Source organism: Pinus tabuliformis, chromosome 4_2 (genome assembly GCF_031772625.1).
Source record: "Pinus tabuliformis cultivar Carrire ecotype Pingquan chromosome 4_2, CPIR1, whole genome shotgun sequence".
NCBI classification, from domain to species: Eukaryota; Viridiplantae; Streptophyta; class Pinopsida; order Pinales; family Pinaceae; genus Pinus; species Pinus tabuliformis.
Window position 1 is genome coordinate 957417944 of NC_142304.1, and position 72089 is coordinate 957490032.

General features: G+C 36.2%; 1 protein-coding gene across 1 annotated transcript; it reads right to left on the reverse strand.

Annotated features, from left to right (window-relative positions):
- Positions 1-40491: 40491 nt before the first annotated feature.
- LOC149172824 (uncharacterized) lies at positions 40492-41331 on the reverse strand. The gene has a single exon (XM_089426479.1). It carries the CDS (start codon positions 41329-41331, stop codon positions 40492-40494), a length of 840 nt encoding a protein of 279 aa, XP_089282605.1.
- Between the last annotated feature and the right edge of the window lie 30758 nt (positions 41332-72089).

Genomic DNA, 72089 nt, shown 5'->3' on the forward strand with positions numbered 1-72089 from the left:
TTGTCTTCTGATTCCCTGCTGTTTGTAGTAATCATTGAATTCCTTTGAGTCATATTGTCCACCATGATATGACTGCAATACCTTGATTTGTCGATCACTTTGGTTCTTTGCTAATGCTTTGAATTCCTTGAACTTTGCAAAAGTTTTAGACTTCTAGTTCAAGAAGTAAACCCAAGTCTTTTACAATAATCATCAATGAAAGTAAGGAAGTAACAACTTCCACCAATCGAGTGTGTCCTCATAGGTCCAGACAAGTGTGTATGCACTAGCTCAAGAGGTTGATTTGCTATCTATGCAACTCCCTTTGAAGAACTTTCACAATGTTTCTTTCCCAAGATGTAACACTCAAAAGTACTAGCAAGTTCTTTGATAGGAGGTAATCCTCTTACCATCTGTTTGTGTTGCAACAATCTTAAACCATAAAAGTGCAAGTGTCCAAATCGAAAGTGCCATAACCAATAATCATCAAAACATGCAACTGTAAATGAACTCCCCTAACCACTGTAGTTCAAAATTAGAGGAAAGAGTTGGTTTGTCGTCATCTACACCTTTGCTATAAGATGCTTGCTTGGGGGATTCTCATATATAACACATTATTGACATTGAAAGATAACCATGTATCCTTTCTATTTCAATTGAACAACACTTAACAAATTATGTTTGAGACTAGGAACATAATATACCTCTAAGATTGTCTTTGGCTCCCCCTGCTTGGTCAGAATGTTGAGCACTCCTTTTCCATCTACTTCCATAGTCTTGTCAGTCCCAAACTTTACCGTTGTTTTCACAGATTTTTTAAATTTGCAACCAAATCCTTGTTGCCTATCGTGTTGTTACTATAACCATTGTCTAACAACGACACACTAGCAGAAGGTGCATCAATGGTATGGAAAGCTAGGAACATGGAGTTAGTACTCTTTGCAGTGACATTAGCTCTCTAGTTCCCTTGATCAGATATATTCTTCTTGCAATCACGAGCATAATGACCAAATTTATTGCAGTAATAATAGCTCACCTTTTATTTGTCAACTCTTTGATTATTGTTGAAGCTTCTATAGTTGCTTCCACTTTCATGTTCATGCACTTATTGGCCATCTCTCTAACCACCATATCTTCCACTTCATCCTCTCCCTCTCGTTATACTTCTCCTTCGACCTTTGTCTCTTGACATAGAAACCTAACTTTTGAAAGTGGTCTCTAAAGTGGAATCCCTATTTCTGTCTATCCTTGCCTCATGCGATAGAATTGATCCCATCAACTCATCAATTGTCAATGATGTCAAATCTTTGGCTTCTTCTATGGCTGCTACCACAACATCAAATTTCGTAGACAAAGATTTAAAGACCTTCTCAACCATTGTTTGATCTTTAATCTCTTCACCATAAATATTTAACTAAATTATGATAGTTATGACCCAATTCATGAAAGAATCAATGTCCTCTGTCTCCTTCATCTGCAGACTTTCAAAATCTGTCCTAGTATTCTGCAACTTAACAATATTGACTTTGGCCATACCTATATAGTTTATGGCGAAAGTATCCCATGCTACTTTTGTTGAAGACATGATCATAATATTTTGGAACACTGCTTGGTCCACTCCCTACTGAATAAGCTACAACGCTTGTGCATTCTTCTTCTTGTTTGTCTTCCATTGTTCTCTCTTTGCATTACTGAGAGCTCATGCTTTTGCTTCTTCCTTAGGTTCTGAAAACCCAAACTCGACATAATCCCAAACATCATGTGCCTACAATGTGGTTTCCATCTTAATGGCCCACACATCATAATCCTTCCCTATAAACGATGGGAACTGGGGCTCAAAATTTAAGAAAGCCATCTTTCTTCAAAAATTGCTCTTTAAAAAAACCCTAAATTTCTCCTTTTTGTAAGCTTTGTAAAATACTTTAAAAAAATACCCTTTCAAAAAACCCTAAGTTTTTATTTTAAAAAAACTTTTTGCAAAAAAACTCATGTGGAAAACTCTTAGTTATTTTTATATATAAAAGTTTTCTTTTAAGAAATCTTTATATATTAAAACAACAAAAACAAACTTTAATTTTAACTATCTCTCATTTTAATATAAGCTTCCTACTCAACGTATCAAAAGAACTTCTGTCTCAAAAAGTCAATGGACTTTGTTTAAAGAATTAGCTTTTAAACACGTTATACAAACCATGTTAAGATTTTATGATGCTAAAGCTTCTCTGGTGGTGAGGTCGTGCATTTAACGCCTTTTATGATGACTAAATCTCGCGTTAGTCCTCTAACACCACACAAACCAGCGTGACCCATGTGCATCCAAATCGCACTAATTATTTTACTTTTAACACGAATTTCTATTGAGCCTTGGCACATTATAGTGCTTTGTGTATAGCTGTAGGATGTGTTAATGCTCAAACCACGAGAAAAAAACAGATTTTTCCTCTCACACGGACCACTGCAAATCTGTTCTTCTTCATTCTATGTAACTTTGCTTTGATAACAATTTGTTGGAAAGGTGGAGGATACAAAGCACAAATATTTCACACATAAAACACAAGCTGCTACTCTTCTATTGATCACACAAAACACGATGCTTACAACTAGCTACTCGCCTAAAATATCTTGACATGCAACCACACACTAAATGTCGTCTATCACTTAACTCAACTTGACTCAACACTCAAACACTCAATCAATCAATCACTCAGCTAACTGACTCTCTATGTTTAGCCAACTCCTTATGCAGGAGTACTTATCTTATTTTAACAACATGATGTTTCTAACGCATGTGGTTTGGTAGCTCTAACTGATAAGAAACTCCACCAACTTGTTTCTTCACCTAGAATGGTCCTTCATACTTACTATTCAAATATCTCACGGTCCCTTTTGGTGGCCGGAATGGAACCATAGTAATCCTAAAAAAACCATGTATCTAACATCAAAGTGTGTGTCCCTCCTATCCTTGTCTTCCTAGTTTTTCATTCTCCCAACTGCATCATTCAGGTGCACCTGTGCTAACTCCAAGGACTCCTCCGAAGCTACCAAGAATATCTTCACCTCGCGAATGCTCAAAAAATCTCTCAGTAACACAGTGTGTGGAGCAACTCACATCTTTCCATTAACTAACTCAAATCAACTATACCTAGTTGCATAACTTTCGTACAAGTTTCATATAAACTAAGCCACATCCAAGAGTTCAGGACAATTCTTTTTATGAGCCCTCACATAATGTCTCAGGTAGTCCTCCAATAGTGTGTTGATCCATTTAGTATGCCCATATGTCTGGGGATGGTAGTTCGAACTCTACAACAACTCTCTCCCAACCAAATTAAACAATGTAGTCCAAAATATTCCAGTGAAACATGGATCTCAGTCCTACACAATACTCAAAGGTACTCCCCAGTACCTCACAATGTACTCGAAGAATATCTTAGCCATCTTCTCAGCTCCATGAGTTATTTTCATTTGAATGAAGGCGGAATAATTGGAAAAATGATCTACAATGACCATGAACCCATTATACCCCTCCACCTGCGGTAACTAAGTAATGAAGTCCATCAAAATTCTCATCCAAGTTCTCTATGGAATCAAGAAAGGCTGAAATAATCCTCCCTGTCTCTGGTTATCCAATTTGTTCTGTTGACAAATGATGCACATATGCACATACTCCTCTACATTCTGCCTCACCTTCTCCCAAAATTACCCTCTCTAATAATTCCAAAGTGCGACATTGCCTTCGGTGGCCAACTCAAGTAAAATCATGCCAATCCTTCAAGAGGATCCTCTTAAGTCTAGATGAATTCAGAATATAAAGATGATCACCAAAAAAAAGAGTCCATCTCGTAGAAAGAAGTTCCTCGTCTTCCCTTCCTTCAGCTACTTTAGAACATTCTTTGCTTAAGTATTGGTTTGTACACTAACACGTAGTCTACTCTACATCTCATCAGTCATATGAACTCGAATCCTACTCCTCTCACCACGAGATTTTCCCTCTTCCTCCAATACTGCCAACTGTGCCTTCTTGTTGAGGGCATATGCAACTGCATTGAGTCTACCTGATTTGTACTCAATAGTCATGTTGAACTCTTCCAAGAAGTCTTGCCAAGGAACCTGCTTCGCTAACAACTCTGGTTAGATGAAAAATAACTTGTTGTAACATTGTAAGTCTTGACAATGAAGTCCTTCCCAATCAAATAGTGTTGCCATACCTAAAAACAATGGATTATAGTAGTCTTCTCCTTCTCATGGAACATATATCATTCCTCTCTATCCTGTAATTTTTTACTTTGATATGCCACTTGATGCCCATCCTACAAGGGTACTCCTCCAATCGCAAAGTCAAAAGCATCTGTGTGCACATCGGATAGTCTCTCAAACTCAGGTAGCCTCAGTATCGGCGTTGTAACCATCCTTTTTCTTAAATCCTCAAATGCACCACAATATCTCTTGGTCCAACTCCATCACTTGTCATTCTTCAACAAGTTTACTCGGTTCAACCCAATGCTTTATCACATACACCCTACTTGGTTCCATCTGTATGTGACCTTGACCCACTATGTGTCCAAGGAACGAAATCTCATTCTGAGCGAACATACACTTCAGCTTCTTCAAGAAAAAATGATTTTCCATGAGTGCCTCAAATATCAAAGCCAAGTGCATCTTTTGATCCTCCATGTTTTCAGTGATTACTACAACATCATCCAAGTATACTACTATGAATGAATCCAAGTATAGATGCAAGACATCATTCATCAAAATGCAAAACGTGGCATTAGTGTTGAACAATCCAAACGTCATGACAAGGAACTCAAAACTCCCATACCTTGTGTTAAGTTATGGTATGTTCTATGCTTATAACAGTTTACTTCTTTTTCTTATTATATTCCACCGATTAGCAATCACATGTACATAAAGTAAAGTGAAGATAGAACATTAAACAATCGACAGAAAACAAGCCAAGACGAGAGACACAAGATGTGGCGGCTAGCCAGGGACAAACCCCACAATGTGTGGGGAAACCCTTTGATCAAATCTTCTTTTATCTTCAATAATTCAGCAAAGAGAAATAGTACAATAAATCTGATTCATATCAATAGTAGCAAACCCTAGATCAGTAGCATCAACATTAGCGGCTTCATTATCAAACTAGGGCAGACCATTTCTCACAAACCGACAGTCGGATTGACTTCATTCAACCACCAAAAGTTTCGGCTTCCAGAGGAGGTTCAGATGAACCTACGGCGCAGTTCAGATGAGGAGATCTTCTAGGCCATGCAAGTCATTCTTTACTTCTGCAGTTGCAGCTTCAGTTTCAGCAGTTTCCGGCTTCAAACTAGGGCAGTCGATATCTTGCAAACCGTTCGTCGGATTGACTTCATTCCACCACCAAAATTTGCGGCTTTCAAAGGAGGTTCGGATGAACCTACAGCATAGTTCCAAAGAGGAGATCTTCTAGGCCACGCAAGTCAATCTTTACTTATGCAGTTGCAGCTTCAAATTCAACAGCTTCCGGCTTCACATGTGTGAGAGAGAGAGGCCCATTTTAGTGCAGTAGAGAAGAGACTCATATCTGCGCAGTAGAGAGAGAGAGATGTGATGAGATGAGTGAGTCCAAATGAGGAAAATTCCTCTTATATTTATACACAATGTTGGTGGGTGAATAGATGCGACTGTTGGGCTTCTGAGCCTACATGAGTTGTAGGTCGGCTTGATAATAATTCCATAATCAAAATAAACTCATATCTCCATGAATACTTATCGGAATTGGATGATATTTATATCAATCCTACACCTCTTGACGAGAGGAATCTAATAAAAATATTATTAGCCATGAATAAGATGACCCACATGAAGTTTTGCCCTGGTTTCCAATTTTAACACTCCCTCTCAACCATGGAGAACTTCATCTGCAATTTGTCAATCGGTCGTTACTATTCATCCATCAAATGCATTGCCTTGTACAGCCTGACCCTTGCCCTGCTCTGCTCTATTTTTCCTGTTCTACTTTGTCTTGTTCTACCCTGCACTAATCTGAACTGTTTTGTTTTGTTCTGCTCTGCTCTTGCATTGTTCTGTTCTACTCTGCTTTTGTCCGAATTATGAAGAAGAAGAAATGATCGAGGATGTATCATACTGACTCAAAGTTAGTCTCAGAGTATGTGCCACTGGTCCCAGACCAGTCTCAACCAACCCAAAGTCAGTGTCATAGTGAGTACAACTCCAATGGTCCCAGACCAATATCATCCTCCACTAACTCAAAGTGAGTCTCAGAGTATGTACCACTGATCCCAGACCAGTCTCAACCGAACCGAAGTCAGCGTCATAGTATGGTACAACTCCTACCACTGGTCCCTGACCAGTATCATTGATCCCAGATCAATGGAGGTCATCCTAGCGTAGGAGTACGGTAGTTACAACGATGCGTCCATTGGTACTACTATGGTCCCTAACTTCATTTCCCTTCCCATGAGTCCCAGACTGCATGGGTAGGATGCCTCGACAGGAGAACTAATCAATCCTGTCCTCACGGGAGAACACATCAATCCTGCTACAATTGCCATGGAGAACACATCAATCGAGGCCTCCATGGAGAACACATCAATCCAAGCCTCACAGGAGAACACCTCAATCCTGCTACAATCGCCATGGAGAACACATCAATCCAGGCCTCACAGGAGAACTAATCATCCTACTACACAGGAGAGTGAATCATCCTGTTCCACAAGAGATCGAATCATCTTGTCCCACAAGAGAGTGAATCATCTTGTTCCACAAGAGAGCGAATCATCTTGTTCCACAAGAGAGCGAATCATCTTGTTCCAGTGTGCACCACCAGGGGAGGGTGAGTCACCCTGTGGTCATATGTTTCTCCAGTAAGAACCACAAGCCCTCAGAGCTCCCAGATCTCGATGTATGCAACATGCAGGACCCTTGTACAAGGGTTTCTTGACGACTCCAAGCCGTTTGGGAAAATCACATATTAGATCTTTCCTCGGGGCATTGTCAAGGTGTACTGACCTGTACATCATCTTAATGTGATGGAGCCTCCTTGCTCATCGACTTACCATATCCCAGATGATGTCTATCTACTGGAGCAATTGACGAATACAGGATTCCTCAATAATTGAATCCCACCTCTGGTTGTTACAGAGAATCATAGTGGTATCCAATGTAAATCCAAACAGCTCACTGAAGAGCTTTCGCAACCAAACTGCCTCACACAAGGTCATGCTAGCAACAATATATCCTGCTTCGGCGGTGCTCAAAGCCACCGACTTTTGCTTCTTGCTCATCCAGGATATCGAAGCAGATCCCAAGGTGAAACAACACTCGGAAGTGCTCTTACGGTCCACCACACTGCCTGCCCAATCAGCATCAGTATATCCAAGTAGTCTCACATCTCCGACAGTGTATCTTAACCCATAAGTGATAGTGCCACGAAGATATCTCAGCAGATTCTTGGCACCAATCCAGTGTATGTGGTGGGGTTCAACCATATGCTGGCTCAACGTGTTGACTGCAAAGCATATATCTGGACGGGAGTTCACTAAGAACATTAATGCTCCGACGAGTTGCCAATACTCGGTAGCATTTCGTAAAACAGGTCCAGCAGCACTACCGCTTAACTTCTTGAAGTCAAGCTCCATCGGAGTAGTTACAGGCTTGCAGTCCACCATTCTGAATCTTTACAATATCTTCACCACATATTTTCCTTGAGATAGGAAAATTTCTCCTGGCTTTTGCCACACTTCAAGTCCTAGGAAGTAGTGCATCAGTCCTAGGTCTTTCATTTCAAATTCAGAGGCCAGCTCCCTCTTACATTTGTGAATGAGAGGGTCTGCACCTGTTAGAAAGAGGTCATCCACATACAACACCAGTATGAGAGGCTTGTCATATTCAACCTTAAAGTAAAGGTTAGGATCGGCTTCACTCCTAGTGAATCCCAGCTTCATCAAGTAGCTATCGATCCTCTCATACCATGCTCGGGAAGCTTGCTTCAGCCCATAGAGAGCTTTCTTCAACCTGCATACATGAGATTTTCGATCATAAATCTCAAATCCTTCGGGTTGCTCCACGTAGACCTCTTCTTTGATCGAGCCATGCAATAACGCTGTCTTGACATCCATCTGATGTAGGTTCCATCCTTGTGAAGCGGCAAGGGCTATGATCGAGCGGATGGTCGTATATCTGGCAACAGGTGCAAATATCTCATCATAGTCTATACCTTCCTTTTGGGAGAAACCTCGAGCCTTATACTTTTCCGTGCTTCCATCTACTGCATGCTTTATCTTGTAAAGCCATTTTGAAGTAACAATTGTCTTGTCGTGGGGTCTGGGAACTACTTCCCAAACATCATTCTTTATGATAGACTCATATTCTTCGGTCATAGCATCCTTCCATACTTGATGCTTGACGGCATCTGAGAATGACGAAGGCTCATTTTGTATGATCATGCTCATGATGGTCAGGTATCCTTGATACGTATTAGGTTTCTTACTTTCACGAAAGGTTCCTCGGGGTGCAGCATGTCCTTCAGCATCATCAAGTAACCCCTTAAGCCATGAAGGTCTCTTCCTAGAAGAGGAAGGCTCATATGGAGGAGGATCAATCAGATCCATGGGTTCTTCTACATCAGGCATTGATTCATCATCCTTTTCTTTTGGTTCCCTGGTGTCAGCTTCTTGAGAGCTCCTCAAAGTCGGAAGATTGATAAATTCCCTTCTTTCCAGATGCTCCCAATTTATTTCTTTTCTCTTTCGGCACATGAAAGTATACAGGGCTTCCAAAAATTTTAAAAATGAGAAACATCAGGTTTCTTACCGGTGAATTTTTCTTCAGGAGTCTTGGAACCCAATGCTTGATGAGGGCATTGATTTTGTACATATACGGCAGTGTTTGCAGTTTCAGCCCATAGAAACTTAGGAAGACTTTGATCATGTAGCATGGCCCGGACAGCTTCCATAATTGTGCGGTTCTTCCTTTCTGCCACACCATTTTGTTCAGGAGTATATGGTGTAGTAGTCTCCCTCTGGATGCCAACCTCAGGTATGCCTGAGTAAACCAATTGTAATATATCGGAGGTCTTGCTTTGGCTTGAGGGGAATGGTCCCCTTTTGAGCTTTCCTTCGACACATCCCGGACATACACCTTCTTTCTCTACTTGGAATTCGGGCATCCTTGTTACCATCTGTCTTACATCGGGTAGAGCTTTGTAATGAAGGTGGGCAAACCTCCGATGCCAAAGTTCGGATTGAAGAGTTGTGTCACAAGACATGACACCTAGCCGACTTCCATCAACCTGATATAATGAATCAACACTAAACCCAAGAGTAAAGGAATCTTTAACATTATTTTTCCATATACATACCTTGCCATTGCTGAAGGTTACCTTGTAGCCTCTGTCTTCCATTGCCAAGATGGACACTAGGTTCCTTTTGAGGTCAGGTGCATTTAATACATCCTGGACTTTCTAGCCTTCTTGAATGGTTGTCCTCTTCCTCGATCTCCAGCTCTCCTCTTACCTTTGCTGTTGAATTTGTCATTCCTTTGATTTGCCATCAAAGGGATTTTGATCATCGTCCCGGTGTGAGTCCTTTCTTCTCTTTGCATGAGAAGAAAAGGCAGCAGGAGGACCTTTAGGCATGGGAATTTCTTGCACTTCTTCCCTTGTTTCTTCTTGAATGCATCTAGCCATTAATTCCTCGAAACCAGGAATTAAATTATAGTTCAAAAGAGTAGTCCTGAACACATACCGTTCAAATGGCAATCCTCCAAGAGTTGTGAGTGCCATTTCTCTGTCAGTAATAGTTTCCCCAATAGATAGGAGATCGTTCTTGATCTCGGTGATTCTTAAGAAGTATGCTTGCATAATTTCATCTTTACCCTTCTTGATTTCCCTCAGCTTATTTCTAAGAAACATAACTTGATTTGCATCAGTAGCTTTAAATAAACTCACCAGTCTATCGTCGATTTCCTTGGAGGCGTCTAGATCAGAGATGTAGGCCACCAAGCACTTGTCGATAGAGTCCCGGATGATCTTCTTTGTTTTGACTTCTCCATTTTTCCATTTGTTCCAGGCAGCAGCAGATGCATTTGATGAAGGCTCAACAATATTGCCTCTTACATGGTCCAGCACTCCTTGATCTTCAAGGGTTAGATCGATAGAGATCTTCCATCCGTGATAGTCAGCTTTCTCATGGAGCTTGTCTTTGGCAGGAAAGCATGTTGAGGATCCCATAGTTATTTTAGGATAGCCTTGCCAATCTTCTCTTCAATGATTGCTCTTGCTCTTGCTCAGGCTTTGTCTTCACCTCAGCTCTGATACCATGTTAAGTTATGGTATGTTCTATGCTTATAACAATTTACTTCTTTTTCTTATTATATTCCACCGATTAGAAAACACATGTACATAAAGTAAAGTGCAGATAGAACATTAAACGATCGACAGAAAACAAGCCAAGACAAGAGACACAAGATGTGGCGGCTAGCCAGGGACAAACCCCACAATGTGTGGGGAAACCCTTTGATCAAATCTTCTTTTATCTTCAATAATTCAGCAGAGAGAAATAGTACAATAAATCTGATTCATATCAGCAGTAGCAAACCCTAGATCAGTAGCATCAGCATTAGCGGCTTCATTATCAAACTAGGGCAGACCATATCTCACAAACCGACAGTCAGATTGACTTCATTCCACCACCAAAAGTTTCGGCTTCCAAAGGAGGTTCAGATGAACCTACAACACAGTTTAGATGAGGATATCTTCTAGGCCACGCAAGTCAATCTTTACTTCTGCAGTTGCAGCTTCAGTTTCAGCAGTTTTCGGCTTCAAACTAGGGTAGTCGATATCTTGCAAACCGTTCGTCGGATTGACTTCATTCCACCACCAAAAGTTGCGGCTTTCAAAGGAGGTTCGGATGAACCTACAGCACAGTTCCAAAGAGGAGATCTTCTAGGCCACGCAAGTCAATCTTTACTTGTGCAGTTGCAGCTTCAAATTCAACAGCTTCCAGCTTCACATGTGTGAGAGAGAAAGACCCATTTCAGCGCAGTAGAGAAGAGACTCATATCTGCGCAGTAGAGAGAGAGAGATGTGATGGGATGAGTGAGTCCAAATGAGGAAAAGTCCTTTTATATTTATACACAACGTTGGTGGGTGAATAAATGCGACTGTTGGGCTTCTGAGCCTACATGAGTTGTAGGTCGGCTTGATAATAATTCCATAATCAAAATAAATTCATATCTCCATGAATACTTATCGGAATTGGATGATCTTTATATCAATCCTACACCTCTTGACGAGAGGAATCTAATAAAAATATTATTAGCCATGAATAAGATGACCCACATGAAGTTTTGCCCTGGTTGCCAATTTTAACACCTTGTCACTATCATTTTTTTCTTCTCATCAACTTTTGCTATCTGCACCTGATAATACCCATTCCTCAAATCGAGCTTTGGGAACATTTGGGCTTTCGCAAGCTTATCAAAGTAATCTTCAACAAGTGGTAGTGGATGACTATTTTTTATTGTTTTCTTGTTTAATGGATGATAATCAAAACACATTCACAATTCAGTTGTGTCTTTCTTCCTCTGGAACAATAATGTGGCAACATATGCGGACCTGGAGGGTCGAGTGAAGCCTACATCAGCCAATTCCTCCAATTATCACTTCAACTACTCCAATTCTGACCCTGATAATCGATAAGGAGCTTTTGCTGGTGGTTTCTTCCACGACTCTAGCTTAATGTGATGGTCCATTGCACGTCTTTTTGGTAGTGCGTTCATAAACGCATCAGACATATGATCTGCATATTTGGCTGATACATGATAAATATTGGTTGGAATAGGTGTCCCCAGTCCATCATCATCCTCAATCTCTCAAACGAAGGTCACATATGTCTCAACATCCAAATCTTCCATTGCCCTACTCTACTTAGTGCAGAAACACATGTTCCACCTTCACTTCCTTCCTTCGCTGGTGAGTATGAAAAGTCCACATCCGTGTGTCCCCAATCAACATAATCTCATCACAAAATGGAACAATAATGGCTTTGTTTTCCTTAAAAAAGTCTTGCCCCAATATCATGTCAAAGTTCATCTCCATCACTATGAAGTCTAAAAAGCCCTACCAATCTGCAATTCAGACCGACACTTCACTTGACAATCCTGACACTTTGGTCCTTGAGTTCACTTCCTTGACCTCCACCTGCTTGGGCATAAGATGCAACCCAACTTCCTTTGCCAACCCCGCCGTCATAGAATTATGTGTGGCAATTGTGTCATCCAAAGCTTCGATGGTTCTCCCAAAAATCTCTAATTCAGCAACCCCAAATTTGTGTAGCCAACACTTATTTTCTCCAAGAACCCCATCCTGCATACATCTCTCATCTCTGTTGCATTCCATTTACCTGGATTGATACCATCTATCGTGCCCCCAACTTGATTCCGCCAACTGGGGCTTCATACAACACTAGCAAGAGTCATTTTACTTAAAAACTTTTTTTTGTCTTACGAACTATGCCTACAACAGTTTTTATTATTAGAATCTTTCTCTTTTTATTAATATTCACTATTTTTAGAAAACATAACATAATAGTGCATCAAGTCCCAACATGGGCCAACCATCAATTTTCAACAACTCCATATTTCATTATCATTTTCAGAATTTTACAATTATTTTACCAAGGGGAGGCTTCCCCTGAATGAGCACAACACTCTACTTGTTTTTCTACACAGTTGTTACACTATGTCGGAACTTAAATGCGTAGGATATGCCTTTGCCCGCAAGGCAGGCACATACCTAGGCTTCTCTGAATGACACGCCTGCGTGCATGCTGTCCAAAGGTTGCCCAAAACCTATGGCTCACTCAACTCCCACTTTCGACTATTTGCACTGTGATCTTCTTGAATGGTTGGTCCTTGGTTTCTGTGATTTGGTGATGATCCTCAACCAAACTCCCTCCCTTATACTTATGTGTGACTTGTCACGCTCTATTCCGAAACATCATGTCTAATTAGTGAGTGGGTGAGCCGATTCATCGGTCGACCTTCCCGTCATATGCAACACATACTTTTGTTATCTTCTGAATGAGCTGACCTCTAACTTAACATGTCTCTCATTATTCATTACACAAGCCAACCCGTCGGTGTTGTGTCGTCGCACTTCATTTGTTCGCCTGTGCCCTAGCGTGGGCCCCTACCTGGGTGTGCACACACAGTCGTGCATTCCACCTACACATTTAACTAAAAATTATGTATCACCTTTAACTGACGTTCATTCCATCATGTCACATTTAACTGAACTTCCATCAGGAACACCTTTACATGATCGCTATGTTGCACGCCTTTAACCGAACGCTAGTTGCATGCCTTTAACCGATCGACATATGACCGCCTTTAATCAGACATGAGTTGGGTGGGCACCCACTGCTATGGCGGGCCTGCCAGTACGTTTGCACACCCATTGCACAAACATGGGCATGCCCATACCCATGACTTACCTAAGTCTCATGTGTGCCCAATTGGTCACCTAACTCACCCAAGGGCGGTGATGCCAACACGAGGCCCTAACAATAGAGGTAATGTGGGCATTAAACACACCAGATTTTTTTCCTTTTGGCTCAATGGAAAACTTTTTTTATGTAGTCTCGCTCAAAGTAAGGTGAGAGCTCTACTTTTGGAGGCCAAAGAAAATGAGGAGAGGCCCTACCATTCTGATTTTGTGCTAAAGAGATCAATCTTGGATTTAAAAGGGTCCTAGTCCCAGGTAGATTTCGTAAGAAGAGGTTTTGTTTCTATACTCCCTTTCTTATATCAAGAAATGGAAACTATGCTTCATTTAATCCTGAATGATAGGTAGGAAGATAATTATAATGTTTTCTGTCGCTTGGAAAATGTTAACTACATGCTCCATAGTCAATGGTTTTGTCTAGACAATCTAGATTCTAGACTAGCTCAGGTGGATGGTTTCCTTATATCTGATTCGACTTCTGGTGACCTCACTAATGCTCCTGTGGATATGTGTGATTTCATTGAACCACCGGTGGACAGTGGTATGCACCTGAATATTATATCTTCTAATCACGATTAAGCCCTAGATTCTTGTGTTCTTTTTGCCACATTCTTGGCATGGTTGATACATGGTCTCTTAAGGCCTTGTCAGTGGCTCTAAGAGCTCATATCTTCTCAGAAGTATTGGTATGAATGACATTCTATGTTTTGATGGTGCTCTTTCCTTTCAGCTTGTCGGTCAACTCATTTTGGTTCTTGTACTTGGTATCTATTGTTTCAGGTGTTGGCTTGCAGCCTTTGATTATCGCACACGTTGTTGAACCTTCAATTTAGCCTTGGTCAGTGATGGTTCACTTTGCTTTGGTATGGGACGGAACTTGTAGTTGTTGCGACTTGAAAGATTTCGTTTTGGTCTCTTACCACTGCACAGCTTCGTAGACCTCGTCTTTGGTTTTGTTTCATGGCATAAGGCTAAGCCTTTGATGGAATATGTTCTAGAGTCCTCTTAGTTTTGTAGTTGCATGAAATTAATTCAAAGTTGTTATATGCTCTTATGTAATGTTTTCATATCTCTTGGTACATGGATTTTGTTTGTGTGAATAAATCTCTATTTGGTCTAGAGGGTTTTTCAAGTCTTTTGCCTAGATCTCTATTTTGAAAAAAATCTAAATATAGATGTAATTGTTATGTAAACATTTCCTCTCGCCATACAAAGTCTTATTATTTAAAAAATTATAATAAAGATGTAAGAATTTTTTTTTAAATCAATTTTAACGGAAAATTATTTTTAATGATAAAATTAAATATATCTTTCCGTAAAGAGAAATTAGTGATTAAATTTTCATAAAAATCTATATCTCTCTGAAATAAATTTCGAGAACAAAAATTTGCCCATTTCATAAAAGCTATCCACCGATAGAACTCCATATATAGACAGGCTACATTGAAACTTCGAAACCTGCTCTATATAGCTTTACTTTACATCTATACATATATTTTTTAGAGAGATATGGTAAATAAAACAATATGAATTTCTCACCGTAAATTATCAGTATCGATGAATTTATCGGAAGTCAAATTATATAAAACTGATGATCGCGAATTATATTATTTTCAACTCATCGGTATCTAAAACTGCTTTGTAATGTTTACTCGTGTCGTCGAATTTAACAGACGACGAAGTATATAAAACCGAGTAGCGCAAATTAAAATTATTTTGTAATTATCTTCACTGATATTTTCCCTAGTTATCACGTATACAGATTGTATAGTCCCAATCTAATTTACTTATGACACACGCTAAAGAAATGAAATGAGTATAAATTTATTAATTTATTTGATCTATCGTTTACCGAATCTCGGTAGCCATCGACAGCAAAGTGCCGGACCAGTTCATGGAGATTTTTTTACTTGAAGTGGGAACACATCCATTTGTCACAGCTAGCGTTTAATATGCTGGGACTCTGGATGAACCTACACAAAATATATAATACTTCTGTAAAAGGAGTATGAGCAAACACGGAACCGTGAATATTTCAAATGCACCGATAAATTCGAACAGCCGGAATATTTAAAAGCATCTTCTAGACATAATGGCAGAAATTAAAAAGTTGTGTCGACTTACCATTTCAATAAATTAGAAAAATAATAGGTATGGATCTGCTTTTCTTATTTAAAAAAAATTGAAAGAAAAAGCAATGCATACATCATCATTATGTAGTCATAATGGGAGACTGAGAATATGAGAATACACGGAGGCAATATTATATATGGGCATAATGGGAGAGTGGGAACCTGAAGGACAGGGCACGCATGCGAGATGAGAATGTGGCCATCTAAAAGTCAACGGACGAATAACTTGCCATTTTTCGGTATATAGATGCCATGGCTTCCACATGCAGACAAAGTTTTTATTGAAAAATATTAACGAAACAATATCAGTCTATTAGAGATAAGATATGCGTCATTTTTCAGATTCGAGAAAACTTTATTGGCGTGATACACGAAGGATGAAGGAAGTTTTAGCACGGCTTTACTAAAGGTTAAAAGCATATGTTTATGGACGCTAAAATATTAATTAAAACGTTAGGTTTAAAATTTAATTTATAATAATAAATTATAAAATAATTATTATTTATATATATTATTTATGGTATTATTATTAAGTTTTTCTGTTATGTTTATGATATAGTTTTTGTGGTAAAAGCTATGAGGACCTCATCAACCAATTTAAGACATTTTATGACTATTGTTCCAAGATGAGTATGATCGTTAATATGGACAAGACTAAAATCATGATAATTAAATCTAAAATGATCACTCATGAAAATTTCATCTATTATAACAACTACTTGTTATAAATATTTGGGTATTGACATTCATTATAAGCTTATTTTGCACTTGAAAAGAATTGTAAGGTTGTCGATCTTTGAATTTGGAGTAGAAAAAGGTTCCTCTTTGAAACCCTCGTCACCCTTGTTGTCGTATATGGTTGTGAAGTTTGGGTTTGCAATATATCTAGAGAGTCATGGAGAAATATTGAGATTATTCAAAAGAAATTCATAACCTACAATCTCAAGATCAAGGGAAATATCCCCTATCCTATCCTCCAGATTGAAGTTGGCCTCTCCCCTACTGAAAGCAGGGCTATGCTTAAATATCTAATATATAAGAAGAAGCTTTACAACATGGAATCCAAGAGGCTTCCTAATTTTTTTTTTAACTTTAGTCAAAATCCCCACCTTCGCCTCAAGGGTGGGTGGCATAAAGATGCCTAGTCTTGGCTCGAACATTGGGGGATAAATGAGGAGATCATCGTGGGAAGCAAGGATAGTGTCAAAGATTCTATCACCTCCAAATTTAAGAATAAACTATGCAATGATAAGGAGCTTGAGGGTAAAAGGAAGTTAAGGTATTACAAGGAGGTAATCAACCCCAACCTTGAGAACCAAAATTATCCTCTTTTTTTTCCAGCTCGAAGAAAAAGATAAACATCGCTAAGATTAGAATTAATTTTCATGAGCTTTGAAGTGAAACTGGGCGGTGGGCTACTCCCAAGACTCCTTGGGACGATAGAATTTGTCATCATTGTGATACTAAGAGAGTGGAGGATGAAAAGCACTATCTTTTAAATTGTCCCACCCTTATTAACATCCGCACTCATTTCTCTAAAATTTGTCACACTTCCAATCTTCTTAACTTGTTAAGTCAGCCCAACTATACTTATCTTGGTGTGCTTCTTTCCTTTCTTTTTAAGCAGAGAAATAGGATTCTAAAGAATTACAATTAGATTCTTCTACTTCTTAAGAGTCGTTAGACCACAATGGTCTTAGTGGATGTTAATGATCAATATCATCATATATATATATATATATATATATATATATATATATAAAGTAGTATTTGTTAAATTAATTTCAATATAAAACAAATATATTAATAATGATATTTAAATATAATGCAAAAATTGTATTACTTCATAATGATTTAGTTATATATATACATATATATATATATATATATATATATATAGATATATAGAAATTATGATTATAGAGTATTTAAGTTGTCAAAATCGCATTGAGCTTTAATATAGCGATTTTAGAGCTTTAATATAGCTAAATTTTAAATGTTTCCTTCTAATTATGGAAATTTTGAAACCTAAACCACTTAACAAAAGAAACCTTTCAAAATTAATAATGTTAATGGTAATATTTTTACCCTTATTTAATTTAATGTATATTTTAACTTAAATGTCTTTATTAATATTTTTAACTGATTAATTAATAGAAAAATTTTGTAATTTCTTTTTGGACAAAATCAAATATATTATTTACAAATATAATAAAATAAATGAATATATGAAACATGATAAAGTAAATATAATGGAATTTTCATAAGGGAGTAAACAAACAAATAAATTTTATAACTTTGTTTGGCGTATCTTATATGGATATCATGTTTTCATATGAAAAAATATTGACTATATAACATGGTAATTTATATATAACTTTAGAAATAAATGTTGGTAAGTGGATTTCTTTTTATATGGGTATCAATAGTTAATGGTCACAAAATAAAGTATAAAATTTACCTAATAAACCATTTTATAAGTAAGAAAAAGGACGCAAATGAAATTTCAATGGTAAGGAAAGCTTGAGAAATGAATAGAATGATATGATTCTAGTTGGAGCAAAGAAGAAACGTTGGTGATAGTGCACGTGACAATATTGTGACATCAATAGAGATGACAATAAAGAGAAATAAATAATGATGGACAATCAATGATGAATGTTTGTGAGACTCATACATTATATCTGTAAACATGTCTATGGTGTCCTGTTTGAGTATGTACCTAATATATTTTTGAGTGAAATGTGAGAATTATATGTACTTAAATCAAATTTGAGTTTGATGAGACAAGTTTACTCCCACAAAGATTGAATTATATAGTTTATGGTTAGCTAGAAACCACCAGATGTGAAGTTTCATGGTTAGCCAAAACTACTTCATGTTGCTTTCATGTTTGTGGTAAACATAAACCATTAATATGTGACAGTTTGTGGTTAGAAAAGAAAACTTCATGTAGATGTGATGTTTCTGGTAAATAGAAAATACTTGAGGCATGATGGTTAAGGGTCATCCATATAAAACCCAAAGGCATAATGTGAGAATATCGTTATGATTAAAGCAAGGAAAACCTAGAATAATGATAATGTAAGGGGATTTATATGCAAATGTATAGAAATGAAGCCATGTGATAGAAGAATGGCTGAATGAAACATGTTCATGAAGGGAATTCTATTATAGTAGTGGTAATGCAGGAGCATCAAACTATATCAATTCACTTTGACCTTAGCAGTCAAAATCATTTACCAAAGAGGGTTGGTCCTCTTAATTTTCTTTAATTATTTGTTTATAATATGTTGTTAGGACTTCCCATTTTGCAATGAACCAATTGAATTTGTTAGCCTAGGTGTTTTATAGTCCAATTAATTAGGGATTGATTTGTTGGAGGATTTGAATGGGATATAGTTGTAAATCCCTTCAAATAAGGATAGTGAGTATAGAAATAATGGGTAGGGCCTTGGGAGCACCCAAATTCAATGTAAAATCAGGCCATTAAGGGCAACAGTTATCTTTGTGTTTTAGTTTTTTTAATACACAGTTGATTAAGAATAATATTTGTATCTCACATCGCTCTCTGTTGATAAATAAATATATAAGTTTGGTTTTTTGTGTTGAGTGTGGACTTTTTGTTGTTAGAAATTGTTGTAAGTGTTTAATCACCAATACAGATATGGCATGAGCAGGGCATAGAGGGGACTTTAAAACACTATTGGGAGCAGTCTTTTTGGAGGTTGTGATGAGTTAGCTCATATCTGTGATCAATATTTGTAGATAAGTTGGAGATCCGAATCAGATTAAAGAGTCATGAGATCCATCGAACAAGGGATCAGATCAGTCGAGGCCATGGTTGTATGTAAGAGCCGAAAAGTAGAGGTAGAATAAAAACACTTGTTTGCATATCCTCCCACTAAGAATGAATTGAACACACCTCGATAGTCACAGTCCTTCGACCGATGGAAGATTACCTCAACATGTGCTTCAGTTTACTATGGAAACTAAAGGATTAGAGCAACTAGGATTTTTTTAAATAATGGACAGTTTTCGGACGCAATAATTGTTGGAAGGTCAAAGAGAGAAAATCTAGAAGTGGTGAAGCTGGTACGATCCAAGAGTTTAAGGCTATTATCGAAAGAGGATCTTAACCTCTTCTGAGTGAAAAAAGGAAAATTTTCCTTGGTAGGCCATCATTTGGTATGAGAGGGTAGGAATAGAGTCTTGTTCTCAGAACTTCAACAAATATGCCACCCAGGATAGGAGGAGTTGGCATAGGTTGGGGAAGACCGATAGCCAATACATACTGTCTGATGAGATTATACATATTTGCGCAAGAATGGAAGCAATGGACACTACTCAGAGGAGAGCACCTGATGAGGGATATGTCAGTGCTGAAGAATAATCTTTTGATGAAGAATAAGAGGAAGAAAGTGAAGCAACCAAATTTATCAAGGCGTTGGAAAAATCAAGTGGAAGACAGAAGGTGGAAATACCTCTATATAAAGAAAAGCTTGATGTGGAAGAACTGATGGATTGGATTAGTTCATTAGATAAGTATTTCGACTATGATGAGATCAAAGATAAAAAGAAGGTGAAATTTGTAGCTACCAGATTGAAAGGTCAAGCATCCATCTGGTAGGATTTGCTACAAATATCAAGAGAAAGAAAGGGAAAACTCAAGATTAAGTAGTGGGGTAGAATGGTCAGTTAATTAAAAAGTAGGCTTATGCCTAAGGATTACTAGTTAAACTTCTTTAGACAGTTACAAAAATTAAGACAGAAAGGGATGACTATCAAAGAGTACATAGAGGAGTTTTACAAGTTGAGCATTAGATCAAGACGTGTTGAAGATGAAATAAGAAAGGTATTGAGGTATATCAATGGCTTGAGATATGACATACAACATGAAATCAATTTGCTAAGTTTGAAGACAATTGAAGGTTCCTATCACGCAGTTTTGAAGGCAGAGGAGAAAATATTGAGAAAAAAAAGTCAAATAAATAGAGGTAAAGGTCCAGCAAAAGAAAGAGGAGCTTCTAGACCAAGATTCTAGAATTTTCAAAATGAAGCAAAAGGTTCAATTATTTGGACATCACAAAGGGGAGACTTTGTAGAGGAAGGTTTGGAATGAGAAGAAGAGGTTAAGGAAGAGAAATATGGTGCTACACATGTCTTGGGATTGTCTTAAAAACAAACCAGCAAATCAAAGGGATGTAAATATAGTTGAGACAAAAGAAGAAAACCATTAGGTCAAGGGGAAAGAAGGTCCGCCTGTGGTGGGAGAGTCTTTATTGTTAAAAAGAGTGTTGCTTAAGGTAGAAAAAGAAGAAAATGAACTAGCTCAAAGGAAAAGTCTATTCAGGACTATATGCAAGTCTAAAGAGAAATGACGAAAGGTTGTGATTCCAATGGATGTGTGCGATATATTATTGGGAAGACCTTGGTAGTTTGATAGGAAATCCATTCATGATGGCAGAAGAAAGACATATACCTTATATAAGGATGAGAATAAGCACACACTTTTTCTTTTGAATGATGAAACAAACAAAGGAGTGGTTGGAAATAATGTTTTAATGATCAGTGGAAAAGATTTGCTGCATGAAGTAAAAAAGGAGAAAGAAATGAATTTTGTTGTTGTGGGTAAACCTAAGGTAATTTTGACTTCTACTAGTTTAGATAATCTGCCTGTGGAAATTAAGAACCTGCTAAATGATTATGTCAAGATTATTGTTGATGAATTACCCAATGCATTGCCACTAATTAGAAGTATCATCCATCACACAAATTTAATAATAGGTGCAAGTTTACCAAACAAAGAACATATATGCTAAATCATCAAGAAAGTGAATAAGTTAGAAGAAAAGTGCAGGAGTTGTTGGATAAAGGGTTGATAAAGGAGAGCCTAAGTCCATGTGCAGTACTAGTGGTGCTCAGTCCAATGAAGGGTGGTGAATGGCGCATGTGTGTCAACTCCAAAGTGATAAATAAGATCACTGCCATGTACAGATTTTCCCTAGCATGTATGTATGATTTGATGGATTTCTTGAGTGGGTCAAAGTGTTTTTCTAATATATATTTAAAGAGTGCATATCATCAAATAAGGAATAGAGAGGTGCGTGAATGGAAGACTACATTCAAGGCTAATAGTGGGGTTGTATGAATGGTTAGTGATGCTTTTTGGACTCACTAATGCACCAAGTACATTTATGAGACTAATGAATGAGGTATTAAAATAATATGCTCAAAAATTTGTGATAGTTTATCTTGATGATATTATGATTTTCAGTTAGAGTAAAGAAGAGCATCTAGAGTATCTTAAGTTAGTTTTGAATACTTTGTAAAAAGAGAAGCTGCTGATAAATTTAAGGAAGTGTAATTTCATGAAGAAAGAGCTCATTTACTTTGGATTTGTAGTCTCATAAGAATGTTTGAAGATGGATCCAGAAAAAATACAAGAAATTTTGAATTGGCCACCTCCAAGAAGCATATTTTAGGTAAGAAGTTTTCATGGTCTTGCAAGTTTTTATAGAAATTTTATAAGAAGATTTAGGTAGATTTGTGCACCAATAGTTGAAACAATAGATGAAATAAAACAACCATTTAAGTGGACAGAGGTAGCATACTAAAACTTAAAACTGTTGAAAAACAAGATCATTGAGAAACTTGTTTTAGTCTTACCAAGCTTTGATAAAACATTCCAAGTGGAGACTGATGCTAGTGGGATAGAAATTGGAGTTGTACTGAGTAAGGAGCAGAGACCTATAGCTTATTTCAGTGAAAATTTGAATGACGCCAAGTGGAAGTACTGATTCCATGATAAATAATTATATGATGTTCCACAATCTTCAAAGAAATGGAGGTATTACTTGCTGCCCAAAGAATTAATTTTGTACTATGATAATTGTGCACTCTAGTTCATAAATAATTAGCCAAATTTGAGACAAAAGCACATTAAGTGGGTTTAGTTCTTACAAATTTTTACCTTTGTAGGTAGGTACACAAGCGGTAAGTCAAATAAAGTTGTTGATTCTTTGAGCTGAGTAAATTTTGTTCTGAAGGACCATGAGATTGGCATTTTGGGACTTCAAGAAATTATTGACATGTACAAGGAAGATACATTTTAAAGAAATATATGCATCTCTTCAAAATCCCATAATTTATAATAGGATCCAATGGTTGCACTACATGATTCAAGGAGGTTTGTTGTTCAAAAACAAAAAATTGTGCATTCCAAAGTGTTCCATGAGAGAAAATTTGATTAAAGAAAAACATAGTAGAAGATTGTCTGGAAACTTTGGACACGACAAGACATTTTCTCAAGTGAATTCTTTCTATTATTGGCCAAAAATGCAAACTGATGTCAAAACTTTTGTTGAGAAATTCAGCATTTGTCAACATGCCAAAGGAAGGAGCCAAAACACTCAGTTATATCAACCATTTCCGATAGCAAACATGGTATGCAGTCAACATGGATTTTGTTTTAGGTTTGCAAAAAAATCAAAGAGGACATGACTCTATCTATGTTGTCATTGATAGATTTTCGAAAATGGTTCATTTCATTGCTTGTAGGAGGACTAGTGATGAACTAGTATTGCTAATTTGTTTTCCTCGGAAATTGTAAGATTACATGGGTTGCCTATGAGTATTGTTTCAGAAATGGATACTAACTTCATGGGACACTTTTGAAGGAGTCTCTAGAGGAAGCTAGGTACAAATATTAGTTTTAGCTCAGCCTATCATCCTCAGATGGATGGGAAAACCGAAGTGGTGAATAGGAGCTTGGGAAACGTATTAAGAAGTTTGGTTTATAAAAATCCAAAACAGTGGGATTTAGCACTTGCTCAAGCTAAATTTGCTTACAATGATACTCCTAACACGAGTACAACAATGAGCCCGTTCCATATTTCTTTTGAAATTCACCCTAGAGGAGTATATGAGATTAAAGATTTGGGAAGGCAAGATATAAGGAGTGAAAAGGTTGAAGAATTTGTAGAATAGATATAGAAATTGTAGGAAGATTTCAAGCAGAGGTTGTAAGAAAGAAACAACAAGTATAAAAAAAGGGTTGATGTGAAGAGAAGAGAAAATGAGTTCCAAGTTGGTGATTTAGTTATGGTTTACATGAGGAAAGAAATATTTCTTGTAGGAACTTATAACAAATTAAAAATGAAAAAGATAGGACCATGGAGAATTTTAAGAAAGTTTTTTGCCAATGCTTATGAGATTGAGCTGCTAGAAGGCATTGGAATATACCATATCTTTAATGTTGCAGACTTGTAGACATACAGTGAAACAGAAGCAGAATCACAAGCTGAACCTCCAGATTAGGGAGTTGAGACTCTAAATTGGGAGGAACAGATGCCAAAGATATAAAATAAAGAAGTCGAAGTAGTCTTAAAGAAGAGAGTGACAAAGAAGACTAGAGGACAAACATATTATCAATATCTAATCAAATGGAAGGGACATCCAATTGAAGATGCTAGTTGGATGACAACAACAGAGTTAAAGAAATATCTAATAAATCTTAACGTTTTGATATAACATTATTTTCCTCCCTGAGAGTCTAATGTAGGAGCATCAAACCATATCGATTCACTTTAAACTAACCAAAAAAAATCATTTACCAAAGAGGGTTGGTCCTATTAATTTTCTTTAATTATATTTTTGTAAGAAGTTTTTAAGACTGTCGAGTTGGTAATGAACCGATTGAATTGCTTAGACTAGGTGTTTTATAGTCCAATTAATCAGGGATTTATTTGTTGGAAAATCTGAATGGAATATAGTTGTAATCCCTCCGAATAAGGATAGTGAGTATAGAAAGAATGGGTAGGGCCTTGGGAGCACCCAAATTCAATGTAAAATAAAGCCATTAAGGGCAATAGTTATCTCTGAGTTTTATTTTTTTTCAGTACACATTTGATTCAGAATAATATTTGTATCTCGCATAGCTCGGTGCTAATAGATAAATATACAAGTTTGATTTTCTGTTTTGAGTGTGGATTTTTGGTTGTTAGAATTTTCTGTAAGTGTTTATCCACCAATATAGACCTAGCATGAGTAGGACACAGAGGGGACTTTAAAACACTATTGGGAGCAGTGTTTCTAGAGGTTGAGTTGAGTTAGCTCATCTCTGTGATCAATATTTGTAGATAAGTTGGGGATCCAAATTTGATTAACAAATCACGAGATCCAGCGAATAGGGGATCAGATCAGTCGAGGCCATGGCAGTATGTAAGAGACAAATAGAAGAGGTAGCATAAAAATACTTGTTTGTGTATTCTATCGCCAGCAAGGAATTAAACGCATCTTGACAGTCATATCCCTTCAGCAAATGGAAGATTACCTCAACAGGCACTTAAGTTTAATGTGGAACTGAAGGATCAGAGAAACTAACATATTTTTAAATAATCGGCAGTTTGCAGATGCAATAACCATTGGAAGTTCAGAGAGAGCGAATTTTAGAAGAGGTGAAGCTGATATGATCCAAGAGTTTAAGGCTATTTATTGAAACAAGATCTTAACCAACTCTGAGCTGAAAAAGGAAAATTGGCCTTAGTATGCCATCAAGTGGTTTCAGTGGTTGGTTACCTATGCAATGGGTGGATGGTTGGGCATGTCAACATCAGATACAAATGATAAAAATGTTACATTTGAAAAGCAATAGATATTGATAATTAGGAGATCATTTCTTTCCAAAGAAGACAAGTTAGGTATTGTGAAGAATATATTTATCCATTAAGGGGGAATGTTAGAGTGCGTGGGAGAAATGTATTATTCCAATTCATTCTTCTATATTATAATAAAATACTAAAAGGGGGAATGTGAGATAGAGTAATCTCAATAAATAACTATATTGGGATCAACTTTAACATGTTGATGGACTGTGTAAGAGACAAATATTTCTAGAAAACAAGTGAGTACAACATATGGAACCCATGCATCTCAGTAGATGGATTTCTTCTTATATGGATATAAATGGTCAGTGGTTATAGGAATAAGTAAAAAATTCATGGGATAATCAATTTTTATGCAAGAAAAAAAAATAAGGATGTAGAAGAAATTTCAATGATAAAGAAATACCACGAAGTCAAGAGAATGATAAGGTTTTGATACAGTAAAGAAGAAAATTTGGTAATACTAGACGCGAAAGTATTTTGGCAACAATTAAAATTAAATGATGATGAATAATCAAAGATGAAATTTTGTAAGACACACATTATATTTGTAAATAAGTATATGGTATCATGTTTTAGTATGTACCTAGTATACCAATCATTAAAGTATGATAATTCTATTTACCGAAATCAAATGTGAGTTTAATGAGGAAAGTGTACTCCCATAAATATTGTAGTGTATAGTTTGTGGTTCGCTAGAAACCATCTAATGTGAAGGTTCACTAACAACCAAAAGTAGTTTATGTTGATGTGATGTTTTTGGTAAATAGAAACCTCTTGATATGTGAAAGTTCATGGGAAACCAAAATAGATTCATGTTGATGTCATGTTTGTGGCAAACAATGACAACTTGAAGTGACAATTCAGGATCATCCACAAAAAAACCCAGAGTTGTAATGCAAGAGTGTGGTTATGGGTAGACCAAGGAAAACCAAGCATAACAATTATGTAGGGGGAGTTAGAGGTACATATATAGACATAAAGACATGTGATGGAAAAATGGTTGAATGAACCATGTACACACGGAACATTCTACTAGACTAATGGTTGGATTTTTTTGGTTACACATGCATTCTGGTGGATGGTTGTTCCTTTATATGGATGTGAAAATCATAGAAGTATGATGTAAATGCTAGGTTGGATGAAACAAGTACATTTTTAATCACCAGGTTCATATGTTACAAAAGGAGGTTAATTAGATTTTGTAAAGGATACATTTTTCCATTAATTTGGAGTGTTAGATTTAATGGGATAAATCTAATTTTTCCAATGCATTGTTATAAATTATTATAGTTCCAATGTAGTCTTCCAGAAGGTTGTTCCTTTCCAAGGTGGAGCTCTGTATACATCAATATATCTTAAAATTTTGCAATTATTTAGTGTATTGATCCCATAGTTGTAAACTGAAATTCCATTATGTGTTTGATGTATGGGTTTTACTTCAGAAAGTCCATGTGAGATAGTTATGTGATCTCTTTCTCTTTTCTTTATTTTTCTCTTTAATTATAATCAAATATATAAGGTTATTCGAATTTGATCATTACATTTTTTGCCATCCATATCAATGAATTTGTAGTGCAAAAAGTGGAAGAATTAGCTCAAGGGATCATTTGTACCAGCGGGTCCCAGTTTGGCGAAATGAGGTTTGAAACCTTCTCAGAGCGTTTTGAGGCATCAAATGAAAATTTTTGGGGGTAAAAATTTTCCACTCTGGCGTGCACTTTTTCACCCTATTCTAAACATAAATATCATTTCAACAGCACAAGAAGCACACAAATCAGAGTCTATATGAAAAATTTATGCCAGTCAGAAGTTTGCCTTCCTAATTTCACACCTATAGTTGGGGAGGATTCTGCATCAGCCCCATTGTTCATGGAAAATGGGATACTCACGTGTTTTTGATGTAAAAGACTATAGAAGATTCTATTTTGTAACTCTAATTGAGATTTGATGTAGTCAAACTTAACCACTAGTAGGCTATCGGGTTGTGTTATAACCAGGCCACTTGGAGGAAGAGGCATTTGATTCTTTAGAGAGAATTTTGTTCCATAGCTGAGCAAAGATAGCAAGGAGAGATAGGAGGTAGACCAAACAGAGAGGAATATTTCACTATAGTAGCCCATGGTCCAAAAGTATTACTTCTTTTTACAAATAGCCATATTTCGATATAGAGAAAGAGAGTGAAGTAGCCTCACCTTCCAGTTGGGTTTTCTCCGGAAAGGGTTTCCCAAAGAGAATATCATGTATCTTATGTGTGTGTGTTCTTATTTTGTCTTTCTATACTTTTCTAGATAATTTCCTTTCATGAATGAACTAATTACAATTAAAATCACTCGTCTTAAAGTTTGATAAACTTTAATATTGTAAAACTTCAGTATTTTGGAATTAGTCTAGTGGAATATCCAGGGAAGTTTATGAATAATTTGGTATCAGAGAAGGTTTCTTTGGGTATTTTTGGATATTTTCAAGGGATTTAGGTCCACGACGTTAAATTATAAAACCTTAATTGTGGTCGATGAATCTATAAACAAACCTCGCGATCTTCTAGAGATGAAGTTTACACGACTTGAACAACAAGTTGCAGATATAAACCAGAACGTAAATCTCCTCATGGTAGCCCTAAGAAATAATCTAGGGATATTTGGATAAGAGGGTTGTTCAATTGTAGAGGAAAAATTAGAAGGGGGATCGGGAGATCAGGAAGACACAGAGAACGAGTCAAAGAAATAACCCAGAAAATATCAACCAAGTTCGAGTGTCGTGAATAAATCCTTTTTTAAAATGGAATAAAAAGTCAATATGAAGTCATACGATTGCGAGATCGATGCTCTAAAGCTGAAGCATTTGTTGTAGAAACTGGAAGTTTATTTGAGTGTCCATCAAATTGAGGAAGGGCAAAAGATCTCATTCGCCTAGCTGAAAGTAGAGAGATATGCACTAACTTGGTGGGAGAGACACATAGATACCTTGAGGTTTGAGGGAGAACCTCCAATGACTAAGTGGGATGATTTCAAAACCCTCATTAAGTCACAATTTTATCCCATTTGGTACATGGAGGACCAGTTGATCTAGTGGTATTACTTCAAGCAAAATTAGGGCCAAAGCATGTAGGAGTACACCACAGAATTCAGAAAGATGGCTATACTGTTGGGTATCTCTCTAAAGAACCTAGATGTAATCCTCAAGTATTTGGGGTGTCTGCATTGCCATTTGCGGGAGTAAGTGATGTTGTTCAAGCCCAAATTAGTGGATGATGGTTATTTACAGGCACAATGCTTGGAGAACATAGGCCCGAAAAGAGTGTAATCATGTGGATCAAAGAAGAAAGAGAAACAAGAAAATTCTAAGGAGGGGATGAAGAATTAAAAAGGGGGAAAATACGAAAAGACGACAACCACACCACACCAATGCAAAGATCCTAGTAACCACTGCAACATTAATTTCCATACAAAGAAGAAGTGTTGGAAGTTTCATTCATAGATAAACCTGAAGAACAAGAAGAAAGATAATAATAAGAAGAATATCATGCCCAATAATTTGAGCAACCAAGTTGAAAGAAACTAGGATGTGGATGAGAATATCATATGTATATCAGTGTAGAAGGAGGTGAATCTCAATAGCCTTCGGCAACGGGAAGAGAAAAAAATGACCAAACTCTTCCATACAAAGATACATGTCAAGAAAACAAAGTTTGATGCTCTGTTTGACTCAGGATCATAGGCGAATCTTATTGCATCAAAGTTGGTCATGAAGTTTGGGCTAGAATTTCATGATCATCCAAACCCATATCTACTGGGATGATTAAATAAGGATGTAGATTTCAAGCTATCAAAACAATGCAAAATTAGATTTGCTATCAATTTTGATTTTATTGATGAAGTAGATCTCGATGTGGTTCCCCTTGATGTATGTAAAGTCATGTTTGGGAGTCCATACATGTACATGTGTGATGCAATATTCATGAGAAGAGATAAATAGTACCAACTCATTAAGGATGGAAAATCATTCATCATCAACGTGCACAAAGAAATTCCCAACCAAGCAAAGAAATTGATCAGTTCCAAAAATAACTATTTTTTATTGTTGTTAAGAGAACGTTAGTTTGAAGGTGAGTCAATAAGAGGCAAGGCATCCCTTGAGGGGTGAACTAAGAAGCAAAAATAACAATTGGAGGAATTTTTACAGGCATACAAGGATGTGTTCTAAGATCCTAAAGGTTTGCCACCTAAGAGAGAAGTAGAGCATGACATCCAACTATTTCCAGACTCCCCATTGCCAAATATTGGGTTGTACAAGCAATCTGTTATAGGCAAGTGAGGTGAAGAAACAGTTGCAGCAATTACTAGAACATGGTTTCATTCCACTGAGTACATCACCATGTGGGTCACTCATCATCATTATGTTGAAGAAGAATGGGACTTTTAGGATGTGTATAGATTACAGGGAATTGAATAAAATCATGCTTAAGAATAGATACCACATGCCCATGATAGATGAACTTCTAGATCAATTGCAGCAAGCAAGTACTTCACCAAGCTAGACTTGAAGTCTAGATATCACCAGGTTTGAGTCAAAGAATAAGATACATGGAACACCGCCTTCAAAACTAGGAAAGGTTTGTATGAGGGGTTAGTTGTGCCATTTAGCCTATGTAATGCACCAACTATGTTGATGAGATTAATGAATGATATATTGCGGCCTTTTATTGATTAATTTGTTATCTTCCATCTGGATGGTATACTAGTATATAGTTCTACCTGGGAGGAGCATATTTCACATTTGATGTGGGTGTGGAAAAATTAAAGAAGAAGTAGCTGCTAGCAAATCTAAAGAAGTGTGCATTTGTGCAAAAATATTTGGTGTATCTGGGGTATGTGATCGATGGAGGAGAGCTGAAGATGGATCATTCCAAGAAGGAGGCCCTTATGAAATGGTTAGTGCCTAATAATGTTTCTGAGGTTAGGAATTTCATTGGAGCAATACATTAACTAAGGAAATTCATAGCCTCATTTTCAATGGTAGCAGCACCTCTCCATGCCGTAACAGCAAGTGGCAAGAGTATTAAGTGGGAAAAAGGTTAGCAGAAGGATTTTGAGGAGCTAAAGAAGAAGATCAGTCAAGAACCAATTCTAGCATTAACAAACTTGTTGCAGCCCTTTGAAGTGGAGACATATGTGAGTGGTTATGCTATGGGATTTGTCTTGATGCAATGAGGAAGGCCCGTTTGATACCATTTTGAGGTATTTCATAGGGAAGTTCTTAACTACCCTACATACGATAAGGAGCTATATGCCCTAGTGCAAGCTATGAAGAATTGGAATCAATGTCCGATGGGAAAGGAGTTAATAATCCATATAGATCACAAGTTCTTATAGTACTTGCAAGTCTAAAGTAAGCTAAATCAGACCAAGCATTACAAGTGGATGGGATTTTTATAGCACTTTCATTTGGCGATCAAGTATAAGAAGGGCAGCACAAACAACTTGGCCGATATGTTTTCAAGGCCACCCACTTCAAATATTACATCTTTGGGGAATCTTATGCACATGGATCCATTTACCCATGATGCATACAGAGAGGTATATTTAGAAGATGAGGACTTGAAGGAGTTGTATCAACAGTTGCAGGATTAGAGTCATGTGCATGACGGAAACAACACCATTTAATACCATCTCCAGGATGGGTTACTCTATAGGTTGGATAAATTATGTGTGACTAAAGGTTAGCATTGGTAGTTGATTAGAGAGGCTCACGCCTCCAAGGTTCCAGGGCACTTTAGTGTAGGGACTATCATGGCTAATATGCAGAGGCATGTGTATTTTCCCGATATGAAAGAGTAGGTAGCTCGATTCATAAGAGGATGCATTCTTTATTGAACCAGCAAGCCTAGCAATAGGAAGCATGGTCTATATCATCCATTACCTTTACCTACTCGTCCTTGGGAAATCATTTCCATGGATTATACATGTAGTTATGATTCTTCTCCCCTAAATCTTGTAAATGTAGTTATGCTTGTTTCCCCCTACGTAACTAGCCCTTTAGTAATGAGTGATTGAAATATATATATTATTCTTTTACAATTTGATATCCTGAACTCAAGGATATGATCTTAGCTATATGCCAACGATATTAAAAAAATATCTCAAATGATTTTTTTGGCATTTTGTTACGACAGATTTGTCTTGGGCAATCTCGCAACCCATGCACAGCTTGATTGAGATCTAGGCTTTATGATTGCTGCTCCATAAGGCTTGAAAAGGAAATAAAATAAACCTTCAATGCACATCCTCCATGTGGTTGGTAATAAAATCAAGGTGGTATAAAATATTTGAAACTGTCAAACCCGAAATTCAGGAACTTAACTTGAATTATTTAAAAACGAGAATTTAAGTACTTAACTTTTTACTAGGGGCAATTTACTATAATATTATGCCAACCATAACTTCTTCGTGATGAGGAATTTTGACAAATGGTTTCTTGGTTACCTAAATGAGGGTACTTTGAACAAGATCCACATCTCATAATCCTAATATTATTCTTAATTTGATCACAAATTGAGATTTTAACTATAGGAATGTTGGTAGTGATTCAATACTTAGTCTTGTAGCAACTAGCTTTATTGGATTATGAAGAATTTCAGCAATGGGTCCCTGTGGTAAATGAACTTAGAAACACCATCATCAAAAAATCAAGGGAAAGTCATATATAATCATTAAAAATTCAAGAAAACTAACGATAATCAACCAGAAAGTGTAAGATGTGTATTAGCGAAAAGTTGTGGGATTATTGTATGACATGAGTTAAAAGTACAATAATATAGGTTATGACTTGTGGTATTGTATGATGGAAAAATGGGGATGTTTGAGGCCTAATAGTCCTAGAGGAGGTTATCTTGTTTGCAGAATGACACTAGATTAGCACAATATAACTTCACAACATATCAACTCAAACATAAATAAGGTCATGATATCCATAAGAGTAACTAGCTAACATGTTCATATCATAAAGTGATAACCAATTTTCATTCATGCATAACAATCACATATCCACAATCAGTCTAGATTGGTACAACAAAATATCACAAATATTTTGGCTCATACCTAAATATCGTAACAATTACCATTTGCATAGGCCCACCTAGGTTATTACAATACATATAACATCAATAACTTAAAATCAATGACCATAATAATGAGGCATATGACCACAATGCATACAAAAACAAGCTATTGTCATTCATGACTATATAACACATGTGCATATGACTACACTAATCAACTAATGTCTATCATACATGTAACCATAACAACAATAAAATGACAAGTATAAAGTAACACTAATTCTTATAAAAACCATTAGCCACATACTTGCATGCCCAACATGCAAACCTATATGATGATCTTCTCTTACCCCGAAGTCTAGTGTTACAACCTCTCTTTGTTGATCTACATCTCTTGCTTCACTGTAGCGAACACATATTCAAAATTATAACATATTAATACCATCATGATAACACAATACCACAAGCATAATGAACACATATGCAACATATATGTATGCATGAAAAACACATTTTTTCCACCCGGTCCAAGTGTTGAACCATGCTGTGATACCACTCTGTAACACCCTCCTCCCACATTCAGCCAAGTTGAACAGTCCGCTAGGGTAAGCATGTGACAAGGGGCTACTATGATATGATTCAACTCCCCATGTATAGTTAAGGAAGTGGAACTGACACAACACAACCAATCTAACCTTCCACAAAGGCTACAGAACCTCTACAAGCCAACCAACATTTCTAGGTGACCAACCCTTGAGGAAAATTAACACTTTACCGAGTTAGGGCCTTAATCGCTCCCATTACATGGGCATTAATGCGACTTGGATCCTCCAGTTGCTTCAATAGCATGGGAATTGGAGGTTCATTTCTTGCATATTGATTCTAAAGAATTATAGTTGGATTAAGTGGAAGAGGCGTAAAACAAAATTTTGACTAAGTATGTTTGAATTTGGCAAAATTTTGACTAAGTATGTTTGAATTTGGTAAAATTATGGTTAAAGGAAGATATTTGAACAAGTATTTTTTTGAGGCATGATTGTGATTAGGTCCTTTACTTAAATCACTTTTGGAATACACTACTTTTTTTTCTCGTTATTTGCATTTGGTCATAAGAGAAATATTGTAGTATAAGTTTTATTGTGTTCCTGAATCATAAGAGAAATATTGTGGTATAAGGTTTATTGTGTGCTTCAATTGTTATTATAGGGAGACGATATTAATGGTGCCTTTATTGATTAAAAAAAATAATATTTTTCTATTTAAGTGATTTGGTTGTATTTGAATTAAGTGGAGGTTGGGAAATGGTATTTTGACATAAAAAATGAATAAAGTTTGGTTAAGTGAATTTATTATGTTAAGAGTTAAGTTTGGGTGAAGAGAATATCTCTCTCTCTCTCTCTCTCTCTCTCTCTCTCTCTCTCTCTCTCTCTATATATATATATATATATATATATATATATATATATATATTTGTGATTTGGGAGATAATTGGAATATTTTAAATGGCACATTCACTTTTTCATTCATATGTAATTGAGTGCGCAAAGTTAGATAGAAAAAAAATAGACAAATTGGAATTTATTTTTTTGTAAGCTAAGGAGGGACCATATGTTTTCCATTAATTTGAATTGAAACCGGTACATTTTCATGGTGGCCTCAACCCGCCCCGAAGGGAAACCAGGTTTGTTCGCCACCTTAATTTTTTGATAGCCATCCAAAAACAAAAAATACTAAGTCTTCTTGTCCAGGCTAAGTATACTAAACATTCAAAAAGATTACTACTGGTTCTTATTTGCATTATAAACTGATACTGAAACCAAAAACTATCCACCGACATTCAAAAAACTATGGAAAGAATATACATATCTCCAGATATTAACCAGCCATGGCTTCCTGCTGATCATCTTCTTTCTTTATTCCCGGATTGATCTTCTTTATCTGCTGCTGTATCTCTTCCAGTTTGTTGTCCTGCATTATCAAGGTGACCTGAATGTTCTGCATTTCTTTCTTCAAATTAGGAATTCCCTGGGCCAGTTCAGCCATCTCCATGGCAACCTGCTCCATAGCCTTAGCCAACAACCTTTTCATAATCCAGTATACATGCAAGGCTTGTTTATACAATGTCATGCGCCCTCTGGTATTCCCAATATTCCATTTCTAATTCTGACTGATCCTAAGTAGCTTCTTCCTCCAATTGCTGTATTATTCTTCTGATATCCTCATTAGTGTTTTCACTGTAGGCTTGCTCTGCGAACTGTATCCTCTTCTTTAACATTTTTCTATATATTCTTGCCGGTAATGAATCGAATTTCTCTCGTTTCCCTTCCGACCATCCTCTTCCTCTACTACGTCAGCCTCGTCCCCGTCCTGCTCTTCCTCTAGTAACATAATTTCCTCTGCCTCCGAGACCTTTCATACCCGAAGTGCTCCCGAGGTCGCCTCCCTCCTCTAGCCCTTTGCCTCCCCTATATCCATACTTCCTTTCTTCCTGTGGTTTGTCCTTTGATTGCCTCTCATCCTTCCATACACTCTTTCTTGGTTGCTCAGATCTGTCTTGGTTGGAATCAAACATTTCCACTTCGTCCTCGGTCTCGTCCTGAACTGTCTGATACTGCTTTGTAGTTTCCCCAGCATCGATTCTTTTCCCTTTCTTTTCCGGAATTTTCCTGCCTCTGCTCTCCTCATCTGATTCATTTCTCATTCTTCTCCTTGTAGCCATTTGTTTCCTCCTTTCGGTGCTGCTTGGTTGTTCTCTCTACCTCCTTTGCCTTTCTGTGGACCTAACTGGAGTTTTCACCACTTTGTCTCTTTGCGAACTCTCTGAAATTTCATTAAACGGACTCCTTCCTTTGCCCCTCCTCCCTCCTTTATGATTTCTCCTCTGCCATTTCTCCTCATTTCTCTTCTCCAGATTCTTCTGCCACCTGCCGTTTTCATGACCGCCCACCTCTCTACGTCCTCCTTCTATGCCATCGTACCCACGTCCAATCTCTGCAGCACTATCTCCACCAACTTCGTCTTTCATTACTTCGTCGCAACTCCTTCTTGGAATAATATCCTTTCTGCTAATCTTTCTGTCCGCCTTCATCATTACCCAAATCCCATTTGCCTCTTCATCATCCCTTGCCCGTTTCATATTAATTTCCCTGACCGCCGCCATTATCACCCCGATCGAGGGTCTCTGGGGATATTTTTTATTTTGTTGTGGTTCAATTATGGTCCTTAGTGATTATTGTAGTGAGTTCATCCCATCCCGATTTATTCATTATTGTTGTCTAGATGCTGTCGACCCTTTCCCCCTGTTCTTTGCATCCCCAGTTTGCAAGGTAGTCTGCAGCTTTGTTTCCTTTTCTCCTGACGTGATTAATGATTTTGTATTCAATTCTCTTTAAAATTTTGGCCATGTCTTGAATGATCCCTACCATCCTCCAGCTTCTCGCTACTTGCTCCCAGTCTTTCCCATTGTTGAGATTTCGTAGCATTTCCACTACTGTTTGTGAGTTGCCTTCAATTTCCAGATTTGTGTAGCCATTCCTTACTGCTATCCTAGACCCTGATAAATAGCCCACAGTTCTACTTCATTGTTGGTCATTACGCCTCCCCATTCTGCATACAACCATCTTGTCCGTCTCTCACTGTCTCTAAAGATGCCTCCAAAACCTGCTGGCCCTGGGATCCCTTTGGAAGCCCCATCAAAGTTCAATTTATTGAAATTTCGCCCAGGATACCTGAACTGTTCTAGACTCTGAGTCTGGGATCATTGCTGTTTTTATTTTCTAGGATACACCATGCCGAATTCCATATTTAGTTTTGCTAAGATTCTTCCTTCTTTGGGGTTCACTTTCCAATCTTCCTCTTCCCAGGCCTCTGCCAGAACGATCTCTCTAATTGAGTTTTGAATTCCTCTCCAAATCTTTTCTAGAGTATTGGCCTTGTCTAAGAAAATCCTTCGGTTTCTTTCCTTCCAAAGAAGCCATATAACAAATCCTATGGCTAGATTCCAAGTTCTCCTTACAACCTTGCATGAGAATTGTCCCTTACCCCATTGGAAGATGGTCTTTTTAATATCACTGGGATCTCTATTTGATTTTCCGAAGAGGCTTCTGATCTCTACCCATTGATGCTGAGCGAATGGACAAGAGTTCAGAATGTGTTCCTGGGTTTCGTTCCCCTGTTTGCAAAGGCTGCATCTCGGGGGTCCCAGGAAACCTCGTTTCTGTATCTTATCCCACGTCAGGATCCTTTCTTTTCCAACTAGCCAGGCAAATATAGCTACCTTTGGCCACCACTTACTATTCCAAATTATTTCTCTATCTAAGGTTTCTCCCTCTCTCTCCTGGTGGGTTGTTAAATAATAAGCTTCTTTGACTGTGAAGGCCCCTCTTGTGGATTTTCCCCATCTAAGAATATCCGGTCCTAGTCTGGCTTTGATTTTCCTTGACTCCAATTCTTTTATAAATATTCCTTTCTGCTCTTGATCTATATTTTCATCCCATTCTTCTGGTTTTCTCCATGTTCTCCATATCCCATCTGGCTCCCCTTCTTTCCAATATTCTCTTACGTATTTGAGCCCCTCCCTTGCTGCCTTTTGATGTATACTTTGTAGGGCTTGTATACTGACCATTTTGTCTCTCTGTTGCCATTCCTCCTCCCAAAATCTAGCTATACCTCCTCCTCTTATTTCCCAGAATGCATAATTGTTTATGATGTTTCTACTCTGGCTTGCCAATTCCCATATTGTAGATCCTTTTGGGGTTTCTTCTAGTCTGAGGATGCCTGTCGTTGTTGCGGGCATATTATATTTCTGTGTCCATATTCTCTTCCATAAGTCATTTCCTCCCCTCATCCACCTCCACCACAACTTCGCTCCTAGAACTTTATTCAGAATGTCTGGGTCTCTAAGTCCTAAACCCCCTTCTTCTTTTCTTTTTGTCAAGCTTTTCCATGAAATAGTGCCCATTTCCTCTGCTGTTTTGGCCCTCCCCATATGAATTTTCCAAAGATTTCCTTCATTTTAGTGCATACCCCTTTGGGAACAGCCATGATTGATAGAGGATAAATTGGTATAGATTGGAGAACTGATTTCAGTAATACCAATCTTCCTGCTATGTTCAGCGATCTAAAAGACCAACTTGCAAGTCTATTCTTGAGCTTTTCTATGACTTGCTGCCAGTTTGCTATTCTTGTAGGGTTTATATCTAGTTGATTCCCCAGGTATTTTGTTGGTAGTTCACCATGTCTGAATCCTAGCGTTCTGGTTAAATGAGCTTTGATCATTTCTAGAGTGTTGAAGATAAAGGTGCATGATTTCTCTTTGTTTATTTCCATACCTGAAGCCTCCATAAACAAGTCCAAGATCCTTTTTACACCCCTTACCTCCTTTATTGAAACTTCATAGAAGAGCATGATGTCGTCCACGAACTGCTGGTGGGTGATGGGCAAATTGTTTCCCCATAGCCTTAATCCTTTAATTTTTCTTTCCCTCAGTTCTTTTTTGAAATACCTACCCAGACCCTCCGCAGCCAATATAAATAAGAAAGGGGATAAAGGATCCCCCTGTCTTATTCCTCTAGTGGCATTGAAGGTTGATGTTGGCACCCCATTTAACATGATAGAGAAAATAGGAGTTGATATCATATTATAAACCCAATCTATCCATCTATTGTTGAATCCGAAGGCCGCAAGAATTGCCTTGAGGTATTTCCAGTTTAAGCGATCGTAAGCTTTTGACAAATCTAACTTTATCATCATCCCTCTCTGTTTTTTCTATTTTAGTGAATGGATCACTTCCTGGGTGACTACTAATCCATCAAGAATTTGTCTTCCCTCCACAAAGCCGGTTTGCTCCGGTGAGATAATGCTAGGGAGGATGGGTTTTAATCTTTTAGCCATCAGAGTAGCGATTATTTTGTATATTACATTGCAAAGGGCAATTGGTCGAAAACCCTGGGCAGTTTCAGAATTGGCATTTTTAGGAATCAAAGTAAGGAAAGTAGAATTGAGACCCGGCCATACCTTCTGTTTTATGCGAGATTCTTCTACCGCCTCCAGTATCTCTTGTCCAAGAAAATTCCAGCCTACTTGATAAAACTCCGCTGTATATCCATCCGGTCCTGGTGCTTTGTTTTTCTTCATACCCTTCACAATTTCCTCTACTTCCTCTAGAGTGGCTGCCCTCATCAATGCCATATTTTGTTCTTCTGTTATTATTCTAGGGATCTCTTTACAAATAAGATCTGTAGCTGCTTCTCTGTCCACTTGTGGTTCTGTCAATATGTCTTTATGGTATCCTACCAATACTTGCTCAATTCCTTCATATTCTATTATCCTTTCTCCTTCTTCGTTTTTGATGGAAAAGATCCTATTCCTTTGCCTATGCTGAATCATAGCTTGGTGAAAAAACTTGGTGTTTCTTTCTCCTTCGCGTAACCAGTTTATCCTGGATTTTTGCTTCCATAGGATCTCTTCCTGTTTCCTCCGCTCCTCAAGTTGGCTAATTATAATTCCTTCCTCTTTGCTTCTTTCCTCATTTCTGCCTTCTGTAATAATTTTTTGTTGTATCTCTTCCATTTCTTGCTCTAGCTTCTGTTTTCCCACCATTATGTTTCCAAACTCCTCCTTATTCCATTTTCTGATTTTCCCTTTGAGTTCTTTGAGTTTTAGCTGAAAAGTATGCATCTTGCCTTTTCCTTTTTGTGTACTTTGAGTCCACCATTCCTCTACCTTAGATAAAAACTGAGGATTCCTGAGCCAAAAGGCCTCAAACCTGAAGGGTCTTTTGAGGGGGTTTTTCTTAATATTTATTTCCAACCTGATCGGCCAATGATCTGAACCCATCACCGGCATTATTATGGCTTCAACAAATACATCCCTGTTCATTATTTGTTCTGATATAAGGAATCGATCTAATCTGGAAGCTATTTGGTTTCTTCCTCCTCTTCGGTTATTCCATGTGTGGATGTCGTTAATTGTTGGGATGTCTACCAGTCTTTGTTCTGTAATCATCTCACTGAACTCCTCCATGTTTTGATCTGGTCTATTTATACCGCCTCTCTTTTCTTCCATTGTTCTGATCATATTAAAGTCTCCCCCTACTATCCACGATATTCCTGGAAAGATCCTTCTTGTGGTTTGCATATCCTTAAGGAAATTTTTCCGCTCCCTTGGTATGTGCGGCCCATAGACTCCTATGATGAGAATCCATTCTGATGATCCTGTCATTCTGAATAAGCCTGTAAGGATTATGGGTAAGCTTATCCAATTTTCAAACAATACCTCCTCAGGGTTCCAGAGGATTGCAAGACCACCTGTCGTGCCAATCGCATCCTGACCCATCACCTCGTATTGTATTTTTTGTTTTTTATTATACCTTCTAATTGTTGGGAGATAATTTTTGTCTCCTCGATTATCATTATGCTAGGCTTATCTTTCTTTATCCTCTCCTTTAGATACCTCTGCTTTCCTTTACTGTTGAGTCCCCTAATGTTCCAACTTGTGACTATCATTTTATAAGTTTTTGGATGGTTGTTGAAATACCTGTAAAAGAGGTATAACCCTACCTGAGTTGACCAATACTTCTCCAACCGCTTGTATGGTTTCATTCAATGTCCATCTACCTCATTTCCTGCCTCCTTTTCCAGTACTATCCATTCCCAGAATTTGGGTTCCTTGCATTCCTGTTTGATCTATCTGATTTGCTAAAGTAATTCCTTTCTTTTCCTTGTATTTCTGGAATGTCTCTTTATACAATTGCTTTTGGGCTTCCGGGATAAACCTTTCATCAAGATTTTTCCAGTCCTGTAACAATCTTTTCATGATTCTTTCCTCCTCGTTTCCACTGTCCTTCTGTGTATCTGTCCCCATCTGGGTTTGTTCTACTGTCATCTCCATGCTCTCCTCTGCTCCTCCTTCTGCCCTACTATTCTGGTTTAGGTCTGGTTCCTTTGTATCTTTTATAATTTCCATGGGTTCCTCCGCATTTTCTTCTTTTCCGGACTCCTCTTCTTCCTCCTGTAAAGCCTGAAACTTGTTTTGGCATTCTACTGTTACTGGTTTTGTAGGTTGTTGCATCCTTGTCATTTCCTTCCCTGGTCTTTTTTTCCTATGGATTTCCTGGAAACCCGTTTCCCCTTCATCTGTCTCTTATGTCCTCCTTTGCTCTTCTTCTTGTTTCCTTGGTGTTTCCTCTTCTTTATTCAGTGGGCATTGTTTGAAGAGATGTCCGTATTCATGGCACCTTCTACATCTGAAGGGTATATGCTCGTATTCCATTAGTTTCTGCCATATTTCGTCATGGTACTCTAGCTCTATGTACTCCGGCAATGGTTCTGCTATATTCATATAGACACACATCCTTGCATAGGATGTATACTTCCTTCTTTTTGTTGACTCTGCTACTTTGACAAAAGTCCTGATTGTATTGTCTATGCCTTCCAGGATATCGAGGTCCCAGAACTCCATTGGTAAACCAAATAGTCTTACCCAGATGGTTGTTGCTAGCATCTTTTCGTGGTCTGGATTATATCGGTCCTCCCAATGCCTCATAAATAAACCAGCATTATTCATAAAATATGGTCCTCCTTCAAAGGTTCTTTCCTTGTCCTCTAGATTTGCAAATATCACTGTAAATAAACCCTTTGCCCCTAACTTTAGATCTATATGCCCTTTCAGCTTCCATCTTTGTTGTATCCACTTAGCTAGGTCCCTTTCCGACGGCCAAAAACCTACAAACTTGCATATCAAAGCATGGTCTCTCATATAACATCTGTAGTCTTCAAGTTTGTTGTTGGGTATTACATACCTTGGTTTTTTCTGAGCTCTGGGAAGACATCTACCCCCAAGTTTTGTTTGCCACCGATTCCCCAGTACTGGTGCATCTTTACTGTTCTCCTTTGGGTCTCTCTGCATCCCGCCCCCACTTGATTCTCCTGCTGCCATATTTTTGTAGGAGGGGATCTCTCCCCTCCCCGGTTCCCCTGCCATGGTGTCTTTCAGTCCTTTCTTAATTTATTAACCCTCCTCTTCTTGTTGTGTCTTCGCAGGTCCGTTTGCATGCAGAAGACTTTCCCTCCCACCCTTATCGTCGTCGTTGTTCCTCTTTCAGCCCTGTCTCCGTTAACCCTAGATTTTCAAAACCTTTGCTCGACCATCATCGCTCCTTCCTCTCCCAAAACTTTAATGAATCAAGTACCGACAAATTGGAAATTTAAGTTGCAGATGGTATTGCAAATTTGGAAGGAGTCCATGCTTGGTCAATTGTGATGGGAAATGAAACCAAATCAGCAGCACCAACAGCTCCAGTTCAACTTTTGGAGCGCAAAGAGACCATGTGCAAGTTACTATTGTGAATGTATGTAAAAGAAAATATTATTTCACATATGAGGTATTATGATACATCTCAGGAAACCTCAGAAACACTTAAAAATTTGTATGCAATTCCCAATACTAATAGAGTGTTATTTTTAAAGAAGAAGATTCTCTTAATAAAGATGGATGTAACTGAAAGCATTAGTAATTTTCTTTCTAGAATCAAAGAATTTTTTTATAAGCTTGGTGTTATTGGTGAAAATATTTCAAGCAGTGATATAGTGACAATTCAATTCATTGAGATGTTAGATGATTATCATATGTTTATCACTGGAATTTTAGCTCGGGAAAAAGTTCATACTTTTGATTAATTAATAGGTATTCTCTTGCAGAATGAAGAGAGAATGAAGAATATCAATGACATGTCTCAAAGTTTATATTTGGCTTTGGTGATAGAAGGGAAGCAACCACATAGAGGAAAATCATGGTACATGAACAAAGGAGGCAAGTGATATCCAAAACCACATCAAAGAACAACACCCCAAAGGAAAAATACCTATATGAAATGGAAGGATGTATGCTTCTATTGTGGTAAGCCTAGAAATTTTTCTAAAAATACCATAAAAAAAATTTGATGAGTCTAAGCATAGAGCTCATTCAAGCAACTTTGTTGATAAAGAAGCCTCAGTTAGTGATAACTTCAATAATATCAAATTATTCATTTCACAAGTTTCCTTATGAACATAAAATAATAATGATAATGTATTATTTATTGACTCTGATGCTTCAATTCATATGACATGGATAAAAGAATGGTTTGATACCTATCATGAAAATAATAATGGTAGTCACATCTATTTAGGAGATAATCAATCTCATGAAATCAAAGGTTACAGTGATGTATGTGTAACCTTACCAAATTTCCATGTAAGACAAATACAAAATGTGATGTATGTTCCTAGAATCAAGAAGAAACTAATCTCTATGACCACCATCATAGATTAGAATCTCAATGTTGAATTTCTTAAGTCACATTATGTTGTAAAAGATATGCAAGATAAGTACAACATAATAGCAAGAGGAGTGTGAATAGGAGGCTTATAAAATCTTGATGTGACAATCAAAAGTCATCATGCATTATCCAGATGGTTCCAGACACATGCCAAATTCTAGGAGGACTCGGGAAGGGTCAAAAATCAAAGGGTTTGGATTATGCTCGAACCAAGTTCATGATAAATATCCCATCATCGTGATCACGGTGGTGTGAACGGTTCATCACTCTGAGTCCAGATGACGAAGATAGAGGCAGTCAAAGTTTTGGTTTACTTTCGCTCACTGTGCAGGTTAATGGAGATACAATTTAGAATCTTTCTGGTGTAGCCAACTCCACCCATATTCTCGGCCAAATTTGAAATTTTTGTAATGGGCTTATGATTATTAAAAATTAGAAAAAAATATAAAGAAAGGAGCTGGTGGGCCACCACCCCCACCACCCCAAACCTCACCATATGTAAACCCTTCATATTAAAATGAGGAGGCTGGTGGGAGTTGAACCCGCAGCCAGCGGTTCCGCCGACCCCACCCACGTGGCGGCCCCATGTGGCATATGCCAAAACAAACCCAAACCATTAATGCGCCAACCCAAAATGTAATGCAAACAACCCTCATTAAAATGTAATGGCCCAATTCAATGCCAACCGATAAAGAAAGGTAACGGTCACATTTTTGATAACCATGCTCATTTTAAATAAAACAGAAAGAAACGGTGATATATTAAGATTGGTTCCGTGGGGATTCAAACTCGGAACTACCTCCCACAAGTATGCCAGATTTAGCCACTAGCCTAATGGATTCTCATTGATATCTTTGTCATAGAAACATATTAAAACCTTATGTTTTCATTTGATTTGGGGGAAGATAATGGACACGAAGACCAAGGAGAGAGTGCACACAGATCGAGAAATATTAATTAATTTATTTGCAGGTGGAAACTTCACTGAGTGAAATTTCCAAGAGGGTGAAGTTTTTGCAGTGTCCAAATTCGACAAATTTTATCAACCCTACACCTCTTGGCAACACAAACTCTATGGTGCAGTCAGTTCCCTGATCTGAGTAGCCAATTTACAGAGGACCTAGACGAGGGAATCTTTGAGGAATCTAGGGGGAATCTAAAATATTCCTTAAGCCCCAGATTTTCACTTTCTCAGAATTCAGAAATCTGACAGTCAATTTTTCACTATTCGACGCCACAAATCTGATGGTGTGTTTAGATTTTCTATTTGCTCATTTAATTTTTTGACCACTTTTCTAAGTGGAGTGCAGCTGTCAGCATTCATGTGCGAGCAGTCATTTCCATACAATTTGACGTCATGAGATCGATGGTTCGAACAACTTCAACAGCTTGACATCCTTTTCTTTAGATGGCCCCTAGATGTGAGGTATATTCAGTGTATTCATGTACTCTTTTGCTATTCATTGTGTTGAAAATATCCCTGTTTGATGTTTGATGTGGGATCTTGTTTCTTACTTGTTTTCATGACTCTTACTTGATGTGATGCAGAATCAGTTTTGTGATGTACTCGTTGTCATGATTTGTCATGTTTTGTTTCAGATCCCTTTGTTGTATGTTCATGGGATACTCATGTGTCACATGAATGTTTGCCTTGAGACCCCTTTTATGCCATGTTGGCGGGATACTCATTATCATTGTGCATGAGTTTATGTCATAGTAATAGGAGTCCTTTTTGACTGAGAGTTCCTATAGTGGAACATATCTTGGTGCCATTCCTGCATGAGGGCAATTTGCTTGTATGATAGCAATTTCACCTCTTATGTACATCATCACTATTGAAAACACTTAATGCAGTGGCCTACAACATCTTGACACTGAGGCCCGGAGGCGTAGTCCCTCCTGGATGAAGTCCGTTATCAACAACTTATGTTTTCATGTGTTGATGATTGACATGTTCCTTCTTCTTTATAGCATGCAGATGTATTCCTTTATGTTCTTTTAAAAAAATGCAATTTAATGCATCACGAAAATAAAAGGTCTTGGAAGGGTCCTTTGTCACACCCAGACCTGGATAAAGTGGTATCAGAGCAGTCTTTGCATGGATGTGAATGGCAAGCATGAACAATGGAACGTGTAGGGATAAAGGATGAAAAAGCGATGTACAAGACCATGGTCAAAATTTCCAAAAGAGTGGAAATATTGTATGAAACTCTACATAAAGAGATAGAGGAAAAGGAGTGGTTGCAGCTTCAGTTGCAAGCCACGGAGGAGGCCCTGGAAGAACTGAAGCAAAACAAGCAGAATATTCAAATAGAGAATGTTGAATTGAAAATGCGTCTACATGAAGAGAAAGAGGAAAAACAAAGTTTGCTACGATAGCTGCAAGCAAAGAATGAGGCCTTGGGAAAGTTGCAGTGTGACCCATGTGAGGTAAAAAGTAGTTATTTATGTTATTGTATGTTTCCTAATGATGATTTCATTGTTTTTTAAAATCATACCACAGGAATTCGCTCCAAACTGTTGATGAAAATGGGGTATGGAGGAAAAGGCTTAGGTATTAATGGCAAAGGCATTATCAACCCCATCAAAGTAGAAAAGTTACCCCATCAGACAGGACTTGGTTATGTCAGAAGGAAGTTAGGGAAAGTGCCGAGACAGTTAGCAAACCACCAACAAAAGATGATGAGAAGCCCTCATTATTTCTTTCCAAAACAATAGAGGAGGTAAAAGATGTTGATTTCCTTTCGGTTTCATATACACATAGTATGATTTCTATTGGAGATTTGGAGATCCCAATTATAGGGGCAAACATGAGGCTCCTTACCAGGATGAGGCATAAGGAGGAAAATGAACTTGGTGTTAATAACCAAGGCATAACTCCACCATTGGATGTTGTGCATAAACATCGATTTCCAGGCTTGGGATACACCGAAGGAGAATGATCGAAGGTGTCAGATCCTTCCAAGACATCGTCGAAATCGTTGAGGAAAGAGAACAATGGGAGCACATCCCCATCATCCCATGGTAGTGCCCATTGCAGGGAAAGAGCTGAGACAAGCTCTCATCACCACACATACACCAGAGACAACAAGGAAAGGTATAAGCACTCTCAACATTCGAATGTTCATTTCGATTACAATCATGTAGTTAATGGTGAACGTAAAACATGGAATCGAAAGACATGTACCTTTTGTGGATTACATAACCATACATTTTCTAAGTGTTGGAAAAGAATGGCAGCACAGAAAAGGATGAAGTGTGGAGGATCCTCTCAACAACAGGTAAAGAAACATGTTAAGCAGATTTGGAGGAGGAGGATGTATTGCAGTCATTGCAACAGAATGTCATTTGTTTCATTTTAAAATGTAAAGGTGATGATGTATTTTCCATCACTTGTTTAACAACAACGATGTCTGGTCTTATTATGTGTTGCATTTTACACTCTGAAAGTGATTTCGTGTTTCCATCACTTGTCAAAGAAAAAATAGTCTTTGGCCTTATCTTTGTAAATCATGTGTTGCAATGATGATGAGATTTCCATCAATTTTTGAAGCAATAATGATATGTTGGCCTTATTTTCATAGCTTGGGTATTGTCTCTGTAGTATACCTAGGGGGGATAATATGGGGTAAAGAGGGATGTACCCAAGGGAATAATGTAATAATGGGATGGGCCATAGTAATAAATAAGGTGGTTAACACGTATCATGTAAGGGACCACAAGTAGTTAGCAATAACGTAATAAGCCCATGGTATTAGATAGATGGTATTGAGGGAACCATGGTAATGGCCCTTGGTATTGTATGTATGAGGCCTATATAGAGGCTAGAGTCTCCCCATTGGGAGATGTCAAGGATTATTGTATGAACAATCATATGGCTTATGGAGTGTTCTCCTTCCTTAAGGAGTGAATGTATGGTGTTGCCCTACCTTAAGGGTTTCATCAAGAAAGAAGAATTTCTATCTATATTCAGATCTTGTTATTTTTGGTGATTATTTATTGGTTTTATTTCTATTATCATATATTTTCAGATCAGATCTATAACAAGTGGTATCAGAGCACTTTCTTGGGCAAGGTGGAGAATATTATTTTTGTTATTTTTGCAGGATTCTTTTGGGTGGCGAGTTTACAGATCATATCTGTATGTTTTGGTGCAAAATTTGCAAAATATAATTGTAAATCTGGATTGTTTATGAAAAAATACCCAAGTTCCAAAAAAAAAATTGGCCGAATCGAAGTCTAGATGAAGGAGATATCGGTGATTTAAAAATTAGTGGTGTTGCAGAGATTTTTCAGGGCGGCGAGTTTGCATATAAGATATGTATGATTTGGGGAAAAATCTTCAAAATCTAATTGCATATCTAGATTTTTTGTTAAAAAATTCTCAAGTTCAAAAAAAAAAATCGGCCAAATCAAAGTTTGGATGAGGGAGATATTACTGATTTAAAAATCAGCTGGGTTGCAAACATTTTTTAGGGCAGCGAGTTTGCGAAGCAGATCTGTATGTTCTGGTCCAAAATCTGCAGAATCTAATTCCAGATATGGATTATTTGTGAAAAAATACCCAAGTTCAAAAAACAAATCAGTCGAATCAGGGTCCGAATGAGGGAGATATAACTGATTTAAAATCAACACTTTTTTCTGAAATTTTTTGGGACGTCGGGACAATTGCAGTGTGAATCGGAAATTCCAGTGCCTAGATCATGATTTCTATCACATGGGAAGATGCAGAATGGCTATTCCATTTTCAAAAACAATTCATGATAAATATTTTGAGCAATATTGACTAAACTGCGACCATTTTAAATTATTTCCAAGTAAGTGATTTTTTTTGTGCCGTCTAGCAAGATTTTTTTTACAGGAAAAGATGATAGCCGTACTATTGAAGAATTCATAAAGAGACAAAAGTTCACATATGGGAAACCTTGGAAGGTTTTATTACCACTTGGTTTCCAAGATGAGGCTGCCAGATGGTGGTACTCACTTGACAACAAGCAGTTGACCAAACTTTCGGATGAAGAATTTGAAAAACTCATTTTGGACAAATGGTCTCATGCTAGAAAACAAGATAATGAGAAACACATGGGGTTATTTCCTACTAGTATCTCCTTATTGCAGGTTCATGGATTTCTTCAGAAGGAGAAGATCATTGTGTCTATAAATCCTAGTTGCAAGCAGAATCTTATAAATGTCAATTTGGAAAAAAAATTGCAAGTCTGAGCAAAACAAATGGAGCACACACAGGTTAATAATGAGGACGTGAAAGTTTATAAAGATTTGAAGATTTATATGGATAATAATGTGTTGCATGATGATTTTTATACTTCATATATGGATAACATGGATGTTGTTTTGGGATATCCTTGGATGGAATCCATGGGTACAATCAATATTAATGTGCAGAAAAAATTCTTGAAGCTTTGGTATAAAAATAAGAAAATTACATTACATGGTATTTCCATCAATAAACAGGTAGAGTCCATGGAGGCTGAGGCAGAAGATGTTCCAGGAACTGACAGATGATGAGTCATTGATGGTCAGCAGCCAAACACAAACATCAAACCAGGTACCAGAAAAATAGATAGAGGTTGAAGCAGAAAATGTTACATTAGATGAGGACTCAGTGGTTGAAGTAATATTGGAAGATAAGACACAACAACAGGCACCACAATAGGTACCAGATACCCATCATGCTCCATTAGGTGGTGAATTAAAGAAATCTACATCGGTGGTTAACACTTCAGCATATCACCACCCACATCACCCAGTAAGAAAACAACCAACAAGATGGAAACGAATTAACCACAAGGACAACAAACCCCGCATGATAGATAGAGAGGAGCGATGATCCACCTACTACAGATCAACACAGAAGAGCTGCCAAGGTCAACTTCCATCTCAATCAAGCGAGGCACCAGTTGGATCGAGGATTCACCTTTCTCATGGATGGCTAGATGCAAGTAAATGGTGCCAGTGGACTACTCTTTGAGTAGATCTTATTATTTGTGTTCTTCGTATGCTTCGGGGATGAAACATGTTAAGGGAGGTGGAATGTAGTATACCTAGGGGGGATAATATGGGGTAACAAGGGAGGTACCCAAGGGAATAATGTAATAATGGGATGGGCCATAGTAATAAATAAGGTGGTTAACCTGTATCATATAAGGGACCACAAGTAGTTAGTAATAGTGTAATAAACCCATGGTATTAGATAGATGGTATTGAGAGAACCGTGGTAATGACCCACGGTATTGTATGTATGAGGCCTATATACTGGCTAGAGAGTCCCCATTGAGAGATGTAAAGGAATATTGTATGAACAAGCATATGCCTTGTGGAGTGTTCTCCTTCCTTAAGGAGTGAATGTATGGTGTTGCCCTACCGTAAGGGTTTTTATCGATAAAGAAGCATTTCATATTATTTCTGGGTTTATTTCTATTATCTTATATTTTTTGATCAAATCTGTAAGAAACAATGATATGTTGGCCTTATTTCATAGTTGGGGTATTGTCTCCATTTCGATGTAAATTTGACCATTGAGTATGTGGTATAAACTAATGGCAAGTGTGGGATGCTTGAGTCATTAGTTGGTCATGTAAGTCAAACATGTGTTGGCACATCGCTTAAGGCTCATAAGAACAAAGGTGAAGGAGATGGAAGCGAGGCCTTTTGGGACACTTGTGATGCAGACAAGGTACGAAAACTTTGCAGGTTATTTTTCTTGCTTTTGGAGGACCAAAATCTTCTCACTGGGGACGATTGATCCAGGTGGCACCAGACACATGCAAAAGTCTAAGAGGACTCGGGAATGGTCAAAAATCAAAGTTTTTGGATTATGCTTGAACCAAGTTAATGTTAAAGATCTTGTGGTCATGATCACGGTGGTGCAAACGGTTCGTCAATTCAAGTCCGGATGAGGAAGATAGAGGCAGTCAAAGTTTTGGTTGACTTTTGTTGATTGGGCAGGTTAATGGAGACACAATTTAGAATTTTTCTAGCAGATGGAAGCTGGCCAACTCCAGTGAGATTCCAAGCGAATTTGTAGCCTATTTAATTTGACTCCTTTGGTCAAATTTTGAAATTTTCGAAAAGGGATTATGATTATTAAAAATTAAAAAAATATATGAAAAAAGGAGGTGGTGGGCCACCACCCCCACCACCCCACACCTCACCATATGTAAACCCTTCATATTAAAATGAGGAGGATGGCGGGAGTTGAAACCATGGGCGGTGGTTCCACTAGCCCCACCCACATGGATGCCCCACGTGGCATATGCCAAAACGAACCCAAACCATTAATGCACCAACCCAAAATGTAATGCAAACAACCCTGATTAAAATGTAACGGCCCCATTCAACAGCCAACCCACAAAGAAATGTAATGGTTATAGTTTTGACAACCGCGCCCATTTTAAATATAAAAAAAAATGGTGATATGTTAAAATTTGTTCCACAGGGATTCGAACTCGGAACCACCTCCTACAAGTATGCCAAACTTAGCCATTGGCCCAACAGATTCTCATTGATATTTCTACCAATGAAACATACTAAAACCTTATGTTTTCATTTGATGTGGGGGAGGAGAATGGGCACAGAGACCAAGGAGAGAGTGCATGTGGATCAAGAAATATTAATTAATTTATTTGTAGGTGGAACCATGAGTGTGCAAAATTTCCAAGAGGGTGAAATTTTTGCACTGTCCAAATTAGACAAATTTAAATTCCTTAAGCCCCATATTTTCACTTTCTCATAATTCAAAAATTTGACAGTCAATTTTACACTATTTGATACCATAAATATGATGGTCTGTTCATATTTTCCATTTTCTCATTTCATTTTTCATCCACCTTTCTAAATGGAGTGTAGGTGCTAGCATTCATGTGTGAGCAGTCATTTCCATGCGATTCGATGTCATGAGATGGATGGTTTGAACAAGTTCAGTAGCTTGACATCATTTTCTTCTCATGGCCCCTGGATGTGAGTTATATGCAATGTATTCATGTACTTCTTTTGCTATGCATTGTGTTGCACAGATCCCTATTTGATGTTTGATGCGGGATCTTGTTTCTTACTTGTTTTCATGATTCCTGATTGATGTGATGCAAAATAAACTGTGTGATGTACTTGTTTTCATGATTCATCATGTTTTTTTTAGATCTCTTTGTTGTATGGTGATGGGATACTCATGTGTCACCATGCATTCTTGAATTGAGACCCCTTTTATGCCATGTTGGCGGGACGTTCATTATCATCATGCAAGAGTTTATGTCATACTGATAGGAGTCCTTTTTGACTGAGAGTTCCTGTAGTGGAACATCTCTTGGTGCCACTCCTGCTGAGTCATTTTCCTTATATGATAGTGACATCACCTCTTATGTACATAAACACTATTGAAAGAACTTAATGTGATGATCTACACCATCTTGACACCAGGGCCCGAAGACGTAGTCCCTCCTGGACGAACTCTGTTATCAATGGCTTATGTTTTCATGTGTTGATGATTGACATGTTCCTTCTTATTTACAACATGCAGATGTATTCATTTATGTTATTTTAAAAAATGCAATTTAACACATCACCAAAGTAAAAGGTCTTGGAAGGGTCCTTTGTCACACCCCAACCTGGATCAATGCATTGGCATTCACTACCCTAAAAACAAAATCTCTTTGGCAGCAAAGGTATGGCCATATTAACTATCATGAATTGTTGCTACTACAAAAACAAAGAATGGTATGCAGACTTCCATTGTTAAAGAATGCATATTTGGCATGTGAAGGGTGTGCTTTAGGGAAGATGCATAGGGAAGAGTTCCCTACTCATATAAATAGAAGCAAAATAGATATTCTTGAACTTGTGCATACATATGTGTGTGGGCCTATGTAGACTAGATCATTAGGAGGAGCATATTATTTCTTAATATTTGTTGATGATTGCACAAAATATACTTGGGTTTATTTCATGAGAAATAAGAGTGATGTATTTGAATATTTCAAATATTTTAAAAACTTGGTTGAGAAGAAAATAGGAAAATACATCAAGATCCTTTGATTTGATCAAGGGGGAGAGTATACATTAGGATAATTTGTCAAATATTACAAAGCCCATGGAATTGTACAATAGTACATAGTGCCACATACTCCACAACAGAATGGAGTAGCCAAAAGGAAGAACAAAACCTTAGTAGAATGTGCAAGGAGCATGATGAAAGGTAAAAATATTACCAATGCTTTTTGGGCAGAAGCTATTAGTACTGTTGTTTATTTAAAAAATAGAAGTCCCACAAAAAGTCTAAATAATAAGACTCCATTTGAAGCTCTTTATGGTTATAAACCAGTAGTAAGTCATCTAAAAATATTTGGAAGAAAAGAGTTTGCTCATGTTCGAAAAGAAGAAAGGAGAAAACTTGATGCCAATGATAACAAGTGTATTTTCATCAGTTATTTTTCTGATCATAAAGCATACAAGATGTTTGATGCTTATACTAATTTTTTTTTTCCAAGAAGAGATGCTTTGTTTCATGAACATGCATATGAAGGTGATAGTTAGGACAATCATGATACACGGCATACTCCTCATTATTGTGATGATGTTACAGAAAATGTTGATGACAAACAGGAGCAAAAACAAGAGGAAGAATCTAGTGATATGCACATCTCAAGTAATGAGAGCACACCTAGAGGAGGAAAAGAATCACCACAAAGCAGAAGAAAGGATGAAAGCAATGAACAACCAAGAAGGTCCTCACACCAAATTCAACCACCAGTAAGGTATAAAGACTATGCCTTGATGACTAAAGTAATGAATGTACTAGAGCCTTTGAACTTTAAAGAAGCTAATGAACATGAAAAATGGAGAAATGAAATGAAGGAAGAATATGATTCTATTATAAAAAATGATACATGAAAAATAACAAAATTACCCAAAGACAAAGTTCCCATAGGATCAAAATGGTTTTTCAAAACTAAATTTAATGTTGGTGGGACTGTTGATAAATATAAAGATAGATTTGTAGCAAAGGGTTATTCACAAATAGAAGGGATAGATTATGAGGAAACTTTGCAGCTATAGCAAAAATGAACACCGTTAAAATAATTATTACATTGTAAATTAAGCACAACTGGAAGCTAAATTAGTTATATTTCAAAATAACATTTCTGAATGAAGAATTGAAAGAAGTCTATGTTGTTCATCCAAAAGGTTTTTTACAACATGGAGAAGAGCATCTTGTTTCAAGGTTAAAGAAAGCATTATATTGACTCAAATAGGCACCTATGTTCTTGATATATGAAGATTGATAAATTGTTCCCTCAATAGGGTTTTATTCAAAGTAAAGGAGATCCAAATCTATATATCAATAGGGTTGAAAAGGGACATATTGTATTGATTTTTTTAGGTGATATCAAGGTGATTGAAAAGATAAAAAGTAGGGAATTTGAAACAAAGGACCTTGAAGAGTTGAATTATTGTTTAGGCCTTGAAGTTTGGAGAGATAATAATAGAACCTTTGTCACACAAAGAAAATACATGCATGAATTAATGGAGAGATTCAATATGAATGGATGTAAATCAATATCTACACCACTGGAACAAAATGTTAAAATCAGTAGTGATGATAAAAGAAAAGAAGTGGATGACACATTATATAGAAAATTGATGGGAATTTTGAATTACTTAACTACAATGAAACCACATTTTGCATTATTAGCATACTTAGTCAATTCATGGAAAAGGCACATGAAAATAAGTGGAAAGGAGAAAAGAGAGTTCTTCGATATTTGAGGGAGAGTAAATTTTTTTGTATTGAATATATTAATGATTTGAATGTTGAGTTAACAAGTTATTCAAATTCTAATGGGGCAGGAGATCTCAATGAAGAAGTCCACCTCTGGTTAGGCATTCAGTATTCGATCCAATATTGTGTCATGGATCAACAAGAAACAACCAATTGTTTCTTTGTCTTCCACTAAAGAAGAGTATAAGGCCCTATGAAATGCAACCTCTGAAGTAATTTGGACAAGGATACTTGTTGAAGACATGGGAGAAAAATAGGGAGGACCAACAGTTATCATGTGTGACAATCAAATTTGTATCAAATTGGCAAACAACCTAGTCTACCGTACAAGATCAAAGCACATTGAGATACAACATCATTTTGTACGAGAAAAGATACAATCAAAGGAAATTAATTTGATCTATTGTAATACAAATGATAATGTGGCAGATATCTTTACTAAGCCTTTAGGAAAATACAAGTTCTTACTATGTAGAAACAAGTTAGGTGTGATAAATAATTCATTTCTTCATTAAAGGGAAAATTAGACTTAATGGAGAAATGAAATTTTTTACATTCTATATAACTCATGAGAATGTTTAAAATTGGTTAAAACTGCACACTTGAATGTTCTAGAGTATAATAAACTCATTGTGTTTAGTATAAATCACCTGCGGTTAAGTAAATAAGTCAATTACAATTGAGTACATGTTATTTTCCTTTGTAAGAAACTTGGTCATGTATTGTGTAATCAATTTTGAGCATTGCCCCGAATTAATAAAATCTTGTATGTGTTCTATCATCTTTCTGTTTTAACTATTTATTTCAACATTTGATCAGCAAACTATCGACTATCGTTTACGGAGACTCAGTAGGGTAGGGATCCACAGAAAAGTGCAGGGGAAAACATCAGTGTAAAACGTCATTTTGTCACTGGTAGTGTTTAATATACTAGGATTTTGGATGACGTACATACACAGAATATATAATACGGCTATAAAAACAGTATGAGTAAACACGGAACCATGAATCGTTCATATTCATCGGTACGTTCAAATAGAAGGAATATTTAAAAAAAATCTTCTACACGTAATGGAAAAAAAAATGTGTCAAATTACTTTCAATTAATTACAAAAAGAATAGGCATGGATTTGCATTTCTTATTTCAAAACAAATGAAACAAAAATAAAGCAATATTTACATCATCATAATGGGCGACTGAGAATATGAGACTACATGGATGCAATATTATATATGGGCATAATGGGGATACATGATAAAAATGTTACATTAGACAAACCATAGACAATGATAATTAGGATGATCATTTATTTCAAAAGAATACAAGTTAGGTATTGTAAAGAATATATTTCTCCATTAAGGGGGAATGTTAAAGTTCATGACAGAAATGCTAGAAAATTATATATTACAGAGCAATGGAACACATAAAATATTGCAGAAATATAAACATAGAAAACACATAAAACAAGAGAGACATGGATATACGTGGCTCATCCAGTTTCGGCTACATCCACGGAGAAACAGCCAGTCCTTCTTTATTATATTATCCAACAAACTGAAGAGATACAACCTACAGAAGATCCGTTGTAACACCCTTTTCACTCTCAATCTCCTCTCTCTTCCTCACTCAGAATACAGATATGCATAGACGCAATATGATTCCCTCATATATAGTGAGGGGTTGCCTTCTAGGACAAAAAACCCTAAATTAAACATAAATTCTACCGTTAGATCATCCACCTAATGAACGGCCCAGATTGACCAGAAATTACTAGACTTTTACAAGGCAAATTTACATCTATTTTTAGCTTCGGGGGCGCTGCCCCTGAACCCCTGCTGAGGAACCGCTGGCCCCCAGACCCCCACGAGGAGGGGTGTACAGTCTTCCTGCAGTATACATCAGACTGAGACATTTGAATACAGAAGATAATTAGGCTCCACACCCAACAAGAAATGTATTGTTACAATGCATTCTTCTAGATTACTATAAAATATTAATAGGGGGAATGTGAAATAGAGTAATATCAAGGACTACATATGCTGGGATAAAGTATGATATGTTGATGGACCATGTAGGGGAAAAATATTTCTTGAAAACCAGTGAGTACAATAGATGGAACAGATGTATCTCGGTAGATGGATTTCTTCTGATATCAATATAAATGGTCAATGGTTATAGGAAGAAGTACAATTTTTTTGGAATAATCAAATTTTATTCAAGAACAGAAAAAAAGACATAGATTAAATTTCAATGATAAATAACTCCCATGAATTCAAGAGAATGATATGATTTTGGATGCAACAAAGAAGAAAAGTTATCAATACTCAATATGAAAATATTTTGGCAACAATGAAAAATAAATGATGATGGATAATCAAAGATGAAATTTTTTAGGACACACGTTCTATTTGTAAATACATCTATGGTATTATGTTTGAGTATGTAACTAGTATATCAATGAGTAAAATGAGTTTAATGAGGCAAGTGTACTTGGGTAAAGGTTGTAGTGTATTGTTTGTGGTTAGATAGAAACCATCTAATTCGAAGGTTCATTGCGAGCCAAAAGTAGTTTACATTGATGTGAAGTTTTTGGTAAATAGAAACCACTTGATATGTGAAAGTGCATGGGAAACAAAAATGGATTCATGTTAATGTAATGTTTATGGTAAATAGAGATAACTTGAGGTGATAGTTGAGGATCATCCACAAAAATTCCGAAAGGTGTAATGTATGAGTGTGGTTATGAGTAAACCAAGAGAAACTGTAAATACTAATGATGTAGGGGGAGTTAGAGGTACATATATATAGTTAAAAAGTAAAATTCCACTAAAAATTTAGCAGACTTGATAATTTTCATTATTTTAGTATTTTAGCGATTACAATGTTTGCATTAGAGTTTGTCATGTATGAAATTATGGAACTAACATTTCATTAAAATGATAAAGTTATATATTAACCTCAGTGTCATTGGAATTGATTGTTGAACTCCTTTAACACGACCCTAGTAGAAATAAACTCATCTCTCAATTAGAATCTTGATTTGAAATGTTAATGTTTTTATATCTTAGTTTAATTCTTAGAGGGTGATATTTATCATAAGGATCCCACTATAGTAAATGACTTTTATTGTGCATATTACTAGTTATTTATTGTAGCATGATTTAGTTTTAAACTATACAAGCCGTTTAGGGCCTCTTTGTTGATGTTTTTTTATTCAGAGATGGAATGAATTTGAATTCAGTGTTATTTTGGTTATATGAAATAGTTGTGTGATTGAATCCATACCATCATCATGTAAATATTTTATATATTTCCTATAAAATATGTGCTTCACTAATATTTTATATTTTTTAATATATAACATACAATGTGTCCTCTGTATCATCTTACGGGGGGTCACCATGTAATGTATTGGAAAAATGTATTTTTATGTTCTTTGTGACAGATGTCTTCATGTGAGGTGACTCAGGTGACAATAAGGACAACTAGATTACATTATCTATATATGGTAGTGAAAATTCTTAATGACACATCACAATCCCCAATGACATGCTCAGTATAACCCTCTATTGTGCATTTTGAAAAAGTAAAGTGGTTCATTTGATTGATGTGGACCCTTCCTCTTTCTGTATATCTATAAAACTCATTTCATAGAATGTTATTAGGTTTTTATATCATTATTTTCTAATTACACCATCACTCATGTCTATCTTTTAATAGGTTTTCAAAAATTTTAATTTAAATATAAATAATTATTTAGTGGATGGTAGAGATTCAACCTCTATGGAATTCTCTATAATATTCATAGTAGTACACATAAATCAAAGGTTGAGATTTATTTTCAAATTAGTTATGTAGTTTCCCCCTTTTAATTAAATTGATTAATTAAAATAATGTCATATGAACAACTCTCATATGAACAAAGTTATGGTTTTTTGGGCATGTGGTATTGGTCCTTAGTATTATAAAAAACATGTTTATAGATTAATAATCTCCATAGTAAAGTGGTTGTAAATCTCCATGGTTAATATTTTTTATCCATTTTGTTAAAATATATATATATATATATATATATATATGTTTAACTTATATATTTATTCTTTATATTATTTAGTCATAATAGAAACAATAATAAAGTTATAATATAATGATTTTTTAAGATTTTTTAATTGAGTTGAGAGACTCATTCTTCAATCCAGTATGAGCGTGATGTGTGCTCAAGTTGGAGCTGATACATGTACCTTAAAAGTTTACTTTAAATGAAAAAAAATTGCCATATATAATAAAAACATAAATGATTACACATATTTCTTTAGTTTTAATGAAAAGCATTATATTTTCATTCACATTGTGCTCACTTAATTCATTGATATTTCACATTCACTCTTCAATGTTATGTTAAAAAATACTATTTTACAAAAAATTAAAAAAAATGTATTTCTCTTATAAATATTTCAAAATAGAACTTAAATAAATTGTTTGCATATCTGTATTGACTATTATATTTCATTTTTCTATTATACTATATAATATTTCTTTTTCTCAATTAATTTGAGAGAAGTAGGGGTGTGTTGGAGATTAATAACTCCATATATTTTGTTTTCGTTTAAGAAATATATATATATATATATATATATATATATATATATATATATATATATATATGGAGAGAGATAGGAAATCTCTGGGCAGATTCACCTAAAGAGGTCACATCATGTTGGCTTCTTCACATCACCTAACATTCACTCTATAGCTTCCTATTAGTGAAGTACTTTATCTACGAGAGCTCAACAAATTGAGCTAACCCTTACGAGTACTAATATTAGATACATAAACCAACATATATTTAATAAAGTTCCAAAACAAAAAAGAAAATAATTTAATGGTTTAATATTTAAAAAAATATTATATTTTAATAATTAGAAATGTTTAGCAAATAAAAATTGCCCCAGCCTTAATTGAAATTTGAACTAGAACTTTCAAATTCAAAGTACTTGGTATATATGGCGTACTTTTAATTTGAACACGAATGTCAGAACAATGGTGTAATCCACATGTGACTATTTTCAGCTCCTCTTTCTCGACTCTCAATCACATTTTGGCTATTATCACTACTTCGATATAGGATTTTGCCATAGTCTCCAATCCATGTCCTCGTCTAGCAAGTCTTGCCACCACTTCATATTTTAAGAGTAATACATAATTCCATTACAATAGTTGACATAATAAAGTTTACATTCATATCGCATCAAAATGGTAATTGAAAAGTCAAATAAAATGTGTAGTCTATACACGGCACAATGTTGCTAGGAAAACTGTAGAAATTTTGGGATGATTTAAATATGTCATAACTTTTTGAAAATTCCACTTATAGCTCTTAAGATCTATAATTTTCAGTGCCCGTTGGTTTTTGATGGTCATAAATCATTTCCACCATCAATAAAACAATTTAAGAAATTCTTATGAGAATTGGGCAAAATTGTGGTATCGTTAGACAATGCCCCACTAAAATGAGCATGATGTTAGTTTTCCCAATTTAAAATATAGCACAATACAATATAATAAAAAAATATTTTTATATGATCCTATTTTATGAAATAATATATTTCTTTAGTATTTGTGGGTCATGTGAATACCAAAGTTGGCCTATCATAACAAGTTCTATTGACAAAAATTCTAGTTTCTTAGTGATTTAATGTAGAGAAATAGTATAGAAGAATCGAGCCATTATCCCATATACCTTAGTTATAAGATATCTGAAAGAACACACCAATTTTTTCCCACAATAACTAAGACTTCTCCCTTATTCCCTTAAAGAATCATAAACATAACTCAACCTTCATTCATTGCATCCACTCAAAAATGCATTGAGGTCAAATTTGAATTACTCAATATCAGCCTGTGGAACGTCATAAGGTCCCTTCCTCTCAATATGGAGTAATGAGTTTTGGGTGGTGAAGGTTCTTAACTTGTGGGAAGGATGGTGAGTCTACATGTCCTTCTCCATGGTTTGAGTGGCGTCTTTGCTAGGAAAGTTTGGTTTTGCAAAATGGCTTCGATTCACTATTTCGAGAGTTGTTGGATTATGTAATCAGTACATTGGGTTTCTCTGGCACTTTAAGGTATTTTTTTCTCCACTTTTTCTATTTATCTATTCTGCGAACCTATTTCTAATTTTATCATTCATAAAGTGTTTATAGAGTATAGGATAGACCTATGATTGTTAGTGTCTTATGTCCCATATTCATCTAGAATTAAGTTACTTGTTTTAATTTGGCCCTTTTTTATTGCTTTGGGAGGACGACATATTTTTTTTTGTTTTGGGGTTCAACAGTTAGTCTTGCATTCACATACTAGCTTTTCTGGACGTAGGTTTTCTTCTTGTTTAGTCTGTAACCCTGTTTTAGGGAAAATGCCTCCTTGTAAGAGCATGGCGAGTCAATGTGGTGGTAGGTGTCAAGCCCCCAACTTGATTCCACCAACATGGGCATCATTCAGCACTGACAAGAGTCATCTTACATTTTTTTTATTTTCCTTTTGGACTATGCCTACCACTATTTTTATTATTACGTTCTTTCTCTTTTTATTAATATTCATTATGTGTGGAAAACATAACATAGTAGTGCAACAATACAAAACATGAAACGAGCCATCGATTTTCAACAATTTAATATTTCATTATCATTTTCAGAATTTTAAAATTATTTTACAAAAGGGAGGCTACCCCTGAACAAGTGCAACACTCTACCTAATTTTTTTGCAGAATCTTTACACTTTGTCTAAACTTAAACACATTTCCTATGCATTTGCCTATAGGTAGGGCGCATACTTTGGTCACCCTAAATGACCTACCGTCCTGCACATTGTATTAATTCTACCCATGACTCGTGCCACACTCAACTCCCATTCTCGGCTCTTCACACTATGATCTACCCAAATTGTTTCTCCTTCGTGTTTGCGGTTTAGTGATGATCCTCAACTTAACCCCCTTCATTATACTTATATGTGACTCCTCACACTCTATTATGAATTGTCATGTCTAATTGGTGGGTGGGTGAGATGACCTACCCATCATCCCTGACACGTCCTTTCAATATCTTGTGAATGAGTATACCACTATACTTATCATGTCCATCGTTATTTTTTGCACGGGCTAACCCACCAGTGTTGTGACATTTCACTTTGTTTGTGCACCCGCACCTAGGTGTGCACCCCTATTTGTGCATTGCACTTCACGTGTTTAACTAAAACTTACATGTCACCTTTAACCAACCCTTGTTCCATCATGTAACCTTTAAATGAACTTCTATTGGGTGCACCTTTAACCGATTGTTGTGTCGCACACCTTTAATTGAACGTTATTTACACAACTTTAAACAATCATCATTCACATGCCTCTACCCAAACACATGCTGGGCACATGCCCAATACTACGACATGCCCGCCACTACGTGTGCATGCCTATGGCATAAACATTGGCGCACCCATACCTGCAATTCACATAAGTGTCAAGTGCGCCTGTTTGGTTCCCTAACTCACCCTAGGGTGCTGACGCTAACTTAAGGCCCTGACATCCTCCCCCACCTTTAGACATTTTTGGCATGAACATTCCTACCAATTGCGTCGTCTCATCTTCTAATTTTGCAATATCCTTCTTCCATATCCACAATGAATCCTCCATCCCCCAACCACTATCCTTCGGTGCATCCTTCCACTCAATGAAGAACTCCCTCGTCATGGCACTCCCAATACTTGTAGTCCTAAGATCCAATATCTTATCCATAACTAATTTCGGTTTGTCCGCAATCATGGTTGGCCCTCTCAATGTGTTGTCCTCTCAGTATGATCTACATCAAGTCAGAATCTCAAATATGACTCATATGTAACACATGATATTTCTAACACATGTGGTTTGGTAGCTTTAACTCATAAGTAACTCCAGCAACTCGCTTCTTCACCCATAATGGCCCTTCATACTTTCTCTTCAAATATCTCGCAGTCCCTTTTGATGAGTGAAACTGATCCATAGTAATCCTAAATAAAAAACATGTGTCCAACATCAACGTGTGCATCCCTTATATCACTGTCTTCCCATTTTTTCATTCTCTCTACTGCATCATTTAGTTGCACCCGTACTAACTCCAAGGACTCCTCCCATGCTATCAAGAATGTCTGTGCATGTGTAATCCTCAAAAATCCTCTCAGTAACATGATGTGTGGAGTAACTAGCATATGTCCATTAACCAACTCAAATGAACTATACATGGTTGTGTAACTTTCCTACAAGTTTTATATTAATGGAGCCACATCCAAGAGTTTAGGCCAACTGTTTTTATGAGCCCTCACATATTGGCTCAAGTAGTCCCGCAGCAATGTGTTGATCCATTTATTATGCCCATATGTCTGTAGATGGTAGCTCGAAATCTACAACAACTCTCTCCTCACCAAATTGAATAATGTAGTCCAAAATATATCTGTGAAAGGTGGATGTTGGTCCAACACAATACTAAAAGGTACTCCCAAGTACTTCACAATTTACTTGAAGAATAGATCAAATGTCTTCTTGGATCCACAAGGTATTTTCATTGGAATGAAGATGAAATACTTGGAAAAATGATCAACAATGATCATGATCCCATTATACCCCTGCACCTTTGGTAACTAAGTAATGAAGTTCATCGAAATGCTCATCAAAGGTCTCTATGGAATCAGGAAAGGCTGCAACAATCCTATGTGTCTCTGGTTATCTGATTTGTCCTCTTGACAAATGATGCACATATGCACATAATCCTCTACATCCTGCCTCATCTTCTCCAAAAATTACCCTCTCTCCAATAATTCAAAAGTGCAACACTGTCCTGGCTGGCCAACCCAAGTATAATCATGCCACTCCTTCAAGAGGTTCCTCCTATGTCCATATGACTTCAGAATGTAAATATTGTCAAAAACAAACAAGAGTCCATCTCATAGAAAGAACTTTCTCATCTTCCCTTCCTTCGCATACTTTAGAACATTCTTTTCTTGAGTATCAGTCTCTACACTCACACGTAGTCTACCTTTCATCTCATCAATCATATGAACCTGACTACTACTCCCCTCAGCACAAGATTGTCCCTCCTCCAACAATACTGCCAACTGTGCCTTCTTGTTGAGGGCATCTGCAACTGCATTGAGTCTACCTAATCTGTACTCAATAGTCATGTCGAACTCTTTCAAGAAGTCTTGCCAATGATCCTGATTCGCTGACAACTTTGGTTGGATGCAAAATAGCTCGTCGCAATGTTGTCATTCTTGACAATGAATGCCTTCCTAATCAAAAAGTGTCACCATACCTGCAAATAATGGATGATAACAGTCATCTCCTTCTCATGGGTTGGATACCATTTCTCTCTATCTTGTAACTTCTGACTCTCATAAGCCACCTGATTCGCATCCTGCAAGAGTACTCCTCCAATCTCAAAATTAGAATATATGTGTTCACCTCGAATAGTCTCTCAAAGTCAGGTAGCCTAAGTATCGGTTCTGTAACCATCCTTTTCTTCAAATTCTCAAATGCATCATGACATCTCTCGATCCAACTCCATCACTTGTCCTTCTTCAACAAGTCTATCAGTGGCGTAGTCACCTTGTAATAACCCTTTACAAACTTCTATTAGTAGTTCCTCATCCCTAAAAGGACCCTCATCTCATGGAAATTCCTCATTTTAGCCCAATCCTTTAATGCATACACCTTGTTTGGATACATCTGAATGTGACCTTGACCCACTATGTGTTCAAGGAATGAAATCTTGGTCTGAGTGAACATACACTTCAACTTCTTCAAGAAAAACTTATTTTCCCTTAGTGTCTCAAATACCAAAGCCAAGTGATTCTTGTGATTCTCCATGTTTTCAGTGATTACTTTGATGTCATCAAGTATAACACTATGAACGAATCCATGTATAGACGCAAGACATCATTCATCAAAATGAAAAATGTGGCAGGAGCGTTGAAAAATCCAAATGGCATGACAAGGAACTCAAAACTTCCATAACTCGTCACTATCATTGTTTTCTTCTCATCACCCTCTTCTATCCACACCTGATAATACGCATGCCTCAAATTGATCTCTGAAAAACTCGGGCTTTCACAAGATTATTGAAGGAATCTACTGCAAGTGGTAGTGGATACATGTTCTTTATCATTTGCTTGTTCAATGCATGATAATCACGACACATTCGCAAATCACTTGTGTCTTTCTTCCTCTGGAATAATACTTTGGCAGCATATGGGAACCTTGAAGGTCGAATGATTCCTCCAATTTTCACTTCAACTGCTCCAATTCCAACCCTCATAATCGATACGGAGATTTTACTGGTGGTTCCGTGACTCTAGCTTAATGTGATGGTCCACTGCACATATTCATGTTAGTACTTTTGGAAACTCATTGGCTAATAGATCATAAATATTGCCTAGAATAGGCGTCCCCACTCAATCATCATCCTCAATCTCTTGAATGACAGTCACACATGTCTCAACATCCACATCCCACATTTCTCTACTCGTACTTAGTGCAGAAACATGTTCCACCTCCACTTCCTTCCTTTGCTGGTGAATAGGAAAATTCCACATTTGTGTGTCTCCAATCAACATAATCTCATCGCAAAATGCAACAACAATGGCTTTGTTTCCCTTGAAAATGTCTTGCCTCAATATCATGTCAAATTTATTCATCTAGATCACTTTAAAGTCCAAAAAATCCTACCAATCTACCATTCAGACCGACAATTCACTTGACAATCCCGGCACTAGTCCTTATGTTCACTTCCTTGACCTCCAAATGCTTGGCTGTAAGCTATAACCCAACTTGTTTTGACAACCTTGTCGTCATAAATTCATTTGTGGCACTTGTGTCAACAAAAACTTGGATGATTCTCCCATGAATCTCCAAGTCAAGAAACCCCAAATTGTGCATCCAACACTTCTTTTCTCTGAGAACCTCAGGATGCATACATCTCTGGTCTCTATTGCATTTCGTTATACTGGCCCAAATACCATCTATCATGCCCCCAGCTTGATTCCACCAACCAGGGCGTCGTGCAGTACCGACAAGAGTCATATTAATTAACAAATTTTTTTTGTCTTCCGGAGTAAGCCTACAACTATTTTTATTATTACAGTCTTTCTCTTTTTATTAATATTTTTTATGTGTAGAGAACATAACATTATAGTGCAGCAATATCAAACATGAGGCCAACCATCGATTTTCAAGAACTCTATATTTCATTATTGTTTTCAGAATTTTACAACTATTTTACAAAAGGGAGGCTTCCCTTGAATCGGTGAAGGAATCTACCTCTTTTTTTGCACAGTTGTTACAGTCTATTGAAACTTAAACGTGCTGCCTATGGCTTCGCCCACAGGGTAGGTGCATAATTGGGCTTCTCTGAATGACCCATCTATGTGCATGTTGTCGAGACGTTTCCCACAACCCGTGGCACACTAAGCTCGCCCTCTCGGCTCTTCGCACTGAGATCTTCTCAATTGGTTTCTCCTTAGTGTCTACAATTTGGTGAAGATCCTCAACCGGTCTCCCTCTATTATACTTATAGGTGACTCATCACACTCTATTCTTAAGTGTTAGGTCTAATCGATGGGTGGGTGAGATGACCCATCAGACGACCTTGCTGTCATACCCAACACGTCCTTCCGCTATCTTGTGAACAAGACAACCTCTTACTTAACATGTCCATCATTATTCAATGCACGAGCCGACCCGCCAATATTGTGTTGTCACAATTCATTCATCTTCCTGTGCTTGACTGTGGGCACCCTGCCCGGGTGTGCACCCATGGTCGTGCATTCCACCCGACATGTTTAATCGAAACTTACATGTCGCCTTTAACCGACCCTCATTCCATCGCGTCTCCTTTAACTAAACTTCCATTGAGTGCACCTTTACTTGACTGCTATGTCACACTCCTTTAAATGAATGGTAGTTGTATGCATTTAACCGGTCACCATCTGCATGCCTTTAACCGAGCATGATTTGGGTGAGCGCTCACTGCTATGACACACTCCCCACTATGTTTGCATGCCCATCGCACAAACATGGGCACGCCTATACCCATGACTCGCCTAAGTGTCATGCGTGCCCAATTGTCCGCCCAAATCACCCGAGGGTGGTGATGCCAACTCGAGGCCCTGACAGTAGAGGTAATGTGGAAATTAAACACACCTAATTTTTTTCTTCCGACTTTGTGGAAAACTTTTTGGATGTGATCTCTTTCAAAGTAAGGTGAGAGTTGCTTCTTTTGGAGGCCAAAGAAAATGAGGAGATGCCTTATTATTCTGATTTTGAGCTACAAAGATCAGTCTTGGATCTAAGAAGGGTCCTCATCATAGGTAGATTTCGTAAGAAGAGGTTGCATTTTCTATACTCTCCATCTTATATCAACAAATGGAAACTCTTCTTTGATTAATCCTTAAAGATGAGTAGGCAGATAGTTATAATGTTTTCTCTCACTTGAAAAATGTTACGTGCACGTTGCACAGTCAATCGTTTTGTTTAGACAATATGGATTCTAGACTAGTTCGAGTGGAGAGTTTCCTTATATCTGATTCGACTTTTGGTGACCTTACTAACGCTCCTATGGATCCAGGTGATTTCATTGACCCACCGGTGGACAGTGCTATGGACCTGAATATTATATCTTCTTATTAAGATGAAGCCCTAGATACTTGTGTGCATTTTGCCACATTCTTGGCATGTCTTTTACATGGTTTCTTAGGGCCTTGTCAGTGGCTCTAAGCGCTCATATATTTTCAGAAGTATTGGTATGAATGACATTTTCAGTGTCGATGGCGCTATTTCCTTGCAACTTGTCAGTCAACTTGTTTTGGTTCTCATACTTGGAATCTACAGTTTCAGGTGTTGGCTTTCAGACTCTCATTATTGCACAAATTTTCGTTGAACCTTCAGTTTAAACTTTTTCAATGGTGGTTCACTTTTCTTTGGTAGGCGATGGCACTTACAGTGGCTGCGAGTTGAAAGATTTCATTTTGGTCTCTTACGAGTGACACACCTTCGTAGACCTTGCCCTTGGTTTTGTTTCATGGCATATGGCTAAGCCTTTGATGGAATATGTTTTGGAGTACTATTGGGCTTGTAGTTGCATGAAATTGATTCAATGTTGTTATATGCTCTTATGTAATGTTTTCCATGTCTCTTGGTACATGGATTTTGTTAGTCTCAATGAGTATCTTTTGGTTTCCATGTCTCTTGGTACATGGATTTTGTTAGTCTCAATGAGTATCTTTTGGTTTGGAGTTTTTTTCAAGTCCATTGTCTCACATTTCTATAGTGAGGAAAATCTAGATATAGATGCGATTGTTATGTAAACATTTCTTAACCAATACAATACAAAGTGTTATTATTAAAAAAAAAAAATTGTAATGGAAAAATGTTTTTAAATATAAGATTACATAAATTTTTCCTCACTTATTAAATCTTCATAAAAATCCATATCTCCCAAAAATTAATTTCGAAAACAAAACAAAAAATCCATTTCATATATTAAAAAAAAAAAAAACAAAAACAAAACCAAACAAAAAAACAACTCAATAAAATATCCAGCGTTATAATTCCATAAATAGACACGATACAATGAAACTTCGAAACCTTGTCTATATAGCTTTACTTTACATCTATACGTATTTTTATACAGAGATACCGTAAATAAAAACAAAATGAATATATCAGTGTGGATGAATTTATCAGAAAAAATATATAAAACTGATTATCTCGAATTATATTATTTGCAACTCATCGACATCTAAAAATGCAATGTAATTTTTATTCGTGTCGTTGAATTTATCAGAAGGCGAAATATATGAAACTGAGTTGCGCAAATTAAACCTATTTTGCAATTATCTTCCACCCATTGGTATGTGGAACTTCACCGATATTTTCCGCACTCAGAATGCCAGAATAGTTTTGACGTATACAGACGTACAGTACCACGCTAATTTTACTTATGACGCAAGCGAAAGAAATGAATATAAATTTATTTATCTATAATGGGAGAGGGAGAATACAGGCATGCAATATATATGGGAGAGTGGGAACCTGAATTACTGTGCATGCATGCAACATGAGAATGTGGCCATTTAACTTTGGGATTTTCCTGTGTGACCTTACTTTGGGCATTTTGTATTTCGAGCTTTATATAGATGCCATGGCTTCTATATGGAGAAAAAGTTCTGAATGAAAAAGTTCTTCAGATTCAATGATACTTTATGAGCATCATACATGACGGATGAAGGAAGTTTTAGCAGTGCTTTATTCCAAAGAAGGTTAAAATGTGATTCGTAGGGGAAATAGAATATTAATTAAAACATATAATTAAAATATTATTTATAATAATAAATTATTAAATTATATTAAATATATAAATTAAATATTACTTATTAAATTAATTTCTAGAAGTATTTTAATAATAATAATTTTAAATATAATATAGTAATTTTATTATTTCATAATGATTTAGTTTCGTTAAAATGTGTATATATGTTAATTCAATTTTAATATTTATATTTATATATTTGTTTGTTGGGAAATTGTGATGAAGAAGTATTTAGGCGGTTGCTAAAAAATTTTAGAACATTACTTAATTTAATAATTGGGTTTTGAATATATCTTTCTAGTTTGGGAACTTTTCAAACCTAAACCACTTTACAGAGGAAACTCTTTTAAAAATAAAGAAAAATCACATTTATACTCTTACTAGATTTAATTTTGATTTTAATTTACATGTAATTTAAATTAATTCATTAATAAAAAATTGTAAAATATTTTATAATTATAACAAAAATAAATAAATTTATGCATCATAATGTAAATATAATTAACTTCTGAATAGGTAGTAAGCAAATAACTTTTATAAGAAATTGTATAATGTTGGTGAACAAATAAATTTTGTAGTTTTGTTATATGTATTTTATATAGATATCATAAATTTTATATATAAAAAAGATTGCCAATAGAAACAATAATTTATTTATATTTTTAAAAGTAAATGATGTTAAATGGGTTTATTTTTATATGGATATAATAATTAATGGTTGCATGGAGAAGGTTTATAGAATAATCAATTTTATATAGCGGAAGAATTTCCAATGATAAAAAAGACCTAACAAGTGAAGAGAATGATATGATTCTAGATGAAAAAAAAAAAGATTTGAGTATGTACTTGGTTATCTATGAGTGAAGTATGAGAAGTTTTATGTATCTAAATCAAATGTGGGTTTGATGAGGCAAGTGTGCTATTACAAAGGTCGCACTTTGTAGTTCATGGTCAACTACCTAATGTGAAGGTTCACGGTAAGACAAAACCACATCACATTATTTGTCCATGGTAAGACAAAACCACATCACATTATTTTTCTATTGTGTTTGTGGTAAAAATAAACTACTTGAAGTGTGAAGGTTCATATTTAGTGAAAAGGTGTGAAGAAAATAGTAATAAACTACTTGAAGTGTGAAGGTTTATATTTAGCCAAAAGGTGTGAAGAAAATAGTTTACGGAATACGGCTGTAAAAATAGCATGAGAAAACACGGAACCGTTCAGATGCACTGATAGATTCAAACAGCCGGAATATTTAGAAGCATCTTCTAGACATAATGGCAGAAATTAAAAATTTGTGTCGGCTTACCCTTTCAATGAATTAGAAAGAGAATAGGCATGATCGGCGTTTTTTATTCCAAAAAAATTTAAAGAAAAGGAAAGCAATGCATAGATCAGCATAATGTGAGAGGGAGAATACAGGCATGCAATATATATGGGAGAGTGGGAACCTGAATTACAGTGCATGCATGCAACATGAGAATGTGGCCATTTAACTTTGGGATTTTCCTGTGTGACCTTACTTTGGGCATTTTGTATTTCGAGCTTTATATAGATGCCATGGCTTCTACATGGAGAAAAAGTTCTGAATGAAAAAGTTCTTCACATTCATTGATACTTTATGAGCATCATACATGAAGGATGAAGGAAGTTTTAGCAGGGCTTTATTCCAAAGAAGGTTAAAATGTGATTCGTATGGGAAACAGAATATTAATTAAAACTTATAATTAAAATATTATTTATAATAATAAATTATTAAATTATATTAAATATATAAATTAATTATTAATTATTAAATTAATTTCTAGAAGTATTTTAATAATAATAATTTTAAATATAATATAGTAATTTTATTATTTCATAATGATTTAGTTTCGTTAAAATGTGTATATATGTTAATTCAATTTTAATATTTATATTTATATATTTGTTTGTTGGGAAATTGTGATGAAGAAGTATTTAGGTGGTTGCTAAAAAATTTTAGAACATTACTTAATTTAATAATTGGGTTTTGAATATATCTTTCTAGTTTTGGAAATTTTCAAACCTAAACCACTTTACAGAGAAAACCCTTTTAAAAATAAAGAAAAATCACATTTATACTTTTATTAGATTTAATTTCGATTTTAATTTACATGTAATTTAAATTAATTTATTAATAAAAAATTGTATAATATTTTATAAACATAATAAAAATAAATAAATGTATGCATCATAATGTAAATATAATTAACTTCTGAATAGTTAGTAAGCAAATAACTTTTATAAGAAATTGTATAATGTTGGTGAACAAATAAATTTTGTAGTTTTGTTATATGTATTTTATATAGATATCTTAAATTTTATATATAAAAAAGATTGCCTAGAGAAACAATAATTTATTTATATTTTTAAAAGTAAATGATGGTAAATGGGTTTATTTTTATATGAATATAATAATTAATGGTTGCATGGAGAAGGTTTATAGAATTATAAATTTTATATAGCAGAGGAATTTCCAATGATAAAAAAGACCTAACAAGTGAAGAGAATGATATGGTTCTAGATGAAAAAAAAAAGATTTGACTATGTACTTGGTTATCTATGAGTGAAGTATGAGAAGTTTTATGTATCTAAATCAAATGTGGGTTTGATGAGGCAAGTGTGCTATTACAAAGATCACACTTTGTAGTTCATGGTCAACTACCTAATGTGAAGGTTCACGGTAAGACAAAACCACATCACATTATTTGTCCATAGTAAGACAAAACCACATCACATTATTTTTCCATTGTGTTTGTGGTAAAAATAAACTACTTGAAGTGTGAAGGTTCATATTTAGCCAAAAGGTGTGAAGAAAATAGTAATAAACTACTTGAAGTGTGAAGGTTTATATTTAGCCAAAAGGTGTGAAGAAAATAGTTTACGGAATAATCGATTTTATGTAGGTACACAAAATGATGTAGAAGAAATTCCAATGATAAAGAAAGCTCAAGAAGTGAAGAGAATGCCATGATTTTGGATGGAACAAAGAAGAAAAAATCCAATGATAAAGAAAGCACAAGAAGTCAAGAGAATGTCGTGATTTTGGATGGAACAAAGAAGAAAAAATCCAATGATAAAGAAAGCACAAGAAGTGAAGAGAATGGCATAATTTTGGATGTAACAAGGAAGAAAAGTTGGGAATAGTGCACGTGAAAATGTTGTGGTAACAGTGAAGATGAAAACAAAGAAAATTAAATAATGACAGAAAATAAAAGACGAAGGTTTGTTAGGATCATACATTATATTTGTAAGCAAGTCCATGGTGTCATGTTTGAGTATGTACATGGTATATGTATGAGTGAAGTAATAAATTTTATATACCTAAATCATATCTGAGTTTGATGAATTGTAGTGTATATTTGTGGTTAGCTAGAAAGTTGTTGAGAAGGTCAATGATTAGCCAAAATCACTTCATGATGTTGTAATGTTTGTGGTAAAAAACAACAAATTGATGTGTGAATGTTTGTGGTTAGCCAAAACTACTTCATGTTGATGTGAGGTTTTTGTTAAACATCGACCACCTATGGTTTGATGGTTGAGGGACATGCATAAAAATCCCAAATGTCTAATTTGAGAGTATGGTTATGGGTAAAGCAAGAAAAACCCAAAAGAATGATGTAAGCGATGTTCTAGGTACATCTAAAAACATGACGACATGTGATGGAAGAATGGTTGAATGAACTATGTGTACAAATGACATTCTATTAGAGTTGTGGTTGCAATGGATAGTTACCCATGCATTCATTTATATGGACATCAATATCATAGAATTGTGACAAAATATTAGGTTGGACCAAACATCGACATTGTTGATTAGCATGATCATGTATTGAAAATGAAGACACGCTAAGTGTTGTAAAGAATACATATCTCCATTAAGAAGGAGATTTAGATTTAATGGGAGAAGCGTATTGTTCCAATGCATTCTTCTAGATTATCATAGAAAGTTGTTAGTTTCCAAGATAAGAGTGAATTTGAGCTACATCTATATCTACATCGTTATCTTCAAAATTGTTATGAATATTTAGTGTATTAAAACTATAGTTGTAAAATAAAACTCTATTATGTGTTTGGTGTATAGACTTCCATTAATAAAATCCAATTGTTAGTTTTCAAAGTAAGAGAGAATTGGAGCTTTGTGGACTTGATTATCTCTAGGTGGTTGTGATTATTTAGTGCAAAATAAGATTGTATTCAGTATTTGGGGTATGAATTTCAAT

Bases quoted from the DNA above. Each gene is read 5' to 3' on its own strand.
- LOC149172824 (XM_089426479.1), bottom strand. From the start codon at position 41,331: ATGGCAGGGGAACCGGGGAGGGGAGAGATCCCCTCCTACAAAAATATG.